Source organism: Leucopleurus acutus (assembly GCF_964270905.1).
Source record: "Leucopleurus acutus genome assembly, chromosome: 1".
In the NCBI taxonomy this organism is placed as follows: Eukaryota; Metazoa; Chordata; class Mammalia; order Artiodactyla; family Delphinidae; genus Leucopleurus; species Leucopleurus acutus.
This window is the reverse complement of record NC_139142.1, coordinates 195319249-195380196: the sequence shown is the minus strand read 5'-3', so window position 1 is coordinate 195380196 and position 60948 is coordinate 195319249. Positions and strand designations below refer to the sequence as shown.

Below are 60948 nucleotides of genomic sequence, written 5' to 3'. Positions count from 1 at the left end.
TACTGAAACAAAGGGCTGGAGATTTTTTTTTCCAACTGAAGTATAGTTGACTTAGAATATTATATTAGTTTCAGGTGTACCACATAGTAATTTGATACTTTTATAGAATATACTCCATACAAAGTTATTATAAAATATCGACTATATTCCCTGCACTGTACATTACAGCCTTATACCTAGTAGTTTGTGCCTCTTAATTTCCTTCCCCTATCTTGTTCCTCCCCCTATACCCTCCCCTCTGGAAACCACTAGTTTGTTCTCCGTATCTGTAAGTCTGTTTCTGTTTTGTTATATTTGTTCATTTGTTTTACTTTTCAGATTCTACATATTAGTGAAAACATACAGTATTTGTCTTTCTCTGCCTGACTTACTTCACTAAGCAGAATACCCTCCAGGTCCACCTATGTTGCTACCAATGGCAACATTTCGTTCTTTTTTATGGCTAAGTAATACCCCATTGTGTACATATACCCCATCTTGTTTACCCATCATCTGTTGATGGGCATTTAGGTTGTTTCCATATCCTGGCTATTGTAAATCATGCTGCTATGAACACTGGGGTGCATGTATCTTTTTGAATTAGTGTTTTTGTTTTCTTTGGATAAATAACCAGGAGTGGAATTGCTGGATGGTATGCTAGACGTGGAGAGGTTTTAAGAGCTAGGGTAGGGGGAATCACAGGCCACCTGTGTTTGCTAATTGGCCGTCACAATTGGAATAAAGTGCCCATCAAAGTCAGGTGCCTACCCTCCCACAGAGGGCAAAAATGCTATCTCCTCTGGTGTGAGATAGAAGTGCTATCTCCTTTGGTGTTTTCATTTCAAAAACATGATTCCCAGGTCCTTGAGAAAGACACTTCCTGGCTTGAATGTCTGGCAAGAGGTTAGAAGATTTGCATACATTTCAAAGGTGCAGGGTAAGAATTTACAAGCGCACATTTTCTAGATTAAATGTTCTTACAAAAGGGAGGTCAGGGGCTTACAGTCAGAAAGAAACCTGTCTAAAGTTCAGTCAAACTGAGGGGAACATGAAGGCCATCTTGGTTGCCCTCTAAGACAACCCACAAATGAACCACAGAATTCATGTCTGCTGCTTGAGAAGGACCCTGAACCCAGTGATACATAAACTTGGAAATTTCAGGTCCCTGGGGAGGTACCTTCTTATGAATAGCCCATTGAAGTGAGCTCATAAATGTTTCCCTTTAATGCCCTCACCCCAGAGTATTTTCCTTGATTAATGTTTATTGAAACATTTATGCGTCAGTTCGGTGCCAGAGACCATCTCAGGTATGAACAAGGTGGAAACTCCTCCTCAAAGAGACCTCACAGCATTGAAGGAGACAGACAAGTAAATGAACATCTTAGTTATAATGTGAGAGTTCCTCAGAAGTTAAACATGGAGTTACCATATGTTCCAACAATTCTACATCTAGGTATCCACCCAACAGAAATGAAAACCTATGCCCACACAAAAACATGCACAAGAATGTTCATAGCACCATTATTTATAATAGCCAAAAGGTAGAAACAACCCAAATGTCCATCAACCAATGGATGGATAAATAAAATATGGTATATCTGTACAACACGGCATTATTTAGCAATAAGAAGGAATGAAGTCTGCATGCATGCTACAACATGGATGACCCTTGAACACTGTATTTGAAGTGAAAGAAGTCAGTCACAAAAGCCGCACAGGGTATGATTCCATTTAGGTGAAATATTCAGAAGAGGCAAATCCACAGAGACAGAAAGCAGGGTAGTGGTGGCCCAGGGCTTTGAGGGCTGGGGAAAATGAGGAGTGACTGCTAATGCGTATGGAATTTCTTTTTGGGGGTGATGAAAGTGTTCTAAAATTGACCATGGGGATGGGATAGTATATTCACAAAATTACGGTTGTGGGAAGATGGGAAGAACACTGGATTTGACATCAGAAGACCTGGTTTGAATCCACAGATCACTGGACTTGATTTGTCCAATGACACATCCCTTGAACTTCCTCTGTTTTCTCCACCTCACAGAATGATCTTACCATCCATCCACCCAGTTACCCAAACTAAAAACTCAGGAGCCACCTGAAATGCACACCTCCCAATCCGTCACTCCCTTGAGCTAATAAGTCATCAAGTCTCACCGATTCTATTTCCTCAATCTTTTTACATATCTGTCCTCTCCATTCCTGAGCTTCACCTGGACGAATGCAACAGCCTTCTCTCATTGTCTCCACTTTAGTCTAATCCCTCTCACCCTCCACATCACGGGTGTGGTGTTCCTAAAAAAATCCCTCATGTCACTTCCCCGCTCAAAATCATTCAATGGTCCATTATTGTGTCATGAGAGCAAACACGTATACAGTGGTCTGTGCATGCCAGGCACTGCTGTAAGAACCGTGGATGCATTGTCTCCAATCCTCATATCAACCTGTGTGACAGAGGAGGGAATTGGGCACAGAGAGGTAAAATGACTTGCCCAAGGCCATGCAGCTGGTTCAGTCCAGAGCTGGGGCTGAACTGGGGGACTGGCCCTGGGATATGTGCTTACAGCTGCCATACTAGTCTCACAAGGATGGAGGCCAGACCCCTTACACCGTGACCTAGGCCCTGGCTACCTCCAGCCCCTCCGTGTGCTCCCGTGCTCTGCTATTGCTCATTGCCTGCAATTTCTCAAAAGGGCTTCATTACCCTGGGCCCTTTGACAATGCCTTCCGTCTAACTGGGCTCTGGAAACCCTCATCTTTCAGGCTTCATCTCAGCCATCAGTGCTTCTTTAAAGTCTTCCTGACCTTCCCCCAACACCCATGACCCCTACAGATGAGTATCCTGAAGCTGTTTCCATATTGTGTAATATATGTGTATATACACGTTTTTGTTGTTTAATATTTATTCGGTTGCACTGGGTCTTAGTTACGGCAGGCGGGCTCCTTAGTAGTGGCATGCGTGTAGGATCTAGTTCCCTGACCAGGGATCAAACCCGGGCCCCCTGCATTGGGAGCGTGGAGTCTCAACCACTGCACCACCAGGGAAGTACCCTATACACGTGTTTTTGTAATAGCTTTTTTGAGATGCTGATCACATACCATGCAATTCACCCACGTAAAGTGTACAATTCAATGGGTCTTAGTATATTCATAAAATTATAGTTGTATTAGAATCATGCTTTTGCCTTGCGGTGGGTGGCTTGTTATACTCTGGGGTATGATGTCACGAGGAGGCCACCTCTGCAGCACAGCCAGGTGCAGTGAGCAGCCCCAGAGGTGGGCGAGCTGAAGGTGCAGAATGAAAGAGGGTGGGAAGTGTAGACACCACAGGGTCTAGAGGGAGAGAAAGCTCTGGAAGAACTGAGAGATCATACTTTGAGACCAGCCGTGGCCAGACCACTCCTTGGAGCACATCAGTGTAGCTGATAGAAACCTCAGGCCACCAGCCTTGGTATCTAAGAAATGTAAGCTTGTTTTTCCAGAACAAAGCTTACATCCCATTGCAAGCCTCCATCCTCCATTCAGTGAATTCTGGATCTCCTGCCCCTTTCTTCCGGGCTGGGTCTGAGAGAACTTCCTAGGGCTTGAGATTCTTCCCTAAGCCTTTCTGCGAGGACAGTGGATGCACAGTGTCCGACCTGAGGTGGAAGGTACTTCAGAAACGTTGGGCAGATTTACTAAAAGCTGGTGAGCGTGTGACTAGCACAGGTGCCTGGCTTAGAGTAGGTGTTCGATAAATATTCATGGTTGAAATGAATGGAACTAAAAAAGGCAGCAAGAAGAATTAGTGTATCAAGGATGTCACAGGTATTTCACACACCCACTTTCTCACCCACAAGTCCCATCAACATCGCTCTGTCTCCTGGCCCTTCCCTCTTTCAAGTGACAGCTAGTCAATCTGACAGATGAATCCTTGCTGATGTGTCCTCATGGGTATTGCCCCTCCTGGGTTGATCATGCAGAACCCACCCGCATCTGGTTAGGTGAGGTCAGCCAGTGTTGAAGGGGAGCCCTCTGTGTGCTCACAGCCACCGAGAGCTGGCAGAGGTGTCAGTCGCACTTCCCTCCACTGGAAAACAACCCATTTATTTTGTTGGCTGTGCCTTGCTTATTTTTCCGCTATTAACATTCTTTTCCTGCCAATGGTCCAAGTACATGTGGGATGTTACTACGTGTCTGATGAAAGGGGAGCTTCATGTGGGTGGGTCTCGGGATGGTCACTATTAGGACGATTCTAAACAATGCCCAAAGGCAACTCTTTGGACGGTTCAAACTACATGACGGTGTCAAGAACAAAGCTCCTAAGGGACTGGGCTCTGATGGCCCCGTAGGGCTCGGATTCCATCAGCATTCCCATTTCTGGGAATGCATTTCCTCCCCTACACGGGGTGTGCCGTGAGAAGCGTGCCCAGAGGAGGGGCTCTACACACTGCTCCGCCTCTCTCCCGTGGAAGGCCCACTGCCTCTCTTTCTCGATGTCTTGAAAGGGCTCGAGGGCCCCAGGCCAAGGGGTCTTTGCTTTGCTTGACAGTGAGCATCAGCTGGGGACATGTCAAGTCGGGGGCTACTGTCAGACTGGCCCACGTGTCCATGCCAGAGTCACACTAAGGGGGGCTCTTCCAGCCTTACGGTCCCTCCTGGCCTGACAGCCGAGTCAAAGTCCCCCATTGAGCCCCCCGCATGCTTCAGCTTCCAGGACTAGAGTCCCCACCTCCCCTGAAGCAGATGCCAGGGGCTCTGTGAAATTTGCCCTTGGTCTTTGGAATCCTGACTCTGAGGCAACTCCTTGGGTGCGGATCTTGGAAAGGCCACTTCAGAACTGTCCTGGCTGAGGCTCCGATGACAGACTCTGCTTCTGTGTGGTTTGCAAGGTGCCAAAAACATCTCCGGTACTCTGGCAGGCGCGGCCAATGGAAGTCGTGGCCGGGACCCCTCCCACTCCCCACCCCCCACCCCCCTCAGTGGCATCCCAGCCTCCTGCCTCTCTCTCTCCTTCCTGATCTGCCTGACACAGTAGTGAGGACCTGGCAGCCTCAGGATCTGTAGAACCCTGTGTCTGCAGTTCCCAGACAGAGCCTCGGCCTTTGCAAAGATGGCCTGGAGACAGTTGTTCCTGATCTGCTGTCTCTCGGCCGTTGTGCTCCTGTCCAGTGAGTATGCGAGGCCCCAGGATGGCCTTGGTGTTAGGTGAGGCTGCTCAGGTGGCCAGGTAGAGGGTGTACCTTCTGTTAAGAAGGCTGTACCTGGGTGTGTGTGTTTGTGTGTGTCTGTGTGTATAATACAACACAGTACAGAGAAACCAGCACGCCTGGTGGTTTCTTGGGGAAGTTGGCTGTGTGGCTGGTATCTGAGGCATCCAGTCTCCAGGGCAAGTCACAGCCCTGGGAAGGACTGTCCCGGCCTGGCTCAGGGTGAGGGCTCCTGTCGGGGTGCGGCAGCCCTCACGCTGTGCTCTCGTCCCACAGCCCTGCGGGAGGGGACTGCTGTGGCGGTGGGCTCCAGGCGGTTGGCAGGACATGAGGTGCAGGAAGGTGAGTGCCGGGGCCACCCAGGGGGCTCCCGAGGTAGCCCTGGTGAGCATGTGCCGGTTGTGACCGGCTTCTCTCGGGTTTCAGGCGTGGAAGGGAAGATCTTCATGCAGGAATCAGATGCCTTGAATTTCCTCAAGAAGCGAGGCAAGCGGTCCTCCAAATCCCGAGAAGAGGTCAATGGTAAGGATGCCGGTGGCCTGCCTTCTGCTCTTGCCTCGTGTTCCTTCTCTCTCCCACAGTCAGCTGGGCCAGGGACCAAGGGCTCAACCTAGGCCCTCGGGTCTCAGTGACTGCAGCTCTGAATTAGAAGTTACATCACATTCCCTCGATTGTAGGTCACTCTTTGATTGGCTATGCTGCAGGGGTAAGAAACAAAGAGGATAGGGCCACACTGAATGCACTTAAGTGTTGAATTGCATCTCAGTTTCTGAAAGTTAAAAATGTTAAGGTCGGGGACGGGCGGCACTTCCCTGGCGGTCCAGCGGTTAGGACTCCCTGCTTCCACTGCAGGGGGCACGGGTTCCGTCCCTGGTCGGGGGACTAAGACCCTGCATGCCGTGTAGCAAGGCCAAAAAAAAAAGAGATATGGGAACATATGTATATATATAACTGATTCATTTTGTTGTGAAGCTGAAACTAACATACCATTGTAAAGCAATTATACTCCAATAAAGATGTTAAAAAAAAATGTTAAGGGGAAAATCTATGTTCAGTGGAGAGGGGACACAATAGCTCAGTGTGTGCTTTCCGGGTATTCACGGTGCACCCTACAGGCACTGTAAGCAGGGACGAGGGCACATGGGACCGGGAACTGGAAATGTGGGCTTGGTGACAGCTTTGCTGCTAAGTGGCCTTGACCACTTCTTCTCCCTGGGCCCGTTTCCTTATTTACAAGCCCCTGAAAGAGTGCTGTTCAGCCAGCAGTGTTTTTTTTTTTTTCTAGTTACTTTTTTTAAACATCTTTATTGGAGTATAATTGCTTTACCATGGTGTGTTAGTTTCTGCTGTATAACAAAGTGAAGCAGCTACAGATACATATATCCCCACATCTCCTCCCTCTTGTGTCTCCCTCGCACCCTCCCTACCCCATCCCTCTAGGTGGTCACAAAGCACCGAAATGATCTCCCTGTGCTATGCGGCTGCTTCCCACTAGCTATCTATTTTACATTTGGTAGTGTATATATGTCCATGCCACTCTCTCACTTCGTCCCACCTTCCCATTCCCCCTCCCCGTGTCCTCAAGTCCATTCTCTACATCTGCCGGCAGTGTTTTTAAAAGTCTTCACTTCCAATGCATTCGGGAGGCTTTTGAGCTCAGAAGTATGTCTGCTTCTCAGCCTGAAGTACGCCCTGGTATCCCCTGCTTGGCAGAGACCCTCATTTCCATGACCTGCCGACCCTTGAAGGGATTTGAGTTCTCTGTCCTTGAACTAGATTCTTCCAAGGACTCAGCTCTGACAGACTCTGAGTCCAAGGCTAGATTCGTTACTTATGTGTCTGTCTGAATAAACTCTTTGTGCCTCTCAGCACACTCAGCAAGGTAACTTGCTCAGTGAAAATAACAGGACTGTTTTCAAATGATGGGCAAGAAGTGAGATGAAAATGCTTGGAGATGAAATTCCCTTTCTTTTTTTTAAGTGGAGAAGTACAACCACACTGGGAAAATCTCCAGGCCTCGCACAATTTGGGATTTAAAGGTTAGCAAATGTCAAGAAACACTGAAAAGACTGATGGAGTTTGGGCAGTTCTTGACGGAAATGAGAGAAGCAAACTTTTGGCAGACTCCCAGCGGGGAACGTGCAGGAATTTAAGAGGCAAATAGTTTCCATTCTCTAAGTGGATTCAGAACCATGAGATGCATGATTAAGCCAGAGGTCTGTCACCCAGGTTGGAAGCTCGGGGTTTCAGTCGTGGGAACCCAGGACAGCCCGGTGAACACCTAGGATGCACCTGAGTTAATCTATTGTTACCTGGTCAACTCCGGTGATGGGTAGAACAATGCCCAGTTATGTCTGAGGTTCAGTAAAGGCAGGCAACACTTTGATAAACTTGAATCTGGAACCAGAAAACAGGCAATTCCTATCTCTAAGCTTCTGCCAGACTAAAGATGTAAAGGTGTGAGGGCAGAAATGGATGAACCTAGAAACTTATTTTACGCTGGAAAATCTAAAATCTAGAGAGGTTTTTTGAGGGGGCTACATTAGAGCAGATGAGGGACAGCTGCACCTGCTGGTGAGCTGTGACCTGGCAGCTCAGGTAAGGTTCCCTCTGGTAAGCTTCATGTTCAACAGCCAAGGAGTGTTTACGTGTTCTCAGTGGCAGTTTTCAGTTATCACTGGGGGTATTTCTCCAACCAGAGGCGTACCTTCAGCTTTATAATGTGAAACTGGGACTCCTCGTAAAAAAGTTTACAGCCAGCTTTACTGGAACGCATTGCCTCACAAACTAAGGGACACCTGAGGTTGGTCTTTTCATCATCAGGGAGTTTACCTGATCACCCCATATCCTGTACTAGTTATCTACTGCTGTGTAACAAATGAGCCCCAAATTGAGCAGCTTAAAACAACAAACATTTATTGTCCCAGTTTCTGGGGTCTAGGTCCAGCTTAGTTGGTGGCCTCAGGCTCAGGGTCCCTATGAGCTGTAGTCAAGGTTTTGGCTGGGGCTGCATTCATTTCAAGGCCTGATTGAGAGAAGATTCGCTTTCAAGCTCACGCACATGGCTGTTGGCAAACCTCAAGTCCTGCAGACTACTGGTCAAGGACACCAGTTCCTGCCATGAGTGGGCCTCTCCACAGGACAGCTTACAACATGGCAGCTGGCTTCCCTCCGAGGAAGAGCAAAAGTGAGAGATAGACAGATAGATAGACAGACCCACGAACCCAAGATGGAAGCCAGTCTTGTTTGTAACCTAATCTCAGAAGTCATATCCTGTCACTTCTGTCATATTTTGCCCATTAGAAGTGAGCCACTAGGCCAGTCCACACAAGGGGAGAGAGTCATCTAAGGGCATGAATATCAGGATCACCTTAGATTCCCTGGACCACATCCTTATACCCCGTGGCAATTTCTATCACAGCAGCCATAATGCTGGGTGTACTTTATTTTCATATCTTTCTCCTTAAGTGGATCACAGGCCCCTTAGGCAGAGGGACAGAATCTTTCTTACTTGACTTTTTAATCCCAGTGCTTAGTATATATTCTGGCCATGACAGGAGCGCAAAGATGCTGAATGGACTTGCAGGTTAATTAATGTGAAATTAAGTTGGATTATTCCCTCACAGAATTCATTTCTCTCATCAAATTCCTAGCTTCTAAGAGGACCAGCATGCTTGGATACACCATTCATTTTGCACCTGGAGCTAGATGGCTTCACCTTTTGGGGGTCTGTCCTCTCACTCACAAAACAAGGCAGTTGGATGGGACACTCCCCCAGGTCCCTCAGGTTTTAAAGTCTGTGTCAGGAGTGAACCATTTCAGTGAAGCCCCACTCTTAGCCCCTCACAAACAGCCCCTTTTGCACCTGATTAAGTTTCTCAGGCAGAATGATTAGTGTCCCCCTAAATGTGTGCGGCTGCCCCTATTCTTGGGGGCAACTCTCACCTCTTCCCCTCCCCCAGCGGAGAACAGGCAGAAGCTGCAGGCGGATGAGCTACGGAAAGAACATTACGAGGAACAAAGGAACGAGTTTGAGAACTTCGTGGAGGAGCAAAACGATGGTAAGAGCTCGTCAGCGAGTGACGTTGGGGAAGTGGACCTCTGCAGGAGAACCATGTGATTTGCCTGTACTTATCCCTAAATTTTAACTAGAGGAGGGAGGTAAGAGGAGGTCTACTTTCAATTCATATCTATGGGAGTCTCGGAAAACAGGGAGAAAGTCACAACAGTGGCTACAGAACTTGAGAAGAAATGGAAGAGGACAGAACACCACTGGCTTGGAGACTGTGGGGCTGGGGGAGTTTTTGGTTGATCGTATTTTCTCCTCCTACTTGTGTGTGTTCTGTCTTAGCAGCTGCACTCCTGGCTTAGTTCCCGTTAGAGCTGAGTTGGGAGGATTTCCAACTCACTTTCAAGGGCCTTGGATTTCCATCAATGTCATGGCTCTAGGAACTGCCCATCCTGGAAAACCTAGGCCTTCATTTACCTAGTTATTATCATCAGCATCGGGTGACCAGTGGAAGCAAACCAGGACAAGTGAACTCAGATGGCTCTGGTCACGGGAGCTCTGTACCCTCCCCACCTCCAGCGTCAACATCTACAGCCCACGGGGCGGCTCCCCTCACCCAGAGCAAGTTTTTATGGGGTTTGCGTGTTCCCTCACCCAGGGGGCCCCGAGCGTCTTGTTTGCAAAGCCTTGACCTTTGCCTCTGTGTCTCTCACCAGACAGTCAGCACACCTCATCCCCACCCTCTGGCCTTGGGAGACAGGGCTCCAGCCTCCTCCAGGAATGCTGGTTTCAACCAGGCCTCTGGGTGTGGGGGAGGGTGGAGGGGGAGGGAGGCTCTGCCTTTGAATCCCAGCCTCCCATGGGGGATGGGATTCGACTTGGTATCTATTAAGTGCCCTCAAGGGTCACCTATAGCAAAAAATCCATAGAACAGGGTAATAGGGATCAGACCAGGCAGGCCAATGTGTGTTTTTATTCCTTTTTCGGTCTCTTCCAAAACTTCAAGATTTAAATGCTTCCAAGTAAGTTCCTGGACGCAGGTGAGCTTGGACATAAGACCCCAGTTAAGGTGACCTTTGTTAGAGAAAGTCTGCAATTTCAGTTCCCAAGTTGTCAACCCCTCGCTTGCCTGCTCTGGTGGATTTGGGAGGTAATATGCCCTTAGGGCACCTCTTAGTGGAAAGGACACCATCACCAGGTATCAGGGGGCTGCAGGCCATGCCCATGGCCTTGCGGGTGGCACCTGGCTGAGCCCTGCAGACAGGTGTTGGGCAGGATCCCAGCAAATCAAACATCCTGGGGAAAGCTCAGACTGTACTAATTCAGAGGCAAATACTCCTGTTAAAGATTTGTTTACCTTGGTGGACAGCTTGGGGAGAAGCATTTAAAAAATGAGGATGTGGCCTCTAAAATTCCTTCAGTGTTTTTTTTTTTTTAACTCACAGTATTTTTTTTTTGCGGTACGCGGGCCTCTCACTGTTGTGGCCTCTCCTGTTGCGGAGCACAGGCTCTGGATGCACAGGCTCAGCGGCCATGGCTCACGGGCCCAGCCGCTCCGCAGCATGTGGGATCTTCTCGGACCGGGGCACGAACCCGCGTCCCCTGCATCGCCAGGTGGACTCTCAACCACTGCGCCACCAGGGATGCCCGACGTTAGTTTTTAAAGACTTCCTTGCATTTGTTGTCAACAAGACCCTATCCTCCAAGAGTAAGTTTCCGTGCTATGCTTTTTTTTTTTTTTTTTTTTTTTTGCGGTACGCGGGCCTCTCACTGTTGTGGCCTCTCCCGTTGCGGAGCACAGTCTCCGGAGGTGCAGGCTCAGCGGCCATGGCTCATGGGCCCAGCCGCTCCGCGGCACGTGGGATCTTCCCAGACCGGGGCACGAACACGCGTCCCCTGTATCGGCAGGCGGACTCTCAACCACTGTGCCACCAGGGAAGCCCCTAACTCACAGTATTAATAGCAGCATTTTATTTTGTGCATTTTTAAATGTTTCAGGTCCAAATCCCTAGCATCTGGATGAAAACCATTTCCTGTTTTCCCTCCCACGATAGATTAGGATGAGGGGTTAGGCACCTGAGGGATGCCAGGTCCTCCACCAAAGCCAGAGGAGACTAAGGTCAGGGGCCTCAGGCCTTGCCCATAGAGGAAGAGGCTGCAGGGCAGGGCACAGGCCTTCGGGGACTGTAGTGACAGCAGCCGTCGTCACTGGTTGAGCACTTGCCCTGCCAGACACTGTACTGAACCACGTAATGCTTACGACCAGCATCTCAGGTCTTACAATTGCCACTTTACAGTTTTAAAAACTCAAGCTTAGAAAGGATACATGAATAACCAAGGTGACATAGGTAGTGAAGGATTTAAATGAAGGCGAGTTTGCCAGCAAAGCCCATGTTTTTGTACCGACGGAAGACCAAATGCATAGAGGTCTTGGAGAGGTTCTTCAATCCAAGGACTGGCCCATGAGGATGGAGGGAGGGAGGGGGCAACGCAGAGCAGCTCAGCGGAGGTCGCCCCCCCTCACGAGCTTGATGAAAGAAGGAGAGGCAAAGAGGTGCAGGAGGCCCAGCCTGGCGGAGGGTAAACGCTGACAAAGGTGAAACTCACTTCAGCTTCCCCCCTTCCCTTGCCTCTGCCCCGGAACAGACCATGCACAGAGGCCAGGTTGCCGGAAACCTCCACCGTGAGCAGCGCTCAGAGCCCTTCTCTGAGGCGCCCACGTTCCCCGTCGGTCAGGACCCCGGGTTCGGTTAGCTCTCTTGATTGACAACGTCACCTATTCTCAGAATACTGGAGAGCAGCGGATGACGCTCTCTCCCCGAGGTACTTGCTGCATAAAAGCGAATGCTGAGAGATACCACGGGTGACGGGAAGGACTTGGGTTTCCAGTGGAGGAATTTTAGGCAGGTGGTCTGAAGGGAGCTTCCTGGACACCGGTGACCTTGCTGAGGGCCTGAAAACCCCACCTTAGTCAAAGGCCCCTCTACCAACCCACCCAGGATACTGGCCCTTGTCTGGGGAAGTGGGAGGGGCATGGTTAGAGTCTCACTCGGCTCTGTCACGGCTCCAGCTTGTAACTCTACTCGAAACCACCAACTTCAAGGCAAAAATAGCTGAGTTCTGCCTCTAAAAGCTCAGGATAAACAGTGTTGAACTCCCACTTCTAAGGCCTACGTGGTAGCAGCCCAGGTCTGCTTCCACCTTCAAAGCCGGAAGCCTGGGTCAGGCTATCCCAGGCTGGCTGCACGACGCCTGGCCACAAGTGGTCCCTACACGAAGGCTACAGTGTCCAGGCCTTGGGTCTTTACCAGCGAGACCTTCCCTTTGTCTCAATGAAATGGTCTAAGAAGAGTTCAGCATGATCTGGGAAGAAAATATCAGTTTTTATGTCAGAATCATGCTCTCAAGATTGGCCAAGGGTAGCTGCTCTACGTGGCCTGAGAAAGGTCTGAATGGCCCAAGGCTAACAGCCTGGGCTGACTCTGAGCTCCAGGTTTCCTCTGAGGAACCAAGTCCCTAAGAGGATTCTCAGCACCCAGGGTAGCGCCGACCCCAAGCTCACATAGAAGGAAACATACCCAGCAGACATGGCTCCCGCACACCCCGCGGTCACAAGGGCCCTTCCTGTTGTGGGCACCTGGCTCTCACAGGTGCTAAGGACCACGGGGACACCCACTTCCTCCACATCCTGAAGCCACCAGGCTGTCCTGTTTGCCCAATGCCACAGAGGATGCGTGTCACTAGCACCAAGGCAGGGTCACAGGCTTTTTGGTGAAGCCCACATTTGAGAAAATAGGCAAGGAAGACATTTTGAGTTTTGAATCCTTGCTATTACCTTCTATTAACTTTCTATCCTCTCAACGTTTTCTCCAAATACTCAAAAAAAAAATTGTGGTAAAATACCTAGAACACAAACTTTGCCACCTTACCTACTTTTAAGTGTACAATTCAGTGGCATTTAGTACATCCACAACCATCACCACTATTTCTTTCCAAACCCCTTTAATCACCTCAAACTAACTTTGTATCCATGATGCATTAACTCCCCTCTCCCCACAGCCCTGGAAACCTCTAATATATTCTCTGTCCGTACGAATTTGCCTATACTACATATTTCACAGAAGAGAAATCACATAATATTTGTCCTTTTGTGCCTGGTGTATTTCACTTGGCATGTTTCAAGGCTCATTCGTGTTATAGCACATATCAGAATTTCATTCCTTTTTATGGCTGAATAATACATACAGACATATCTATATATTCCTGTCTGTCTGTCTATCTATCATCTCACATTTTATCGATTCATCTATTCTTGTTTTAAGAACGGTTGGGTTAGTGGTAATTCTGTTTAACTTTCTGAGGGTGCTTTTTAAACACCGATAGCCTTGGGATATCTGCTCGCGCTTTAACGAGACAGTGAGTGTACCTAACAGTGAGTGACAGGCAGTCTTGAACTGGCATCAGGAGCCTAATTCTATAGCTTCACAAAGGCGTTATTCAGAAACATGTCTTATCAAAGACAGAAAAATCAGGACTTTCTTACTCATTAAAAACTCCCTTCTGCTCTTTTTAGCCTTTACTATGAAACATTTCAAACACATGGAAAAATATATAGTATAACAAACTCTCATGTAACCATCACCCAGAATCAGGGATTATCAAGATCTTCCTGCACTTGCTTCACCCACCCCTTTCCCCAGTTAGCTTTAAAAACATAACTTTATTTTTAAAGCTAAGAAACAGTAAGAAGGAACACCTTACTCATAATCCCATCACTCGGAATTGACAATCATTTCCATGAGTTTTTCAACAGTATGGTTTGCAGTCTGTTTTTCTGCTGCTGTGATTTTGGATTCTGTCTTAGTTGGTGTGTCTTTGGGCCAGTTTCTGCATGCGGCTCTTCGCCCTTCGCTGGCTGTACAGGGAAGGAACACTGAACTGAAGGCAGGGCCCCGGTCTCCGCTCTCTTGGCAATCAGCTCTGTGACGCTCACCTATCTGGGCCCGATCTGCATTAAAACGAGGCCTTCAGATTCGGCATCCTCTCAGGCCCTTCCAGCTGGGATTCTGTCTGTCATCCATGGACGCAGGCACAGTGGTTCATGTCACGTGTCACAGGCTGGGGTGGGGGGGGCTTTGGGCGGACTCGGTGGCTGCCCCCAGATCAGAGCCCTCCATCCTCACACGACGACTTCATCTCTCGTCCCCAGAACAGGAAGAGAGAAGCCGGGAGGCCATCGAGCAGTGGCGCCAGTGGCACAGTGACGGCCTGTACCCACCCTATCTCTACAACCGCCACCATATCTGACCTCAGCCCGATGCACCCAGAAGCCGGCACTTGACAAACCCGCCCACCCTCGGCATTCAGGCACCTCTTTTGCATACAAACAGGCCCCTTCCCAGGGCCTCAGCCTGGGGCCTTCTGTTCTCGTGGATGGAAACGCCCTGGCTTGCGCTTCTGGGCAGGTGAATTTCTGAGGTGAGCCAAGGCCTGTGGGGCATCACCCCTATGGTGGTTTCCCACTGCTTCACCATGGTTCCCACAGTGAGACTCCTGGCCCATAGAACAATGAAAGAATCACAGTAGAGAGAAAAGACCACGTGTCTGCTTATAGTTTATGAATAAAAACGCTGAGTCAACACTCTGTACCATCCTCTTGAATCTCACGCTGAGCCGCACCAGCTTGTCCCTCCCAGGTGACACTGGGCCTCTCCCGACTTGGGTGTCGGGAAGCTTGGACCCAGGAGCACTGCTCACTATTTCCGCAGCCTGTCTCAGCAGTCACGTGACTGGAAGGGACCTGCTAATGCAACTGTTTGGGAAAAACCATTCTCCAAAGCCCAGGTGCTTCTCATGTCTTTGAAAAAAGTCTTAAGGTTCAACGGTGGTTTCTTAATGGCATCACTCAGAGGCCAGGGTAAGAGCAAGGCCGGCAGTAACCAAAACTAGACAGCAGGTACGGTTTAGTTTTAGTATCACCTCCTTTTTCCTCATAGTATTAATTTGCTAGAGCTGCACAGCCAAGTGCCAGAACTGGGCGGCTTAGAACAATGAACATCTATTCTCTCGCAGCTCTGGAGGTTAGAAGGCTGAAGTCAAGGTGTGGGCAGGGCCACACGCCCTCCTAAGGCTCCGCGTGAGGGTCCTCCCTTGCCTCTTCCAGCTTCCGGGGGCTCAGTTGTTCCCTGGCTTGTGGCAGCGTCACTCCAGTCTCTGTCGTCACTGTCACTCGGCCTTTTCTCCCCATGTCTCCACACACTCTCCCCTCTGTGTTTCTGTGTCTCTTCTTATAAGGACAACAGTCATTGAGTTAAGGGCCCACCCTACCAGCCTCACTAACTTGATTATATCTGCAAAGACCCTATTTCTAAATAAGGTCAACACTCACAGGTCTCAGGGGTTAGACTTCCGCATATCTTTCTGGGGAAACAATTCCGCCCATAGCAGTGCCCTTTCTTCTGTCCCAAGGGCTCTGCCTTCCTGCCCCAGACTCTGCACGAGGCTGCTTCCAGCCTTGCTCCCAACTGCCTTCAGGAATTCCACACTAAGAATGCAGAAAACTCAGGAACAGCCTAAGTGGGCACCCCTGTGGGGTCAGGTCTCGAAGACAAAGCGGACTGTGGGTGAAGAATGAGCACCCACTCCTGGCCACCTCCCCGCCCCGCTCCTGGGCCTTGTGCCTCCACCGCCTTGACTTGGGTCCCAGGCTGGCTGCTCCAGCCTGCTTTGGAGGCTGGGTTTCCAGAACAGTAAAGGGCAACTTTGTTTCGAGGAAAAGCTGCTCAACTGTAGTAAAACCCCCCACCAGAGGTGGGACAATTAACTGGATCTGGACACTGTGCAATGAGGGCAAAGCAACTTTTTAAAAGCCTGGGATACAATCTTTAAAAACATTCAGTGATCAAGCAATTATGCACACTCCAAGCCGCCTCATGTAGAGCCAGCACTTTATCTGAAACCAGGTTGTCAGCGAACACCCCACCTACGCGATCTACGTTTTCCCACTGGCCACCCCCCGCCTTTGGGCCTGTCTTCAACAGACGGGCTCTTCAGGAAGCCCGCTGCCCCCCACGGCTCCCACTACAAGTACCAGGAGCTTCAACTTAGAAGGTGATAGCAGTGGAAGAAACTGGCATGAAATAAAAACTCTGCAGGTGCCTCAATATTTCATTACTGTTTTTTCTTATTACCTGATGAGACTGAAATTATTTGGGAGGAATGAGTATTCCCAAGTTTCGGAGCGTAAAGCTGAACAGACCAAAAGGGAGCTCTGCTATTTGTCCTCCATCTCTGCGATCTCTGGTCTACACTGGAGAAATCAGTCAGCTTGAGGGGAACATAGGTCAGAGATGGTCCTCTCTGAACTACAGGGCAGGAGCCTCACACACGCATCCCACCCGCCTCCTACTGCACCCTTGAAAAGAGCAGGACAGGGAGCCTTAGCAAACGGGCCAGACAGACCCCCTGGTCCAGGGTCTGTGCTCTCGGGGGCGGGGCCCCTCATGGTACCCGGCCACACACACAGATGAGAAATTCTTGCTACAGGCATGTAGGAACCACAGTGCCTCTGCTCAGCTCGGTTACTCAGGGAAGCGAGAGACAGGGTTGTCATGGGGCAGGTGCAAGTTCTGCTGACTGCTAGCTCAGGTCCTGAGTCAGGGCTGCCAGCGGCTGGGCCAGCAATCCAAGTGGGCCTGTGCTCTACCCGCATGAAATGCCCTCTTGGTTGACCAGGAGCCAGATGCCAAGCCAGAAGATCCAGCCCCTGACCTTTTAGGTTGGTAACCCCAACTGACGAGGGTGTGCGTGTGTTTTCACACACCCAGATGTACAACAGAGAAAAGGCAAAGCACTGCTCTCTCACCTCAGCCAGGAAACAAAGGAGCCACAGTCTGGCTCATATGGTGACAATCACACACCCAACGCCTTCTGACCGGAGGGCCAGGAACCAGGTGCACGGCAGCCCATGGAGTCTGACTCAAGGCCATACTCTGCAGCCACCTAGCTCAAAAAGCCTGCTGCTTACACAGGAGGGAACGCTGGGCCCATATAGATGTCAAATACCAAGAATGGTCTCGGTGAGTGGCCGGTTTAAAAGAAAAGCAGCGGGCTTCCCTGGTGGTGCAGTGGTTGAGAGTCCGCCTGCCAATGCAGGGGATGCAGGTTCGTGCCCCGGTCTGGGAGGATCCCGCATGCCGCGGAGCAGCTGGGCCCGTGAGCCATGGCCGCTGAGCCTGCGCGTCCGGAGCCTGTGCTCCGCAACGGGAGAGGCCACAGCACTGAGAGGCCCACGTACCGCAAAAAAAAAAAAAGAAAAGCAGCCTTTCCTTGTTTGTTCAAGAGCCAGGCTTGGCATGTCAGCTCTAGATAAAGAATTCTGGCAGAAGGAAGAATTCTATTACCTTGTTCTACCCCATCCTTAACAAGGGCCCCATTATCCCTCAGGGTTTTAGAATTCCTTCTCTCAGAACCAATTGCAGCCATTTCCTGGGTAGGAAGAAGGATGCCAAAGGAAACATGACCGGAATCGGGGTAGCTGAATTTCATAGGAATTAGTAACGGAGGATCTATATTTTCAGAGATAGGCTTTGTCAAAAGGGTGGCCTTTGGGACATTCTTCTAACTCTTCTCTGTTCTTTCCTTACCATCCCCAAGTCCTTTAGGGGTTCCAGGTAAGTGGTTGAAAACAAATTTTGTCAAACGATGAATTGGTGAAAACTCATTATTTTTTTCCACTAATTCTGTATGTTGTCATTTTATTTTCTTCTTCATCTTCTCCTTCTTCTTTTATTTTTTTGAGAGTGTGTGTGCTCCGGGGGAGATTTTGTAACTTATTATCATGTGCCTTTGTTTACTTAGATTTCTGGAAGGAGGTGGTAATTTTCCTAAGACCCAAAATGATTTTAAATTTTTTTTAAAAAAGTGTCATATGCTTTTTAAAAATATTTAGTTGGGAAAATTCATTTCTAATTCCTTTTCAATCATTACATTCTAATTCTTTGGCAAGTTTTTCATAATTTAAAAGTTCTTAAGGGATTTGTCCAAAAGCAAATTGGTTAAGTCTGGATATTCTAGTTCACAATTTTAACTGGTATACTCTGTGATCTTACAGCGTACTACCACTGTAAAAAAAGTTTTGTCCACTTTCCACGTTATTTTGATTTTTTTAATTAAAAATATTGTGCATAGGCAATGTATACACATGATTTAAATTTTTCACAGGAAAAAAAAGAATTCAATATCCTTTCCCTGTCTCCCAAAGAAAACCATCATCCCCAAGTCCTGAGCATCCTTCAAGTGACCTGTGCACATCTAAGTATCCAGCTATACTTCTTTTCCACTTTTATTTTTAAACTTTAAAATTCATTTTTGACCAGTGATGCCTACTTTACATATTAAACTAATTTTCTACCACTGAAAATCTGTATAGTAATTTATAGCTAAGCAGTTTTCATAAAGCCTTTTAAAGAAAAAGCTTCCTATGGGAACGGCGATATTTGAGGAGACATGACTGAAAAGAACACTGATTTAATACATAAAGCGAAAAGTGAAAAATATTTTTCTAGATAATTTCTCATTAATTTAGACCCGTAATAATGAGTTTCAAATAACACACTAGTGAGCCTGAACCATTTAGTGTGTAGGCTCCCAAATTAAAAACTTTCTAAATAAAATGACAACGTCATTAATATGAGGCAGTGAGGTCCGGGAGCCTTCGAGTATGATTTTATTAGCTCATGTTTGGTTTGTTTATCATGTACCCAGCACAGAATTGTAATAACAAGGTGCAAGATATTTTCTATTTTGTAAGCGGATTTAGATAATAAAAAACCCAAATATACCGTTAGATTGGTCCCTTGAAATCACTGCTGAAAAAGAGAGAATAGTACGTTCCTTTAGTAAGTCACTGAAGACAGCTTTTCTTGAACCTTTAACTCAAAGTGCACGAATGACACACAACTGGACACTACTTTTGTTTGGGCAAGATTAATAATTATGTAATAAAGTCAGCATCACCACCTGAAAATGTACTTAGCTCAGGACTTGAATCCACTTCCTCCTCTCAAGGTTGAGCCCACTAATGGTCAATTGATAACATCACTCCAGGGAATATAAGAGAAGACAAACAGAAAAACCACACCATTATTTAGAGATCTCATCCAACCTTACTCAAAATACTTCCTTGACACTTAATGGTGAAGGAAAATGCTTTCCTCCTCAGACTGGGAACAAGAAAAAAAAGTCATACAGGAAATGAAATGTTAAAACTTCTCAGGCAACAAGATCCCATATGAAAATCCTAAGGAATGTATAAAAAAGCTGCTATACTAGTAGGTAAGTTTGGCATGGTCCCAGAACACAAGGCCAATAGACAAATATGCATTGTATTTCTGTATACTAGCATGTATGCAGAATAATAATTGGAAATTAAACTGTAAAAAAATACCGTTTATGACACCATCAAAACTATTTAAAAATAAAGACAAAATATATATACAATCTGTACACTGAAACCACTAAACATTGCTGAGAAAATTAAAGAAGACCCAAATAAATGGAGAGGTATATTCACAGATACAAAATCTTAATATTAAAGACGAAACACAATCCTAATAAAAATTTCAGCAGGGTTTCTGGGGTAGAAATTGATAAGCTGATTCAGAAATTTACACTGAAACGCAAAGGACCTAGAATTGCCAAAACAAATTTTAAAAAGAACAAAGCCGGAGAACTAACACTACCTGATTCCAAGACTTATTATATAGCTTCGGTAATTAAGACAATGGTACCGGCATAAGGAATGACGTCCAGATTAATTTAACAGCACTAAGTCCAGAAGTAGACCCCCAAAATGTATGGTCAACTGATTTTTGACAAAGGAGTGAAAATAATCCAATGAGGAAATTATAATCTTTTCACTGAGTGGTGCCGTAACAAGTAAATGTCCATTTGGAAAACAAGGACCCACAACCCTTACCTCACAGCTTATACAGAAATTAACCTGAAATGGATCATAGACCTAATAGTAAAAGCTAAAACCATATTAAAAAATTCTAGAAGAAAATCTTTGTGATCTTAAGGCAGGTAAAGATTTCTTAGCTAGAATACAAAACACATGAACCATAAAGTGATAAAATGGGCTCCACCAAAATGACAAAAATGCTCTTTGAAAGACACTTAAAAAAATGAAAAGGCAAGCCACAAATTGGGAGAAAATATTCACCATACATATATCCACAAAAAGCACTTGTATCCAGAACATAGAAAGAATTCTTACAACTCAACCCAGTAAATAAGTAAACAGATATGTCACCAAAAGAGATATACAAACGGCCAATTGCAGGAAAAGATGTCATGAGGGAAATGCAAATTAAAACCACAATGAGATACCACCACACACCCATCAGGAATGGCTAAAACTGAGAAGACTGACAACACCGAGTACTGTTGAGGGTGTGGAGCAAATGGAACTCTGGTGCATCATCAGTGGGCATGTAAAAGGCCACTTCGGAAAACAGTTCAGCAGTTTTTTTTGTTTGTTTGTTTGTTTGTTTTGCGGTGCACGGGCCTCTCACTGTTGTGGCCTCTCCCGTTGCGGAGCACAGGCTCCGGACGCGCAGGCTCAGCGGCCATGGCTCACGGGCCCAGCCGCTCCGCGGCATGTGGGATCTTCCCGGACCGGGGCACGAACCTGCGTCCCCTGCATCGGCAGGCGGACTCTCAACCACTGCGCCACCAGGGAAGCCCCAGCAGTTTCTTATAAAGCTAAACATACTTACCAGGAATCCCACTCCTAGATATTTACCTAAGAGAAACAAAAACATATCCATAGAATGACTTACACCTGAATATTGCTAATGGCTTTATTCGTAACAGCCCCAAACTGGAAACAAGCCAACCCAAATGTCCATCTACAGGTGAATAAACAGTGACATATCCATACAGTTGAAATACTCAACAATAAAAAATGAACTATGGACACAGGCAATAACATGGATTTATTTCAAAATATGCAGCGTGAAGTATAAGAGTACATTCTGTATGATTCCATTTATATGAAACTCTAGGAAAGACAGATCTAAGCAGATTGTAAACAGATCAGTGACGGATGGGACCAGGGCATGTGGCCTGACTGGGAAGCGGCAGAGGCAACTTTTTGGGGTGGTGGGAATGTTCTCGATCTTGCTTGTGGTGGTGGTCATGTGGATGTATAAATTCATCAAAATTTACCAAACTGTACACTTAAGATGTGTGCCTTTTGCTGTGTGAAATTTAGCCCTTAATAAAGTTGACTTAAAAAAATACCAATAGAGAAGTCTCTGCTCAAGCAACATTACCACAGACTTGATTGCAATCCTGGTTTCTTCCCATAGTTTCAAATCACTTAATTTTCTAATCTGCAAAATGGGGACACTCCCGATCTGGCCCTGTTTGGGAAATATTACACAGTTGCTCCTCATTATTTGTGGATTCCATGTTTTTCCAAATTCACCTAATTGCTAAAATTTATAAAAGCAATAAATGTGGTGTTTTTGTGGTCACTTACGGACATGCACATGTGCAGACCAACGAGAAATCTAAGTTGTTCTCAGCTGAGGTAGAACAACAACTTTTGCTGGTTTCAGCTCTGATGCTGTAAAAAGATGTCCTTTTCATGCCACGTTCATCACATTTTTGTGCTTCTTTGGTGTACTTTTGCTGCTGAAAATGGCCCACAGGCATAGTGCTTAAGTGTTCCTGAGGGCAAGAAGGCTGGGATGCACCCTCTGGAGAAAAAGCGTGTGATGAGATCAGCTTTGTTCCATTAGGAGATACACTGCTGTCGGCTGTGAGTTCCATGTTAATGAATCGACGATACATATTAAATAAGGTGTTTTTAAACAGAAACACACATAATACAAGGTTATGTATTGATCCGGTGAAGAAGACGTGACCAGAGGCTCAAGGGAACCTAAGCCTGTATTTCCTCTAGGAGCAGCGATTGGGTATCTGCTAGTTCAGCTGGTGACTTTATGAGACATAATTACTGTGAATAACAAAAATCCACTCTCTATGTATTTCTAGTTCTTCCTTTCTTTGGTGAAATGGCTTTGAGTTTTCACCACCGCGATTACTGATGTCCTGCTTTTCTCCAAAATGCAGGTCAGTCTTACTGGATACATGGTCTGACTGTGCAGGACATGGCAGGCCTCTCCCCCATTTTGACCTGGAGAGTTCAGCTGTGTGGCTATACTGTCTTTAATTTTCTAAAATTCCACAGCTTTTTCACAAACTGCTGCCGACTTATGCCAACTGATTTCTTCCACCTTTTGTGCCTCTCTGTTATTTTCTTTAGATATATCACCGTTTCTTTCTTCAATATTGGCAAATACAGAATCTCATTTTGGGGGTCAGTCATCCGTCTTTTGAGTGGTGCTGTTTGCAAATCTCTCCTCGTGGCACCTGAGATGTCTGTTTTACCTGTAAGAGCAGAGGCTCTGATGGGCTGCTAGCAGTGACAACTTAGGCAAACAGACTTAGTCTCCTGATTTTAAAAAATTAATGTTGTCAGACACATTTAATCTCTTATAAACATCAAGCTTTACTTCTATCATCAACTTTTACACAAGAACCCAATCGTTCAATCACTGCCTGTCAACTTAGCTATATATCAACTTGAAATGCTTTTAGAAGTTGAAAACTTGGAAAAATTTTAAGAGTGGAAACTTTAAATGTTTTAAGTTCCCTTTGGGGACAATTCCACACCAATCATTCAGAAGCTTCTTATTTGCTATTCTGGATATGTTATCTACATTAGTTCAGTTTTCCTTTTGTTGTTTGGAAAGGGAAAGTATGGTTTAACAAAACTCAAGAAAAAGATGATTTTCTTTAAAAAGCCACTTAATTCCTCTAAACAGAAAAAAGCATAGGGAGTTCCCTGGTGGCCTACTGGTTAGGATTCTGGGCTTTCAGTGCCGTGGCCCAGTTTCAGTCGCTGGTCGGGGAACTGAGATCCTGCAAGCCTTGTGGCACGGCCAAATAAATAAATAAATGAATAAAATAAACCAAAAAAGAAAATAAAGGAAAAAGGCATAGAAAAAAAATCTATTGTAAAGATCAGAACATTGTGATCAACCATGAAGGACATGGCCAGCTTTTGTGTACTAACTTAGACCACCGTGTGCTTACTCTCTTCTGATGGCCCGTGATTATACAATAATCTCTACGTTGTCAAAGACAGCATAAGAAAAAAACACACAGTTTGGATTTATATGAAAGCATTTAATACACATTGATAAAGAAGGTGGCAGGATTAAAGACTTGCCTCACGATGAATCACGTTTTCAATGCAAACAAGTGCGTGCCTCCTCCAGCCCACCCATCCCTTCCCATCCCTGAATATTCTCTCTCTCTCTCTCTCTCACACACACACACACACACACACACACACACACACACACACAAGGCAACCCAGTGGAAGCCCCCCAACACCTAGAGTAACTGAGAAGTAACTCAATTATATTTTTAATTATTTAAAATGTAAAAATCAAATTTAAAAACAGAGGGCATCTAGGTTCAGCTCACCCATTAACCTTTATAAGAATGTTACTACATGACTTATACACAATATACAAGTGAATCCGGACTCTGACAACACCCTTGGTTCAAACGAGAACAAGTTGCTTACATAGGAAGGGGCTCCTCAAAGAGCAACCTGGCATTCAGTGTCCAGGCAGCTGCTCAGTAGTGACCTACTTCAGATCCATAGCTCTCTTTTAGGTTTATGGGACAAACACATCTACTCAAGATGAGCCATCAAAAATATCAGAATTTCAAGTGCTTTTGGTTCTTTTTGAAACGTAAACATTTTCTCTGTTAAAAATTAAAGAAAAAAACCACACACACACCTCCTGGAAAGTGAAATACTCCTAAAGATATAGCTATAAGGATGTGACCTTAGGGGGAACGCAAGCGTCAGACACAGCACCTTCTATGCACAGAGAGCAGACTTCGATGAAATCTAAGGCATGTGAAATTTATTTCTGGCTCTCAGAAACATAAATCAACCATCTCTCACAACCACCTTATGTCCCTACTGTAATACCATCTTGGGGGAAACCTAAATTATTCCTAGCTAGAGTTTAAATCCCAATATAATAATCCTACCAATTGACCCAATCTTTAAGTGGCATTCACTTGGGTCAAACGGTATTTGGAAAATCAGGTCGCCCAGGCAGAGGACTGTCCTAAATGGAATTTTCTGGTAGTAACCTGCGTGAGGTTTGACCTATACTTCTATTTTTTTGTTTGTTTGAACAATTCAGAAAACATTAAGTTCCTTGTATTCACAGTTTGTAAAATCCCTCCACCCACCCAACATTCACTGAGCACCAGTAGGTCAGCACTATGTTTGGCACCTGGAAATTGAACCACACTAAAATATACAAGCTAGCAGGTGACATGGATAAACAAACCCATTACAGTAAGTTCCCTGCCAGAGCAATATTCAAAATACAGCAACAACCTGGAGGAAGGAGCGCTGACTGCTCCCGGGGACACTGGGCAGGCGTCACAGAGAAAGCATGCGCAAGCTGCTTATCTTGTTTTTTCCTTTCACCATGACATCTTACAACAAAGTGGCAGTACAGAGATGGGCAGTAGTCTCCACGTCCCCATGACCCGCTTTAACAGTAACTCAGCCACTTGTGGCTCACCGAAAGCCCCGTTGCTGCCTTCCATCCCTTTATTTTGCTTTGAAAGCCAATCCTCGACATTTTTATCATTTCACCCATAAATACTGAGCTGTGTTTGAGGAATGACCTGGAAAGGATCTTCCATGAGTAACATTCACCTCCCCATCTATTCTTCTGCCGGTCACTCTAACAGAGTCATATACCCTGATTCCTGACGGTGACTCCCAAGCCTGGGCTGGTTCAGGGCAAAGACCCAAGACATTATGGGTGCCTCTGAGTTGGCTGAAGGACAAGACGGAGCTGACCCAGTGAAATCCCATCGTGCCTTATCTGGAATGCTGACCGCATTCTTCTGGCCCTTGGTCCTCATAAAATTGCTATTTCTTCAGAAGCATATTGAGCACCTAATGTTTGTACCAAATGGTGGCTACAGTCCACATTCCCATGTGCCCTTAGCAACCTCTGGGGGAACCTCAAACTGTATGGGTCTTGCCCTGTGGGCCAAGCTGCCCCAGAGTTGCTTCCTGCCACCGCCTTGATCTCCCTTGGGTGGGAAGCCTGGTGCATCTGAACGTCTGGGCTGTCTGTCTCCCACCTCTTCAGAGTTTCCCCTCAACATCCATGCAGTTAGTTACCTAACCCGGAACGCTACCCTGGACTCCCTCTCCGGCACAATCTGTCTGTTCCTTTAAGGCCATCCACCACTGTCCACCTCCATCATCACCCTTCCGTTCAGGCTGCCGTTCCTTTCCCTCAGGTGCTGCGATCTGCCAGCATCGTTCTGCCTTTAGCACCCCTGCCCCCGCCTCATTCTCCACGCAGCAGCTGAGTGGTATGAGAGAGCACCCTGCTGAAAACCGTCTCGTGGGTCCCAGCACACACAGGACCAAGACCCATGTCCTCACCACAGCCAAGGAGGCACTGCAAAGTTCAAGGTCTGCCACCGCCTCCTTCTCCAGCCTCACCTGCGACACCGCCTCCCGACCCGCAACCAAACTCTCCTTTCAGGGCCTGCTTTCTCGGGTCTCTGTGCTTTTACCTGGGAAGCGTAACAAAAGCCGCACCTATGAGCCCTTGCGCATACGCGCTATCTCACATGAGTCCGCGCCACCAAGACATCATCGCCTTCGTTTTGCAGACGGGGAAAGTGAGGACGGGCACCTCGGCTGAGGACACAGAACTAGCGAGCAGAAGGGCTGAGACTCGGGCGTAACCACGAGTCCCAGGCTGCCCCTCACCCTGCAACATGCAGCGATCCCCGACCTATAATTCTTAACGTGTATGATAAAGCATATCTGCAAATCCCAAACTCCAGAGGATTCTCCTTGTGGGATATTTCTGTTCTCCAATTGGGCTTCATGGCCTCTCAAATTTTATGTTTGTTTTGGTTAGAGGTTTCACTTTCTTTAAGCCATATTTAAATAAAGCCACATTTTAAAATGATGAGATTTTAGGCATTTCCATTACAGAGCTCCACGATATTCTAACAGCATAGAGACCATATAGATATGAATTGAAATGCCAAGTGGGTCAGTGACTTGATTTCCAAGAACAAAAGAGAGGTAACAGTGGAATCAACAGAAGGAACCCAGCTTTTAATATCAATACAGCAAGACTCTCTATCAAGGGCGACGGTCATAATTTTCTAGATGGCAAAACATTGTATTATTTTTAGACTTTGAGTGCTCAAAGACACATTTCAAGATCATTTAGTCCAACCTTCCTCATTTTACATGTGAGGAAACTGAAGCCCAGAAGTTAGGCAGGTTACCTGAGCTAAATTCATTCTTTTGTCTCTGGGTGTCCACATAAATACCAGAACCTTAATGTGATCAAGAAGCAACACTGCATTCTCTACAACCCAAGAGAGAGAAACACAACTCTCTATCTACCTTCCAGTTTGGGGCATAAAAACTGTGAATTCTGCCATCAGTACTGAGAACAGGGAAGACAATGATACCTTGAATTTCCACTTAAAGGTCAACATTAAATTTGATGTTAAACCAACACAACCGAGGAAGGAGGCAAAGCTGTAGGCTTAGCAAGTATTCGTTCTGACTGTGTCAATCAGGAACAGGGGCAATTCAGAGCCAATACTCTTGCTTTTCCAGAACCACAAGAAGCAATGTAGGCTGTGGGTACCTGTTTGAAGTCGGGGCTATTTAAGGCTATTCAGGAATTTGGCGTGTTCTTCTCCTCTTGGTAACAGGGTTTCTCCTCCTATCTTTGGACCTGTCTTTTCCTAGAAAAATAAAAATAGTTTAATAAGAAATGGGTCAATATTATTTGCATGGGTCACTAAAACCCATCACCTTGCAGATGACATACCTTTAACATTCCGTCCCGTTCCCACTTGAAGAGGCCACAATTACTGAAACAGAAAAGATGGGATTGACTCAGCAGTGAGGTTATGGGCCCATAGACATGAAAATAATAGCGCTCCCTGCACTTGGGGGAAGATCTCCCCCATTTAAGCAGAAGCTGATCAAGGTGACATTCATATTCCAGGCTATGCTCTATTGCTACTGAAAATACTCCAGTGACTTGAGAAACGGTCTTCAACTCTGCAGTAAGCTAGATACTTCAGAGAAGGAATTTCAAATGGTAGTATAACAGGGCTACACATGCTATAGGTGGTGAGTGCAAGCTTGGTTTCCAGTGCTGATCACTGGGAAGACCCTTGGATCGAGGAAGCCAGCCTACAGCTACGTGCAGCCTATGGCTTGCCCCTTTTTCTCCTGTTCTGGAACTAAAAGGCTGTGATAAGAAAGGATTACTCTTCCTTCTGGTTTGAACAATCCTCCCCCCTCCCCCTTTTTCAGTAGTAAGAACAGGGAAGACAGTGCTATCTTGATTTTCCACTCAAAGGTCAATGTTAAATTTGGTGTGAAACCAACACAACAGGAAGGAAATCTTTTCATAACCCAGAGATTTTTCACTCTCTTCACTCAAAGGGCCTGGAGACTCTCATTCTCACTTTCTAACATGGTAGGTGAATCCAGCCCCGAGGAGGCATTGGGATGCTATGGGGAAAGCTCATTGTCTATGAAGTTTACTCTGGAGAAGAGAGAGAGAAACAGAAAAGAAATATAGTGAAGCCGTGGGACTATGTCTCCCAGCAGCTTTGGATCTGAGAGGGTCCGGGCTGTAGGGGTCACCCCACCAGCCTCATCCTTCCTCCCCATCTGGCTTAGACTCCACTCCCGCCCTGAGCATCAGCTGCCCGAGAACTTAGCCCCGAGCCTCTCCACCACCTTCCCCAGCTAGAGACCAACTGAATGTCTACTGAGAGACTTTCGTGGCCTACGACCAGATCAGTGATGATATTACGCACAGCTTACTGTCAGGGGTTGGCAATTATAACACAAGGGCCAAATCCAGCCTGCCACCGTTTTCGTGAGGTTTTGCTGAACACAGCCAAGCCTCCTTGTTTGAGCATCACCTATGGCTGCCACAAGAGAGGTGAAACAAACCACAGTGCCTGCCTAAGATATTTACTATCTGCCTTTCACAGAAACAGTCTGCCCATTTCTGCTCGAGATCAAGAATTGACGAGAGACCAGAGAAAGCAGATGTTAACAAAAATAACAGTGCCACCTGGAGGCTGAAAGGCATCGTGTTCTTCCATTTGAGTTGTACTTACTGCTTATCCTCCATGAACACATTTCTCTGATAATCAAATGTTTTACACAAGCTCTTGCTGTTACAATATTTTGGAGAGAAGTCAGATATCAATATACAAATAGCTACTTAGAACAATTCTAACCTAGATTGTAAAAAGATGCATAAACCAACTCCTGACAAGGTGATGAACTAGCCCCCACCCTCATCCCAAATCAGCTTTGGAGAAACTGGAAATGAATGGAGTTAGGGGTCCAGGAAATAAACAACCAAAACGAAATGAGCAAACAAAAAGGTAGCGAGAATATCCTGGTGAAGAGGTGATAGTGAGATTGCCTCAAATTCCAAAGAATCAACATCATACAAATTATGTCCTTCAAGAATAACACAATAAAGTTAGAAATTAATAACAAAAAAGATAAAATCAATCCCATATATATTACTAACTCTTGGGTCAAAAAGGAAATCATCCAAGACATTAAGAAATAATTTTAACTAAGTATCAAACTTTGCAGGTGACTGCTAAAGCAGAACTACTTAGAGGGAAATAGGAGCTTTAAACTGATTTATGAGGGGACTTCCCTGGTGGCACAGTGGTTAAGAATCCACCTGCCAATGCAGAGGACATGGGTTCGAGCCCTGGTCTGGGAAGATCCCACATGCCGCGGAGCAACTAAGCCCGTGTGTCACAAGTACTGAGCCTGCGCTCTAGAGCCTGCGAGCCACAACTACTGAAGCCCGCGCACCTTGAGCCCGTGCTCCGCAACAAGAGAAGCCACAGCAGTGAGAAGCCCGCGCACCTCAACGAAGAGTAGTCCCCACTCGCTGCAACTAGAGAAAGCCCACGTGCAGCAACAAAGACCCAACGTGGCCATAAATAAATAAATAAATAAATAAATAAATAAATAAAACGCTGTTGGAAAAATGGTGCCAATAGACTTGCTCAACTCAGGGTTGCCACAAACCTTCAATTCATTTAAAAAAAATTGATTTATGAGGCAACAAGAAAGGTTACATACTAATAAGTTGAGTTTAAGCTTTTAACTGAAGAATGTACACAAAACGGTACAAAGCAAACCCAAAGAAACAATAAGTACATAAAGATAAGGGTGGAAATCAGGAAAACAGAAAGAAAATCAATAAATGTTTAGAAAACTACAAGATGGTGTTCTGAAAAGGTTAACAGAATGCAGAGACTTCTATCAAGGTTGACTCTGAAAACAGAAGAACAAAAACAACAGAACAAAATACAGTAAATACCTGTTAATAAAATATAGCAAGTAACAGACTGAAAAAAGTACATTAGGGACAACTAAATATTAATAAGTTTGAAAATCTAAATGAAATGGATTCCTAGAAAAATATAAAAAGTTGAAATTGGTAGAAAAGAGACCATGAAATTGAAATGGTAATCAAAGCCACTCCTTTCTTCCAAGAACAGGGCCTAAATAATTTTATAGCTGAGATTTACTAAACTTTCAAGAAATAATTGCTAGTTGATAGGTTATTTCAGGAAGCTGCCCAATTCGTTTTATAAGGCTCACATAATCTTGGTTTGAAAACGAGATAGGTCTATATAAGAAAAGGAAAAAAAAGGTCTAATTCACTTATGAATAGATATAAAAATCACATATGAAATATTAGCTAATTGATTATAACAGTGTGCTGAAATAAAAAAGTCATCAGGATAAGTCGTGCTTATCCAAGGAATAAAAAAGGAAAGTTCAACTTCAGAAAAACTTAACAAAGTAATGTACCACATTGATAAATCAAAGGAAAATAAGAAAAGATATCTAACAACACTCATAGTGAGTGAAGAAGGGGACAGAGAAGTACATAAATTAGGAGAGCACTGAACGCACCAAGGACAATGTTCTACAAACTGCACCCCGAACTGCACAGGTATTCCTCAGGCTGTTCTACATGAAGCATGCCCCCTGAGTAGTCAAACACAGCAGCTCTGCCTCTGTATCCAAAATTCCCCCCCAAAGTAAAAGCAAAAGTCCCTTAAAACACACATACTCACATATTATAAAAATTTAAACAAATAACTCTTTACAGCAGAGAAAAAAAATTCCCTATCCAAGCCCCCCACAAACACACATATTTCACCAACCCACCATACGCAGGCTCCATTTATTTATTCAACAAACATTTCTGATAACCTACTATGCACTGGGCCCTATATTTAGTATTGGGGATACAGCTGTGAAAGGGGCAGGGTCCCTTCCCTCCAGGAGCATTTGGGGATACCCAGGAGCCGTAAGGTGGCACAGAGCAAGGGTGACCCTCCCGGGGTCAAGGACTGTCCACAATTCCAAGGGAACAGCATCACATGGGAATTGGAAAAAGGTTCAGGAAGCCTGGATGAGACCAAGAACCCCAGCAATTCTCAAACCTGCAGTGCTTTTGGGGGAGCCTGCCGAGGGAGACAGTTCTGTTTCCACAGGGACACTTGAAAAACCTCTTCACACTGTCGTGCCAGTGGTAGTTGTGCTGCTCGCTGACGCAGGTCTCCAGAGGCTTGAAGTGGGTGTAAGCGCACTGCACAGAACAGCAGAAAGAAGGCACATGTCAGGTCAAGAGCTCCGAAGGAGAAATGAGCCAGCCGTCACAAGGGCAGCCTGTCCTGAGAACTTCTGTTCTTTCGTCGCCACCAGGCAGGTGCCAGTGGAGCTACTATCTTCTGGCTGCAGTGATCATGTGATTTCTTGACTTTCCCCCTACTGATACCACTTCTCATGTTTGCCCCAATGTCAGGTGTAAAATGCACAATAATCTTCTGTGACATCAAGACAATAGCTAGGGCGAAGGAAGAAAAGGATTGGAAATCTCTAAGTAGCTTTGATTGGTCTGCCCTGTATTCACTGTAGTCCCTGATTGTAAGACAACAGATTACACCCATGGGGCCTATTCAGGAAGGATGATGAGCTGCTCTTTCATTTTCTCTTACAAGGCCACTGGAAAGGATTATAAACTTATTACTACTCCTATTTCATACACAGCAAAACCAAGACAGATATTAATTTACTTTTAATTTTGATCCTTCAAAGGACTGAAAAGAACAAGAAATGATGGGTGAAGGTTGAAACAGAGCCAGACAGTGTGCAATGTAATTTCGGGTAATCACACTGAGTCTAGATAAGTAACTTTTGGCCTTGGCAGCCTCAAAGAGGGCAGAGGAGAGTGGTATGCCAATTGGGGCAGGCAAAATAATCCCCCCAAGATGTGCATACCCTATTCCCTGGAACTTACAAGCATGTTATGTTACATGGCAAAGGGGAATTCAGGTTACAGATGCAATTACAGTTGCTAATCAGTTGATTTGTGACGAGAGGACCCCACCTCCCATTGCTGGTTTCAATGATGGAGGAAGGAGCCACGATCCAAGGGATGCAGGTGAGCTCTAGAAGCTGGGAAAGGCAAGGACATGGACTGTCCCCTAGAGCCTCCAGAAAGGAACGCACCCTACTGACACCTGGATTTTACCCCAGCGAGACCCACTTCTGACCTGTAAACCTGTGAGATAATAAATTTGTGTTGTTCTAAGCCACCCAGTTGGTGGTCATTTGTTACAGCAGCAACAGGAAATGAATACACCAGCTTTGTCCTAATACAGCCACGCTGTCAGAGGAAAAGCTGTCCTACGAAGTAAAAGCTTTACTGATTCTCCACAGTCTGAACTTTCTCAAGGAAGCTCCACCTTTTGGCCCATCCCCTAAATGTAAAGGAGAATCTAAGGTTTTAAAAAGAATAAAGATAGAGAAAATTGCACTGGGTAAGCTAAACCTCTTTCTCCTCTTACATGTGTTCACGAAGCGGATTAGCCATGCAGACATATTTCAAAGAAATGGTAATGGAAGTAGTATTCAGCAATAACTTTTTTTTTGGCCATTTTTGATTAATGTTGAGGAGTAGAGGATTTTGAATTTTCTAATAGACTCAGGGTAAAAATTCCGCAAACAGAGACAATAATACAATTCACACTCTGCCCTGAGATTCAATCTAGTAGGTTAGGACCTGAGCAGAAGGGAAGAACAGTAGTTGATCATGACATCTGATGCCAAATCAAGTTGTTCAACCAAGGCCCCAGGGTCTTAGGAACTATGGACTGAGGGCGTGCTAAAACTTGAGGAGGAGAGAGAAGAATACTCAGTCCAGTGGTCAGACGGGAAGAGGCTCTTCCACAGAACCAGGAGCTGTGGCCAAATGAGGAACATCTCAATACAAAGGCTCTACCATCAGAGCTCAGTGGATGGGTCACGGGAAGCCCGGTGCTGGGCTATCGGACGCCATTTGGTTTGCAGCCTAATTAAATGGCCCGGGCAGGACTCTGGTCATAAGACGTGGGCCCACACCCCAGACTCTCCACATCCTGCTGAGTCACAGCAACCCCAGACAGGTCGTGGGGAGAACTGTCTCCCGCACTCACCGTCCTGCACGTCACGACCCGACATTTCACTTCCCGGGTGTTTCTCATCTTTTCTTCTATTTGTTCTTTTTTCACCAGGGGCTCAAAATAGTGTTCCTGCAGCTCAGCCTCGGCCTGGAATGAAAAGACATCCAGAAGACCTTGTACCAAATCTGATATAGACTCAGGCAGCTGCTTAATAATAATCAAATCTGAACTGAACAGACAAGGTAACTGTATGAGGACATGGATCAATGAACCGCAACCCCAGACGGTAAGTAGAAACAAGCCCTTAATGGGCAAAAAGAGGGTATGAAAGCATTTGGTGATGTGTGAGACACTAAATACAAATTTAAACTACTGATGTGATTAACAGCATCATCAGATCAAGTGCGCACCAGAAGGGAACTGTTTCCACTGTTCCAATATAGATTCAGCTATGGGAGAGGTGCTGGATGCTTCCTCAGTGATGACGCCCATTCTATTCGATACTATTCTCCAGACCAAGCACTTGGCAGGAACAATCCCTGCTTGTCTGGAACACAGGTAGGAGGTGTGAGGGCAGAGAGATATTCAGGGCAGGATGTGGTCACAGCGCGAGTCAGTGCAGCTGCACCAGGCAAAAGGCGCAAGGTCTTTGGTGGCCACAAGAACCAAGGAACTCAGCTCTACAGTCTTTTGGGGTCTGCTTGAGCACCTCTCCTGACTGAGTTTCAAGTCCAGTAGAAAGTTATATCATTGTCTCGTTAGCCCTTTGTTAATCAAAAGAAAGGCAGATCATTTGGCATATTGGCACTAAGTGGGGGACATTTTGAAAATTTGTGGGAGTACTTTTTTTGTTATCCCAGTGACCATAACCTTTGCTACTGGCGGGGACCACGGACACTACACCTTCTGCAATGCATGGAACAGTCCCTTACACATCAAAGGATTGTTCTCAATGTTCTACAGGGCATCCATGTGGATGAAAAACCCGATTATAACCCTCAAACCTAAAAGCATTATAGACAATACCACAATACTTGTGCATGGTTTTCACATACACTGACTGTTCCAAAAGTCCTGTGGATGTGGAGAGACAACTGTGCTTTGATGTCTTCAAAAGTTTAAAAAAATAAACCACATTGTCAAAGAAATAGGCCCACGGTATTCAAGTTTCTAAGAAAACACATCTACTGAGTATTCATTGCTAGCTGCCTGAAAAATCCACTTACATATACTTACAAATCCAAGCCTCTATTTTATTACTTCTTCAAGGGTAGTTGTGCCCATGTATTTTACATAATGAAATACATATTTTTATTATAAACATTTTCCCTTTTTTCCTCTTTATATTACAGCTAGGATATTATATTGGTATTTTTGAAATTACTAGCTAGGTAATTTACATTATCCACAATTTAATTTCAGAATAAGAGAACAATACAAAACACTTGTTATTAAAAAGGGGCATTGTGAGTGTTGAGTTGAGAACTACTGATTTAGAGCATTTGCAGGGTCCATATAAAAATGTATGAATGGAAAAATCCCTTCCCATACTGCAAGGCAGAAAATAGTAGATAGTGGAGAGCCATTAAAACATAACTTCACAGACATAACTACAGGTAAACGTTTTAAAGAGTTAATGAATCATTTAAAATTGAAGTATAGTTGACTTAACAATTTTATATTAGTTTTAGGTGTACAACACATTAATTTGACATTTTTATAGAATATACTTCAAAGTTATAAAATATTGACTGAAACATTTTATAACACTGAAGTCAATTTAAATAATGTTGAATGATATTCTTCAATGCAACAAAGGCAAAGCTAAAATCTATTAGCAATATTCCTGTTCTTCAAAACAAAATCAAACAAACTGACGTACAACTAACATCTCGGCTAAGGAAACAGGAAGAGATTCTTAACAATACTAGCCCGAGTCTGAGGACATCTCTGTCACCTTTGACCTTCTGGGCTCTTTTTTTACCTCTTTTAGGATCCCCGTGTGCCTCGATTTTGCTTTTAGAATTTTCTGAAAATCCTCAGATTCCAGGTAGGCAAGCTGTTCTCTCCTTTTTTTCCTGGCAGGCTCCAATTCATCCTCAGCTAGAGCAGAAAGAAAAAGAGTGAACAGAGGAACCTCAGAGGGCCAGCGGGCCTCACCAACTCAGCTGCGTCTCCCCCTACAAGACCCTTCAAACTGCATTTACCCCCACTTGGTATGAGCACAGGATGGCTCTTAGAGAACTGAGTTGAGAAGTACAAACTAGAATATGCGGGAGGGGATGGCAGACTTGACCACTAAATTAGAATCGTTTTCACCTTAAAATAAGAGCCAATTATGAAAACAGGTAACAACAACTGTAACAAAATTCCTATTTACAAACTCATGTTAAAAGGACACTGCCAGCTTCATAGTTTTAAAAATAAAAATAGGGCAATTTAAAACAAAGGAATTCTACTTCTTTCAAAACAAATCTTTCTACTAATATGTATGTGCAAAGATTCAATGAGAAATCTCAAGTTTTCAAATTGTGCATAATTTCATTTTAATTTAATGTGACTATAAAAAACAATCAGTTCCAACTGCAGAAATTCTACTTAGGTACTCTCCATAGAGGTAAATGGAAATAAAATAATGTCTTTTGATGTCAGGGAGGCTGGTTATGTTTTGGACCATTTCCTTTATAAGCAGTGTCTCTTTCCTACTACTAAGTTTCCCATTCGCAGTACCTTGAGGAGAAAATGTGTTGTTCTTTTCTACACGTTCCTTCACTTCCAGGACATCCTGGGGTTCCTTTAGCTTCTTAATGCTGTTTGGGTCTGTTTTTGTAAGAATCTGGCCTTTTACCCTTAATTTGGTTATAGCAGCCAACTAAAAAAAAAAGGAAAGAGAGGGAGATAAAAATCTAAAAGATGAGATAGGCATCTGTAGCTCTGTATCCCTTTCCAGTGATTAGCCAGGGAATTCTGGCTGTTCTCAAACATATATTAGCAAAATATATCTTCATTTTACTTAGCATCATTAACACAATTATTAAAATTTCAAAGAATGGAAGACAGGTCTCTAAGTTAGTAAAACAAATCTCAGCTTATTTAAATATCAATAGTTAAACTTCAGCTAGTCTTTCAGCTAGTGTGTAGGCTTTTAGACCCACAGAGGAACCACATAAACATTTTGGAAGTTTGTTTCAGAATAGACAGATTAGGAAAAGATTCCAGCCCTGCAACTTACTAGTTTATAACCTGACTTAATTGTTCAGCTTCAGTTTCTACATTTACGAAATGGGGATGACAGCACTAACCTACCTTTTAGGGTTGTGGTTTTAAGGATAAAATGAGACAATGCAAGCCAAGCATGTACTTGTACATAGTAAATAGCATGTATGCACATATCACAGACACACAGTAACATACGTGCATAATTGCTATTACTATTACTGTAGGTATGGCTTTGGCTTGCAGCTAGCCTTTGCCCTTCATGTGGTTCTAGCTGCTAACTAGAATAAAGAGAAGACAGGCTCAAGTCGAGGGCTCAGGGTGACTCAGGAAGAGGAGAGACAGAGCTTGCTGAGGTAGTGGGGTTCTGACCACCCCCAATTCCCACTTCAATCAGAGCAGCTTAGCTTTTATCTGTCTACAGACTGGGCTTCTGTGTAAGATTTCTTTTAAAGAAGGATTCTTTAAACCACTATTTGACAATTCAATTGCCTCAACAATTCCAAGAATGTTTCCCCCTAATACTAGGGTCTCCAGCTGTAAAACAGTATCTTCTTCTTGGTTATCTCCTGCAGCCCAACAAGAACTAGTATGGAGACAGTAGTTAGTTCTCTTGGATTAAATTAATGGCATTATGTTGATACCCATTATCGTTTAAAATTCCTTTGACTAGTTATCATGATCAGTAAATAGGTATGAGGGGACTGTCTTTCCTGGTCACAGGTATATAAAGTTTGAAATACCAGCTGTGTGTCACAGAATAGAAATTCAAGTGGTGAAGAAAAGAGATGCCAGTTACCTTTTTGGCTTCTGCTAACTTATTCAGTTTTGGTCTTGGTGGTGGTGACTCATCAAAAAATAGGACATCATCTCCTTCTGAGATGTCTCTTCCAAGCTTTGGCATCTGTATGGCTGGGGTTCCTTTCAGCTTGGGGAACTCAGCCCCCGCTGGTGGAGACCAAGAAGGGGGCTGCCGAGAAGAGGATGGCACAGCTGGGCTCTCAACTTCACTCGCACTTTGGAGAAATCTTTAAAGAAATAGGCAGTCACAAACTATGCACACGAGCACAAAACATGCAGACTGGGAGACCGCAGGCAGGCCACCAGCTGATAAGCAGTCTTCAGTAAAATAATTTTCCCTTCTTGGTTATTAATTCAGATTAGTGCACAGTAAAAACAATAGTAGCCTACTAACTCTTAAGCTAACTGGTTTTTCATTGAATAAGTGCTCATTGTTTCACCAGTTTAGAACTGATTACTATTCTTATCAACTCGCTTCCCAGTGGGTGCAGACTATGGAGCACCTTCAGCCCTGAAGGCAAGCTGTGGACTGTACTCCTAGCCCTCTGGTTAGCTGAGATCCTTCAGGAACTCACCGAATCTCTCTGTACTTTGTTTCCTCTACTGGGAAGAGATAACACATTTGTTACATTTGGAAGTCCTAACAGAAAGGTGCTATAATTCACACAGTGATTATTTTATATATGGCTTTAAGGACTATTTAAAAACAACAAAGTGGGGCTTCCCTGGTGGCGCAGTGATTGAGAGTCCGCCTGCCGATGCAGGGGACACGGGTTCGTGCCCCGGTCCGGGAAGATCCCGCATGCCGCGGAGCGGCTGGGCCCGTGAGCCATGGCCACTGAGCCCGTGCGTCTGGAGCCTGTGCTCCGCGATGGGGGATGCCACAACAGTGAGAGGCCCGCGTACCGCAACAACAACAACAACAACAACAAAAAAAAACAAACAAAAAAACCAACAAAGGTCAGAAATCATCTAGGCCAAACCTCTCATTGTAGGGATAAAGAAATTGAGGCCCAAGAGCCAACTGCTCGTAAGTGAGAGGCCCGGGACTAGTAGTACCAGGTAATCCTGGGCCAGTCTTCTCTCCCCTACCACATCCCCACTCCTGTAGGCTCTAGGCTGAGTTTGCAAATTGCCTAGCAGATCCTGCTCAAAGGTATGTTTTGTTTGGCCAGCAAAATTCTGAAAAACTTCAGACTAATGCCTTTAAACTGACGGGTGCTTTCTACTCCCTACAAGGTTCACAACTCCATATACATTTTTATGTCCATATATATACAGTTACGTCACCTGTAGGCCCCTGATGAATACCTCTATAGATATCCCACCAGCACCTCAAACTAACCTGCCTGAGGCCAAATCCATTCTCTTATTTTCCCAAAGCATTTCCTCCTGACTCGTAATAGGTGTCCTTTTCCATGGAACTAGGTATCCTACAGGAGCCTAGATCTGGGACAGCATAATGGTTCAACACTGGAGTAGAACAGGTAGGTGTGAGTTCAAACTTGGCTCCACCACTTACTAACTCTCTGGTCTTCAGTTACATTAGCCATAAAACAAGGCTAATAACACCTCGCAGATTATGGTAAGGACCGATGAGATGTGTGTACAGCGTAAAGCAGGGTGGCTCAGCGCATGCTGGGGGACTGTAAGCAGTAGCTCTTGCTACCACTGCACAACTTGAGTTCAAGAGTCTTTGATTTGTTTACCTTCCACACCCATTTCCACTCGATTTTGCCTCTGAAATGACTCTCCATTCTCAGTGCCTCATTTTTATCACTGACCTGAACAAGTGCAGAATCTACGCATTGGCCCAGCCTGTAATTAAAAACCGAACTGTGGCAAAACTGAGAAATGGGCACCAAACAGCTCAACACCTACTTTCCCTTTTCACAAAACTGTCTTTATATGTTACTCCTTTCTCGTTTCCACAGTGATATTAATTACTGCAGCCTGTACCACCAGGTCTCAGGATTTACTAGCATAAGTCAGAAATACATAACTTTAAATGCTTTATAATTTTAAAGGTTATGTTAAAATTAATTTTTTAAAAACTTCCAAAGTTAAAAAGGTAGCCAACCACCCCAAATCCAAAGTCACACTTTTGAAATCTATTAAGACATCCTCAGAATTCCTGAGATGAGCTACCTAAACAGGGAACATTAAATCTGTGACTCCTACCGTTTCTGTATTTCTTCTGATTTCTTTTTCCGCAACTCTAACATATGCTGCTTCTGTTGCTTCAAGAAGGCTGATGCCGAGACAGACTGGAAAGCAGGTTTCGGGCTCCCCATGATCCCTGAAACACAAGGCACAGGCTGAGGGGGTTCTGAGAGGCTGTGGGGACCCACGCGCAGACACTAGAGCAGGTACAGGCTGATTCTACCTGATGACTTGACTTTGGCTAAATGATGTTTCAAGTTTCTGGCTCCAGATGTAGGCAAGTCCATCAGTTCCCTGAATTCCTCAGAGCAAGACAAGCTCTTCTGGCGTACTCCTGGAATATACAAATATCAGCATTAGAGGATTCAAAATTCAGAGTATTTTATGTTGTGTGACTTATCCCTTTTTAAACTCTGCTTTCATAACTTTAGTTATTTGTAAATGAAGTAGATGGAATATCAAGAGAAAAGAGAATCTTTCACCTCTAACCTCAGACCAGTAGGACTGCAAAGGTAAGACAAATGTATCTTATTTTTGAAAAATGATTAGAATACTAATACCTGCAGGGTCATTTCATACACTATTCCTGGAATATGCACTATGCATAAGGATCCATGCTAGACCTGGACCACTGTTATGAACAGAGCCCCAAGGACAGGGTGGAGGTGGCATTCTCCAACCTAGACCTGTTTTAATGAAAGATAACCGACGAGTTTGACTAGGAACCTGATACTACTGATTCTAGTGCTGGACGCTAAGAGTTAGACTCAGATACATCAAGACATTTTATTTTATTTTATTATTTATTTTTTTGGCTGCATTGGGTCTTCGTTGCACACTGGCTTTCTCTAGTTGCTAATCTTCGTTGCGGTGTGCAGGCTTCTCATTGCGGTGGCTTCTCTTGTGGAGCACGGGCTCTAGGTGTGCAGGCTTCAGTAGTTGTGGTGCACGGGCTCTAGAGCGCAGGCTCAGTAGTTGTGGCACACGGGCTTAGTTGCTCCGCAGCACATGGGGTCTTCCTGGACCAGGGAACAAACCTGTGTCCCCTGCATTGGCAGGCAGATTCTTAACCACTGCACCACCAGGGAAGTCCCCATCGAGACATTTTAAAAAGCTAAGACACAGCTAAGATTAATATGCTGTTTTTTCTTAAGATGCTGCCAACCAAGCTTGGTTCGTTCTGCTGAGGCCACATCACTCACCAAGTATAACTTAGTGTTAGGATCTAACCAGTTTCAATCCTGAAGGCTACATGTTTAAACCTGAGAAAGAAAAATAGTATCTAGAAACAAAGTTACCGAGTTTTTGTTGAGTTTCCTGAAGGATCAAGTCTGTGCCCTTAACCACCAGATTAGTCAGAGTGGTCTGAATCTTCTTTTTAGGTGCGACAGCAGCTGCACTGAAATGACAAGAGTCACCCCCTCAAAAAAGGAAAATCACTGAACTTCAACACTCTGTGAGGTAAAGAAGGCGCAGAAGTAGTCATTTATTACAAACTGTCAACGTTTCTCAAATCACCATGTAAGTAGACTTTCTTAATACCATGGCCCTACAGTGTAACTGGTGTGTGCATTATGTCACAGATATAAAACAACAGGCGACCTACAAATTTGATTGAAGGCCGTTCCGGAAGAGCAAGTTGGCAAGAGAAATAAAAAATATGCCATCACTTTGATCAAGTAGACTAGGACTTACCAAGTAGTCTAGGATTTACCTAAGACCTATGCAAAAATTTAGGATATTAACGGAAGCTTTGTTTGTATTGTTAAAAGTCGGAAATGCTATAAATGTTTATCCATGGAGACTTATTTAAATTATCACAGAGCCATGTAAAAGAACACCATGTAGCCACTAAAAATAATGCCATAAGTGAATGTTCCACAAAGTAAAATTCATTATTTTATGTGGGAAAAAAGAACGTTGGCAAAGTATAGGTATATTATGATCTCATTTTATACTATTAAAACGTTACACATTTGAGAAAAAAGGACCCCTAGAACCATATATACCAAAACTAACAGTTATCTAGGTGGTAGGATTATAGATGGTTTTTACTGTCTCCTTTTGGCTAAACTGTACATACATTTTTTAAAAATAACATGTGTGTTGCTTTTTGCAATTTGGTAAAATACAGAAATTATTTTAAATCTTAAAAATGTGCTTGATATCACAAAATATACAGGAAGTGAGAGTTCTCTAGCCCAATTTCTGTTGGATCGAGGACAAAATCTGTTTTGTTCTTGGACCAAGTGTAGCTCCCTTGAGCCAGGTCCCCACCTGCCACATCCTCAGATGTACTTTCTAGAGAACAGGGACGAGGCCATCCATCATCTACTCAGGGACTCCAGGGACAGAATGAGATCCCCAGAGGGGAGGCCACGCATGCCAGCCTCAGCAGCGCCCCCTCCCCCGTGAGGCTTCTCTGCATATTCATTCACTAAATTAAATGTGGGTTCCACGAGGTCGGCAACCTCACACTAATAGTCGTCAGAGAAATGATTTCAAGTATGTCAACACTATGATTAACACTTTTAACGGCCCATCAGCCCTGACAAAGCAGCACTATTCACATTAGAAGCCAAAGAGGAAGTGTGGGTTCCCTGTTAAAGACCACCATGACCTGACTTAGTTTCCCCGCCTTCTGAGTGTTTTCCTCTCTTCCCAGGAACGAAAGAGGCCCTCAGCCGTCTTGTTCCAGGCAGCACGCTATGAAAGATAAAACCTGTACAAGTCTTCCAGGACCGGGATAGAAACGTACAACCACTCTTTTTACTCTTAAAAGAAGACAAGCAAGACCGCTGACCCCAAAGAAGCCCTGAGAATGTCTCACATTGAGGCTGCATACGAGGCTGAAGAAACTCCTCCGTAGTAAAAACCATCCTGACACAGCCTTTCTTTCAGGCTGATGCCTTTGCGGGCAAACTTCTTCGGAATTCGGCCGCCGGAGAAGGTGGACTGCAGGTCTGCTCGCTTGGCGCTGAGCCTCTTGTACTGGGCCTGGATGTGATACTGACAGTATTCACAGTCATTCTGTAAAAAGGAAGAGCGGCTGCATCAGCGTTAGGGAGACAGGCCGGGGACAACGTTAAGAGACACAGATCCTTTCTCCCAGTCTCACAGAGAGCTGTTCTGCGAGAAGAAGCCTCCCTGCTGACCTCTGAGACCATTCTTGATGCACAGCTAAGCAGCAACTTGAAGTTCTTTTCCTAGGTAAGGATGGGGGGGCGGGGATGAATTGGGAGATTGGGATTGACATATACACACTATTACATATAAAATACATAACTATAAGAACCTGCTGTAGAGCACAGGGAACTCTACTTAATACTCTGTAAGGGCCTATACGGGAAAAGAATCTAAAAACAGTGGATATATGTATTGATATATGTATAACTGATTCACTTTGCTGTACACCCGAAACCAACACAACACTGTAAATCAACTCTACGCCAATAAAAATTAAAAACAAAAAGCAGGGGGCTTCCCTGGTGGTGCAGTGGTTGAGAGTCCGCCTGCCGATGCAGGGGACACGGGTTCGTGCCCCGGTCCGGGAAGATCCCACATGCCGCGGAGCAGCTGGGCCCGTGAGCCATGGCCGCTGAGCCTGCGCGTCCGGAGCCTGTGCTCCGCAACAGGAGAGGCCACAACAGTGAGAGGCCCACGTACCGCAAAAAAAAAAAAAAAAAAAGCAGGGTTGGTGGGAGAAGTTCTTCCCCTAAACTCCTCTGAACACACTACTTGGGTGAAAAAGCGGCATCATTCACCGCCTTTGCCCTCTTTCTACAATGGAAGTAAAATCAGCTTCTAGGATGAATCTTGAAAAGGTTATGCTAGGGACTTCCCTGGTGGCGCAGTGGTTAAGAATCCGTCTGCCAGTGCAGGGGACATGGATTCGAGCCCTGGTCCGGGAAGATCGCACATGCCGCGGAGCAACTAAGCCTGTGTGCCTCAACTACTGAGCCTGCGCTCTAGAGCCCAAGAGCCACAAATACTGAGCCCGCGTGCTGCAACTACTGAAGCCACGCACCTAGAGCCCGTGCTCCACAACAAGAGAAGCCACCGCAATGAGAAGCCCGTGCACCACAACGAAGAGTAGCCCCTGCTCGCTGCAACTAGAGAAAGCCCACAGGCAGCAACAAAGACCCAATGCAGCCAAAAATAAAATAAATAAATTTATTTAAAAAAAAGGAAATAAAATAAAAGGTTATGCTAAGCGAAAGAAGTCAGACACAAAGGTCCTACGTTGTATGATTCCTTTTATGGCATATATCTAGAGACAGAAAGCAGATTACAGGTCACCAGGGAAGTGGTTACTTAATAGGTAGGGTGTGTTTTGATGGGGTGATGAAAAGGTTTGGAAGTTAGAAGAAGCTGGTGGTTGCACAACAAAGCGAATACACTAAATATTACTGACGTGTACATTTTTAAGTCGTCAATTATACATCATGTGAATTTTACCTCAATAAAAGTTAAAAAATAAAACAAAATCAGTTTCTAGTGAGGTTTTCTGTTTCTCTGGTTGACTCTTGGACGAATGCTACCCTTTCAGTGAAAGGAACAAAGAGAAACTCCGAAGTATTACCCTATTGGGTGAACCTCAGAGATGGTGGCAGTGGCGTTTTAAGTGATTTGTCAAGTACTCCCCCTGAGACCTCTTTTTCCAACCATCTCCCTCCTTCCTATGTCCTGCTCACTAGTTCATCTGTTAGACAAGAATGAGGGAAACAAAAAGAGATGAAACCAAAATCTGTCATTTAATCCTTTCAAAGAGCTCTAAGAAGTACCACTTAGATGGATAGTATCCACTGGGATGGCTGCAATCAAAGACAAACAATAACAAGTGCTGGCCGGGATGTGGAGGAACTAGAACACTTACATACTGCTGGGGAGAATGTAAAAGTCACTTTGGAAACCAGTTTGGTGGTTCCTCAAAAGCCTAAACATAGAGTTACCATAAGACCCAGCAATTCCATCCTAGGCTTATATATACCCGAGGGAACTGAAAATGGACATCCACACAAAAACCTGTACGTGAATGTTCACAGCAGCATTGCCCGTAACAGTCAAATGCGAAACAACCCAAACGTCCATCAACCAATGAATGGATAAAAAGAGTGTGGTCATCAATGAAATATTATTCAACCATAAAAAGGAATGAAGTGCTAATAAATGGCTTTGTAGCGTGGATATAGCACAGATGAATCTTAAAAGCATTATGCTAAGTGAAAGAAGCCAGACACAAAAGGCACATATTATACAATTCCATTGTATGAAATGTCCAGAATAGGCAAATCTATAGAGACAAAGTAGATTAGTGGTTGCCAGGGCTTGGGGAGAGAGAAGAGTGGGGAATGACTGCTAATGGATATGGGTTTTTTGGAAGGGTCCTGAAAATGTTCTGAAATTACATAGTGGTGATGGTTGCACAACTCTCTGAATATATTAAAAGTTACTAAATTGTGCACTTTAGAATTGTGAATTGTCTGGTATGTGAATTCTATCTCAATAAAGCTTTTATTTATTTTTTTAAAAAGAAAGCTCTAAGAAAAGGTATAATAGAGTTAAGTATTGACTAAAATAAGGTTTCGGCATATTTCATCATTAGTGTTTAATCTCCACCACTAGAAAGAATTGAGGGCAAATTAAAATTCTATCTTTCTTATACCTCCTAGTCAGCTAGCAATAAAAGATCACTTTCCTAAGAGGTTAAATCTTTCCCGCACCCTCAGCTTTGTAAACTGGCCATTATTAACCACACATTCAATTTTCTCACTTTGATGCTTCTTGTTATGTAGGAAACTCAGTTCCAAACAGGTCATTACAGGTGAAGTACCTATAATTTATTCCTATTAGTTTCTGTCTTTAGCAAAAACCACCCCAACAAAGCTGAAACCTACCAAATTCACAGTCTGTGTACACGGTTCTCCATTCTTCTTCTTTGCTTTACAGGTTCCCAGGTCAAGAGCTTCCCCCATAATTAAGATCTTTTGAGGATGATCAATAGATAAGCACACCTGTAGAAAAATGGGGGAGTTGGAGTTAAAAGCAGACAAAGGTATGGCCTTTCAACAGCAAGAATGGATATAACAACAGTTGGCGCAAGTTAAGAAGCTTTTTATCCTTTTTATCAGTGCACTGGAATTTGAAGCCAGTGTTCCATAAGACAGGTGTAGAAATGGGAGGTGTAGAAGACACATTTAATTCTCCACCCACTGTCTATTTTCTCCCGTGTTTGCTATCAGAATCCAAACGCTCAGCCTTAGATGATGGATCCAGTTCCCAGTTTTCCCAGCATTCTTTGTAGCTAGTGGTGGTCATGTGACTCCACTCAGCAGGAGTCAGCAGGGAAGGTAGCTGGAAAAGCTTCTGCTTTCCTTTAAAAGCAGAGCAAGGAGCCTGGCTCACTTCCTGCCTTGAATGGAAATATGATGGCTAGAGCTTCACGGCCATCTTGTGACTAAGAGGAAAAGGCTGAGAGACTTATGGACACCAGCCCTGGCATCACCACACTGCCTATGTCTGGATTTTTTATTATATAAGAAAAATGAACCCCAGGGTTTACTATGAAAAAGAAACTGTAGTGAAGTTCTTCTGTTATTTGTAGCCAAACACCTTCTTAACCAATAAATGAAGACTTACTGCCCTTCTCTGTGAAAGCAAGGAATGAAATAACTTAGTCTCTCACTCCTTGTGATATAATAATCTGTCTACAACAGAAGCAGTAGCTTCTTGCTGGCTTGAGTGGAGAAACTGTTGCTATTCATACTGTATCGAAGTTTGCAATTTACTAGAGAATCAGTAGGTAGCACCCAAACTCTAATGATGCTTGAGAAGATGAAAATTCACTTTAAAAATGAAAATTCACAAGCTGCAGCTATGATTGTACTAACAAATGGAAAACAGTTCCCTCAGCTATAAACCATTGGCTTCTCAATGCCATCATGGAAATTCATGGGAGATCTAAGGGAACCTGAGCCCAAGCGTTGAAAGAATTACAGGAACCTTGGAACGAACCTGAAAAGATATAATGAAAGAAGTTGTTATGAAATACTCTAGAGTAGTCTGAAATTCAGAATATTGGTGGGTGAGGGGTAGATGAATAAACAAAAAACCAGTTTAATGGAGACAAAAGAATATAAAAGCTTGACTTATTACCTGGAGGTAGACCAATATAAATGTTTGTGATAGAACTCAGCTAAGTTATAAAGACCAAAAAAAAAAAAAAAATCACGGAAACAGAGCCTTACCTCCTCTGAACCATCCTTGGGCTTCATGGGGTTCGCGTTGAGCAGCCCTACGACGGTACCCTGTTCAGTCTTCCACAGTTCTTTGTGAACCTCTCCAAAGAGGAACAGTGACACGTACCGCGTCAGGTCACGAAGATCATTCAGTCGCCAGATGCTAAATGTTTTCCCCTGGAGCAAACATTTATTCTTATTTTTAATAAATTTTGAACAATGGGTTACAATGTCCCCATTTACTGTTCGAGTGTTCTACTGTGGAAAAATATCTAAGTATAACCCACCCTGAATATGTAATCATCAGAATGTCTGTTAATTATAAATTAATCCTTTCTCTAGGTTTTGGTATGACTCTTCTCATTTTAGAAATGAAGGTGAAGAAAGGCAAGCCAATAGCAAACTTGTTACTAGCAGATACAAACTATGATATATAAAATATTTAAACAACAAGGACTACTACTGTATAGCACAGGGAACTATATTCAATATCCTGTAATAAACCATAATGGAAAAGAATATATATATGTATAACTGGATCACTTTGCTGTATACCAAAAACTAACACAACATTGTAAATCAACTATACTTCACTAAAAAAAGAACTTACTAATATAAATTTTGTAAATATTATTTATCACTGATTTTGTTATTAATATTAATAAGGAGGTTTCAGCTTAATGTTTCTAAATCTTTGCTTAGCTTAGAAGAAAAAAGCATCATTTAAAGAAAACTAGTTGTATTTAACTGTAAAATTTTGGAAATACTATGACATATCAAGAAGTGCAACTCAAAATGCTGCCCATTTATAATATGAACATCTTCCATGTTTACAGATTTTTTTTTTAAACAAAATAATTCACACAACATTGAATCAAGCTATTTCAGAGGCAGCCCAGAGTGGGCATGGTTACAGGTTATGGTGAGCTATCGCCTAGACTCAAGTATTCTAATTATTCTCCCAAGGATTTGTACAGAGGAGTTCAGATAAATTTCACACCTATTATTTCCATGTCATTATAGCCAGTAGTGATGCAATTAGGAACTTAACCAAATGAAAACCAGACTTGTTCACATTCAGCGAGATAGAACAGAGCTAGAGCAGGATTCAGAATCTGAAACTCAAGCCCTCGTGTCAGAACTCATAAAAAAATCTAAGGTTGGCCAAGATCTAAACTGGAGAATGAATTAGTTTTGAGCAAGATTATTTGCAGTATTTTAGAGAGCGCCTTTGAATCAAAAGCCAGTTCCTTCATTTTACAGGTAAGGAAACGGAGGTCCTCAAAGAAAGATTCAGGGCCACCCTAAGGCTACAACTCCTGCTAAGTGGAGAACGAGGCTTAGCATCCACATTTTCTGACTTGTCAGGCCATAAAAATTTTCCTGTTATGCCTCAGTCAACTGTTATTTTAAAACTTGCTACATCTTTTGCAATATCCATCAAATTAAATATACCATACTGTACTGGCACAAGTCAGCAATTTCAGGACTACTGCAATTGACATCTTACACCTAGTAAAGCTTCCAAAGGATCTGTGAACTCAGCCTCTCTGAGGACCTGCTTCCCTTGCACAAAAGGGATTGCAGTGTCATTGGGGCATCTACATGCATCAACAAACAATGACAAGTGACATAAGAAAGAATGACATGGACAGTAAAAAGCCCAAGAAGCCTGTACAGCCAGATGTTCTTTAAGTAGGGCCCTCCTTACACATCTCCCCCTCGGGTACCAACCCAACGATGTTGTGGCAACTTGGGAACTTATTAGCAATGACTTCAAAATGAAATACTGATGGGCTCTGGGTAACAAATCAAGAACATATGAGTCCCCACTGTCAATCTGTGATGAAACAGCTGAGAAATCAATAAAATGGCTTACGCTGTTAGAACTCTGTGGAGTGATTTTCTTCAATATGACCCCAAATGTCACCCAGTCTATTTCTTCCAGCTTCTCACTTGCCATCTTTTCCTTGAGCTGAGATAGTCTGATCAGTCTTCGGCCAGTCATTTTCTTGTTCATTTCTGTGGAGGATACTCGAGGCTTCCTGGGTCAAGAAACCAGCGATTGGTAGATTATTATTCTAAAAAGAGATTATCTGGCACTGTAGCAAATTGGTTAGCACAGATGTAATTGGCAGAAATCTCTAAAGCACCTGTTTTCAGAGAGGTGTAGTTATGTAGTAATGGACAAGGCACATATTTTTACAGCAGATAAAAATGAGATAATTTTGGGACTCCCCTGGCAGTCCAGTGGTTAAGACTCTGTGCTTCCACTGCAGGGGGTATCGGTTTGATCTCTGGTCAGGGAACTAAGATCCCACATGGCGCACAGTGCGGAAAAAAAAAAAAAAAAAGAGAGAGATAATTTTAAAAGCTAGGTTTGCTTTTCCTTGGATCTAGAACTGGGACCTCTGTAGAAAATAAAGATCACAAATTCTTTAAGTTCTTATGAATTCTAATATAAAGTTATAATATCCTTTTAAAAATAATCTCTTGACTTTAATACAAAATCATGAATTGCTTAAGCAAATAAGATATTTCAATTCCATCAATTCTGTAAGAATTTCAGAAGTTCTACTATTTCTAATTAGTTTTCTTTAAGCCAACCTTTTCACATAATAAATAAAAGCTTTGAACCTAGCTTCAATTAATATATTCTTTTTCCTAATGAGTGGCTAAAAACTCATGAATTTGCAAATTGTTTTTCTCTAGTAGCATATTAACATCTGTTCCATGTTTGATCATATTACATATTCAAGGACAAGAGAAAACAGGTAAAAACATGCTTTCTGACTCTTTCAGAAGGCTTCTAGAATAGAAAGTCCAAGAGCTACCTCTGAACAATAAAGAATATTCAGGAGGCAAACACTGACATAGGTGAAGAAATCCTTTCTTTGCCTTATTTCTGTAAGTTAATAGGTTACTATCAGGCAGTGATCCTTCCGAGTATTTCTAGGTTCTGTGGTTCAGGTAGAACAATTATAGAGACTCAAACAATTCTGCAATCCGCTAAATTTGTAGGCCCCTCAGAAGCTTTGGCTGAGTGTTTCAACTTCATCTACTTCCATACAGTTCAAACGTTCAGCACGCTCACATCAGCAACGTCTTTCATTATCTGTAGGGAGTTTCAACTGGGAAAGGCAGTATCATCTCAGGAGGGCCACGTTTACCTTGAAAAAGAACCCTGAGCCCCCTCAATGAGCTTTTACTGTATTCTGTCCCTCTGACACTGTCTCAAATGTAATTAAGATACTGATCTTCCCCCCAATTTTGGAGAGTACGGAGTCTTTACAATAAACTTCTACTGCATGTTAGCAGTCACTTGTTCTCCCCCTGCTTAATAATAAACTATTTAAGAGCTTAGCAGTTTTATTTTAGATTGACAGCTCAGGTCTTCTAGAGGGGTTGCACCTGGCTACTCAGATAGACAGTACTAAAGGCAATCGGGTTTCAGAGTTAAGGGTTACTGCTCTGCCCCGGGCTTCAAGAGCAGTAATAATGGAGATGCAAGGCAGTAGTGATGCAGAGCACAGAAGATTTAAAAGTCCAGGCTTTTCCCTGAACTGATCCTGGGATTTATTCCTATTTTAACTGAATATCTTAATTTCTCCATGGAAAAGATACACAGAATATAAATTGGCCTTAAAAGTTATCAGGAAGAAAAAGAGCGCAGCTATTTCTCTTAACATCAACTGTAAGAAGATACTACTATCCTGGTTAAACTGTATATACCTTTAGGTGTTTAAAAATAGTCTCTATCACTGTTTCCATCAGTTTCTGATTAAATACAGTACTTATTATTTACTGATCTCTTTTTATGAACATATATCTTTTATTCTTTACACAAGCAAGAGAAAGTTTTCCTCATTCATATGTAAATATATGGTTCAAACCCAGTGCTGATGGCCTAGTATGGTCAAGTTCAAGAGCTGTAGGTCTTATGCGGATCTGCGGTACAAACACACTATTTCTGAAACGCCAGGTCCCTAGGAAGGAGGAAGAGGCATCTAGTGGGGCCTATGAGCAGAGTGAGAGGCCCGTTACAGTTACTGACCTGAGCCTCAGGCCGGAGAAGGCTTCCACGGAGACTGTCTGAGTTGTTTCCCCAGAGCTCCTGGGGGTCCCTGCACTCTGATCCCTCGTCATCCCACCAGGCTTGTTCCCAGGAGTTGTTCGGAGTGGTTGGGAGGGTGCACTTGTCATCTTGAAAGATGAGCTTTGGGGCTCTAAAAAATGAACATAAACATTAAAAAGAAAACCACACTGATAACTAAACATTAAATGGAATTGCTTCTTTTTTTAATCAACATATGCAATAACCAAATCTTGAGAGAACAAAGCAAGCCCACAGGACCATTTCTGTACTACCCCCAGATCTGCAGTGTGGTCCAAAGAGCTTGCCGTGTATGAAAATGTTTTATAGCACCGCTGTCCAGTGTGGCGGCCACCAGCCACAGGTGGACACTGCCCACTTGAAACTGACTGGTGTAGCTAAGGAAATGATGCCTAATTTAATCTACTTAGCCACATGTAGCCAGTGGCTGCTGCAGCAGTGCTGCTCTAAAACACTGTTCCTCTGGGCAAAGCCATTTACTGAGTATTCACCATATACAGAGCACTGCAGAAGATTCCATAAGGGAGGTAGAGACCTCCTACAGAAACCAGTAATTAGTGGAGATGTATGCACAGGGTCAAATTCTACCTGAAAAACATCCAAAGTTAGCTCCCCTTTGTCTTCTTATCTCTTGTTTCATTTCATTTCAATCCCATTTTACTTGGGGGGGGGCGTAATTAGGGGGCCCAGGGTATTCTGACATGGTTACTTTTCATATTTTAGAAGCATCTGATAATGCTCCTGAGGGTCAGAAAGCTTGGGTACTCTCCTTAATAAAATCTCTCTCTCTTAAGTAAGATTGTTGTTTACCTTCAAAGCGACTTTGGATCACTTCTCGCAAGCCAGGGGCCAGGACAACCCTAGAACTTTAGAATCTCCAGAAACCATGCCCTTGATCCATCCCTTCAAAACCTAACTTTGGACATTGCCTAATAAAACAGCTTAGTAATATACCAAAGGTCCTAAGGGGATAAACACTATTAATAAGTGGATACATCGAATATATAATTTGTTGTCAAATAAATACGAACACTAGGAGCCCACAGCTATTCCGTCCTATTGAGCCATATGTATCATATTGTAATGAAAAGGGCCTCTCTGAACATGTGTGATCAATAAAATGTTGCTTACTCTAAACTATGTTATTTCCAGACCATTTTGTCTTAGATCTTCCAAAGAATCACTTTGGGCAAAAAGGCAGTACGACAAAACCAATACATAGAGCTTATAAATCCTTTTCATTTTATTTTGTGCGTATATATGTACGTGCTGAAATAGGATTTTGAGTACCATTCTATACTCCTGGCAAAGAAGCCTTTTCTAAAGAATGGACCTTCTGGTTTAAAACAACCTGGCTTCAAATAAAACTTGATCATTTTATAAGGGGATCAGTCTCACAGTCTGAAGATTAAATCTCTAGACTGCTAGCATAAGAACTCAACCCAGTGGTTATACTTGACTATAATTCAAGTCAACTATAGGACTATAAGAGCTAAAAAAATATTGAATCCACTAAGCGTTTAGTTAAATATCTATTCTCTACCTAAGGATTTTCTAAGCACTTTGAGATGTAGAGAAAGATTAGGAAGTATAGCATATGGTTTCCATTCCCAGGAAACTTACTTTTCTCAATGGGCAGGTAAGATACACCAAAACACACACACACATACACACATACATGACGTTGCCAAAATATATTGCAAACAGAACCCAAGCAGTGAGAAACCAGGGAGGCCTCAAGTACTACACCTGCAGGTGAAACTTTTGGTGTCCGAGCCACCCGCTTGGGTTTTGGTAGAGTAGGGACGTCAAGCTCTGCAGAAAAACGCGACGACTCCTGAATTCTCTGAACTTTCTTCTCCTTAAGAGGGGGACGTGGAGATTTATCTACTCGATTAAAAGTAAAAGAAATTAGTAAAGAAAATTTAGAAAGGGGCTCAAAAACCGTTTTACCAGGAGTTGGATGCAGAAGTAATGTTATAATTTCTTCGTAAGAGAAATGCATACTATCCTTAGAATTAGTCTGATTACCTGGGGTTTTATGCAGACGGGCTGGACTTGCAGGCTGTTTAATTGTAGTTAGTTTCAGCTGTTCTTGTAAGGACTTCATTTGCTCTTGCAACTTCCTTAATTCATCTAGGGAAGAAAAATATATTGATTTAAGAACCAGACCAGAGAAAATAGTATACATGATGAAAGTGCTGAAATGATTTTTGATGTCCACCCATCACCTCCACAACCTTGAGACCCACAATAGAATCACATACCGAAAACTCACAATTAACTTTTGCACTTCGAAGGAGTCCCCTCAGAGAAAGAAACATGATTATTTCCAGTAATCAAATCTCTAATACCAAAGCTGGTTATGAATTTGTACTACTGACAGATAATCACAGATACATGTCCATGGTTGACAGGTTCTTAAGAGTCAAGAAATGATTATATTTATTTCGTAAATCAAGTACCATAATTAATATAATAAATGCTGGCTCCTGTATTAGAAGAAACAGCCCATTGATTAGAGCAGAATTTTACTGTAATTTAAAAATACATAAGAAAGACGCCAGGAATAAGGAAATGGCAGTCCTCAATGTGAGTGTTCAGAAATGGTCTTCTGCTGAAGTAGAACGTGTAGCTGCTTTGTAGTCTTGTCCCTGGCTCCCTTTGCTAAATCCTGAAGTATTATTTTTCTGTAATGAGCGTGAGAAATGTTAGAGCCATTCTGCGAAGGATCAGTCACACCTGGCTGACCCTGACATAAGGGGGCCTCTGTACCCTCCGATGCTGGCTTTAAATGCTTGCTCCACTAACTCGTCCAATGTCCTTGGCAAAGTCCTTCATCTCTACCCCTGACGCGGCAGCTACTTTGAGGAAAGCTGTCAGATGGGCGGTCTGCATCAGGGCTACCGTAAAGGAATTGGAGAAAGCAAGTGGTAGGGCACCTTGCAATTCCTGATTCGTTTTCCCTTGACTGGGGGCAGGACCAGGGAGGACCCTGCTGTGCGTTGACTGCGATGTAGGAGCTTCTTCCTCATCTGCTAAGTCATCCATGTCTCCAAAGAGGGCATCCAAATTCTCCTTTTGGTCTTCAGCCTTTTCCACTTCACCCTCATCAGCCTCCTCTGTGTAAGATTCACCATCACCGTCAGCATCAAAGAGCTCATCGAATGCATCAGGTTCACCATCTTGCTGGGTCAAGGGCTGACTCTCTTCTGAATTACAGTCCAAGGCCGACTCATTCTCCTCCAGCAGTGCGGTCAGCAGAGACAAATCATCCTCCTCCCCTATGGGAAAAAGAAGAAAAAGCAAAGAAAGAAAGCCTACCTGTGAAAAACAGCCTTTGACAAGCAGAGTTAAAACATTCAACATTCATAAGGCAGTTAAAATGACTCGGCAGATTCACCATTTTGCCTGGTATAAGTATTGTTCTTGTTTCTACCTCTGCTCTCCCCAAGTGCTTCTTGGAGGGCACTGGGCTAAGAAAGCAGGAGCCAGTATCTGCTTAGTGACCACCGTGGGGCAGCCACTGGGCTAGATCTGTTTACCTGTGCTACTACAGCTAATCAGACACTTCCTGCAAACGAAATTCAACCCACAAGGGAATAACTGAAAAACACGCTAAGTATACATTTAGGTTCTAGATGGATATATTCCCTCCCTTTTTAATCGTCTGAGCAATTTTTAAAAACTATAGAAAGTTACAAAGCATTATATTAAATGTATTCATATCCTGTCACCCAGAATTAGCCATCATTAACATTTTATCATGTTTGCTTTTAGCTTTTACATTAAATGGCTGGGGAAAAAAAAAGTTTAAAAGGTTTATCACGTCAAATCTTGTCCCAACTCCTTACCACTGGCTGGCTCCAGGCCCCACTGCAATCACTGTCATAATTTTGCTATACCACTCGAGGCCATTCTTCATACTTTTAACATAAATATATAAGTATTCATTAACATAGTATTAGGTTGCTTTAAAAATATTTATATAGATTATTTCATACTGTACGTGTTACTCCTATCCTGGTTTCATTCAACATTGCATGTAAGATTCATCCAAATCAAAATATAGTTGTAGTTTATTTCTTTCAACTGCTGTATAGTATTCCACGGTAAGACTGTATCACGTTTTACTCACCCATTTTCCAATAAAGGCCATTTTCCAATAAACGGGCTAGTTCTAATTTTTTCCCACTACAAACGAGGCTGCAAGCATGTATCTACCTTCCTGTACATTTGTGAGAGTTTCTCCCTACTACCTCACCAACATCTGGTACATCATCTAAGATGTTCTGCTAATCTGATGAATGATTTTAAAAGGTAGCTTGCTGCTTTGATTGGCATTTCCAGGATTACTGGTGAGGTAGAGAACTGCTTATGTTTACTGGCCAGTTGGATTTCTTCTTTCTTGATTTATCTGTTTGTTTTGTTTGCTCATTTTTTCCCCTATTTGGGCATGATTCCTTTATAAAATCAGAGGCATTTAAAGCAAAAACATTAAGAATATGTGATGCACCCCCTCGCTCGAAAGACAGGGGCTGAAACCTAGAGAGGTTAAGGGTCTGTTCAGGATCACATGGTGAAAAGGTCAGCACAGGAGCCTGGGTTAGGATGGAGATCTCTAGATCAGTACACCAATATCCTTTCCACTGCTCTATGCTCCCTTACCAGAAGGAAATGAGCCAATAGCCAAACTCAAGGCCTAGAATCTGATGAAAGAGTCTAAAGCTTAAAGTCAGGGGTTGCCTAACGATTAGGCTGAATTGCTTAGTCAACAAAGACTCCAAGACTGCAGGGTGCAGCAAGAGAGAAGAGCCCATGAGACTCCCTAGGCGCCAGCTGAGATCACCACAGCCCCAAACGGAGCCAAGAGGCCCTCCTCTCTCTCCCGTTCCAAGCTACTGTAAAGAGCACACCCTGGAAGAGGCCTGTGCCCACACCACTGGGAGCCACAGGTGAAAAAGGTTGCCTAGTGGCTCCACACTCTGGGCCTTGAACCCATCTTTTCATGAGAACCAGGGCTGATCCCGTGATGCCTTCCATTCCAGTTTACCTCGGTCACCACCCCAAATCATCTGTCTTCTCCATGTTATACTGACCCCATCTTCCACCATCCTTGCTCCCAAACTCCTGGGATCTGCTCTCTGGACCCAAAAGAATCTACTACCAGCCCATTTCCTATATCTTCAGTTGCTCTTACAACAAAAATCTGGCTGCCCTGTGACCCTCTTGAGTGGAAGTTCTTTAATCATCCACACTGCAAATGCTGGAACAGTGTCCAGCACACACTAAGCATGCAATAGATATCTGGAGATCACCTCCAGGGTTCTGATGTCTTCTTTGCTTATCCCTGTTCACTCTGGAACCTCTTAACTTTTTTTTTTTTTTTTTTTTTTTGCAGTACGCGGGCCTCTCACTGTTGCAGCCTCTCCCGTTGCGGAGCACAGGCTCTGGACGCGCAGGCTCAGCGGCCATGGCTCACGGGCCCAGCCGCTCCGCGGCATGTGGGATCCTCCCGGACTGGGACACGAACCCGCGTCCCCCGCATTGGCAGGCGGACTCTCAACCACTGCGCCACCAGGGAAGCCCCCTCTTAACTTTCTTCAAGCCACAGTTCATGACAGAAGATTTTTTTCATCAAGATCCCCTCCTGGTTGCTGTCACCGACTGATTTCCCTTTGGATGCCTCCCTCTTCCCCTCCATCTCTACTGCTGTCACCATTCTCAGTCACTACAACCTGCACAAGGATGATCTAGGCAATGCCTTCGTCTCTCGGTTTCCTGACCTCACCTTCAATGGTCCTGTCCTCCCCTCATCTTAGCCACTTACTCCCAAGGTCATTCCGTGTCATCACAGCAAAGGTACAGCCTACCTCTGAGATCCTGACTTCAAGTATCCCACTCCGATCCCCACATCCTATCCTTCTGCCAACTCACTCTAGTGCTCCCATCGCCATCTCCTGCACTTTATTAAGATGTTCAAATCAAAACTACACTGTGCTATCAACTCACACTGGTCAGAATGGCCATCATCAAAAAATCTACAAACAATAAATGCTGGAGAGGGTGTGGAGAAAAGGGAACCCTCTTGCACTGTTGGTGGGAATGTAAATTGATACAGCCACTATGGAGAACAGTATGGAGGTTCCTTAAAAAACTAAAAAGAGAACTACCATACGACCTAGCAATCCCACCTCTGGGCATATACCCTGAGAAAACCATAATTCAAAAAGAGTCATGTACCACAATGTTCATTGCAGCTCTATTTACAATAGCCAGGACATGGAAACAACCTAAATGTCCATTAACAGAGGAATGGATAAAGAAGATGTGGTACATATATATATTCAATACAATGGAATATTACTCAGCAATAAAAAAGAACAAAATAATGCCATTTGCAGCAACGTGGATGGATTGTCATACTGAGTGAAGTAAATCAGACACAGAAAGACAAATATCATATGATATCACTTATATGTGGAATCTAAAAAACAAGGGTACAAATGAACTTATTTACAAAACAGAAGTAGAGTCACAGATGGAAAAAACAAACTTACGGTTGCCAGGGATAATGGGGGTGGGTGGAGGGATAAATTGGGAGATTGGGACTGACATATACACATTGCTATATATAAAATAGATAACTAATAAGAACTTGCTGTATAGTACAGGGAACTCTACTCAATATTCTGTAATGGCCTATATGGGAAAAGAATCTTAAGAAAAAAAAAATAAAAAGAGTGAATATATGTATAGCTGATTCACTTTGCAGTACACCTGAAACTAAACAACATTATAAATCAACTATTCTCCAATAAAAGTTAAAAAAAAAAAAAAAAAGATGTCCAAATCCATCGACCCTCCTACAGTGTTTTTACCACCCTCATACCCCATCTCCTCACTTTGGATCCATGTTCTATCATTACAATCACTGCCTTCTAAAGCTTCTTAACTCCCCTGCTTGTCTCTCTTGCCCTCATGGTTCTTAACCCTGATGAAATCCGAGGCCACCACGTCCCTGCCTGCACTCCACCTGGTGAACTTTCCTGAACAAAGACCCACCACCATGACTGGTTTAACTTTAAATATACACCGCCAATAACAAACGGGCAGTCAATACTGCTTAAAAATCCTCACACTTCCCCGATACACTTGCTTTCCTGTTCTCTAACTCCTTCACACGTTTCTCCTTAAACCTCTGATGCCCTCTCCTCCCACTTTAATCTTGGCTGACTGATCTTGTTTCGTATTTTATAGGAAAAAACATAGAAGCAATCAGACTTCATCATCTTTCACTACCAAACCTGAACCTGTATTCTCTGCTTTTCCTCCAGCGACGACAGATGAAGTGTCGAGTCCTATTTCTGGCCCATTCCTCCATTTAGACACTGGTTCCCACTTTCAGCTTCTCCAGGACTTCGGGTGACAATCACCAGCTCTCTCCCACATCACCGGTTCTTCCCTGTCTCCTGGCGCATTCCTCTCAGCATCCAAGCTCGTTCCAGCGCCTCCCATCTTACCAACTACCTGATATTTCCCTACTTGTTTTTTTATTATCTTGCTCTCTCTACTAGCAAGTAAACATGGATGTTGTTCAACAGCACCCAGCACCAGGAAACTTTTTGATTTCGTCTGTACTGGACCAAATTGTGAAGCCATGCCAGCCAAATGAGACTTTTTTTAGATACAGTGATTTCTGAGAGAACATGGACCCATTCACCACTTCTTCTCATGACCACCTCACATCAAAAAGTTACACTTTGTATTACATCAATGGCTCTATAGGTAATTTGGTGATTTTAAGAAATAGGAAACTATCATTATACCAATGGTACAATGAATCTCACATATTATCACAGTGCGATGAATTTCAACGTTTGGTTTTAATTTTTTTAAAAGGCAAAGTGTAACAAACTTGGGCTTTAAAATTACCAGCCAGAGTACACCTGAAACTAACACAACACTGTACATCAACTATACCCCAATAAAAATTTTGAAAAATAATAAACAAAATTACATAACCAGAAAAATAATGCATTTTACTTGTTAGGGTCTCTTCACAGCCAGCACAATCATTTTTGTGCTGCTCTCAGGCTAAGCTCTGCTAATTAGAGCAACATCACTTTGCTAGGTAAATATTTTGCACACATCCCTGCAAGATGAACAAAATTTAAAAGCACTATAAGAATTTAAGTCAGAGCTAGACTGAAACCATTTCAACAGATTTCAATATCAAATGTGAACTCCGACGTGGGCTGCCTGGGTTCAAATCCCTGCCTCTGACAGTTTCACTTGTGACAAGTCACTCAGACATCTGTCTTCCTGTCTATAAAATAGTTGCTGTGAGGGTAAGATCAGTTAATACAGTCATCTCTGGTATTCACAGGGCATGTGTTCCAGGATCCCGCATGGATACCAAAATCCATAGATGCTCAAGTCCCTTATATAAAATAGCGTAGTATTTGCATATAAGCTATGCACATCCTCCCATACACTTTAAATCACCTCTAGGTGATTTATAATACCTAATACAATGAAAATGCTATGTAAATACTTGCCGGCTCTCAGCAAATTCAAGTTTTGTTTTTTGGAACTTTCTGGATGTTTTTTCTCGAATGTTTTCTATGTGCAGTTGGTTGAATCCACAGATATGGAAGGCCAACTGTATACGTAAGATCTTCCAGCAGTGCTTGGCATATTGTAAGTACATGTCAACTACCGTTATTATGAAAGACAATCAGTGCTGTCAGGAACAGAAATCTCACCTGATTAAAACAAATAACATTCACTGACTGAAGTGAGATTTCTTTCGAAACACTCAGACAGTGCTTGAGGGGAGGGCAGCGATTTTCACTATTTTATAAGTGGAATAAGTAACAACAAGCCCATGAACACAAGAGTGATTTTCCATGAAACAAAGAGGAACTGAGAAAACAGCTAGGACTCACCATCCATGCTGTCAAGAGAACAGTGGAGATGGAGAGCTGTGCGGCAGGATCAGGTGCCCAGGAGACGGCAGGAGATGCAGGACCTTGGCTGTGTGAAATGAACATAAGAAAAGACACCCTTGAGCCTTCTCTCTCACATCGCACGCGTATCCAGCAAACCCAGAAGCCTACAAATTGTAGGGGCTCGAGCTCAGAATTCATCCAGACTCTGGCTATTTCTCACCCCACCGCCAACACCATCTGCCTCCTAGTATGGAAGCAGTTCCTTTTCTTGTCTCCAAGCTATGGTTACAGAAACTCGGTTGAGGTATAGTTTGTTTGATATTAGGTTACACAGATGAGACAAATTGTGAACAGGTATTATGAAGGCTGGTCTAAATAGTAGGGCCATTATGTTTTATTTCTTGTAACACATCTGAGGTCTACATTGTCCATAAGAGTCTATTGTGTGGTTCTACTTAGTTGCAGCCTTAGTCACATCAAGATTTCGATTCAGTACTAGTTAGCAAAGCTCAGAGGAATTAGTTGGCATAGTTAATTAGGATAAAGTCATATAATTCTGTGCACTTTCCTTTTTTCATTTAAAATGGTTTTTAGAACTGCAAGAAGAAAATATAAATTTTTCTAGGCTACTGCTTAACTTACATGGGCCCTATAATATATATGACCTTGCTAAGTCCGATGTCAAATATTAATTATGGTGCTTTCTTTTCATTTATTCAACAAACATTTCTATGGACCCATCATGCAGGTTCTATGGACCCTGCACTGTGTTGTCTACTGGGGAATCTGCGGGACTGTAAGCTTCCTGAGAGCTAGGTAGGAGCAAACTGTTCTTGTTTATTTGTATAACCAACCCTGTTTTCCCCCGAACAAACCCACGCACCCTTCCTCACCCTCACACCTAGGACCATCCGACAAGTGCTAGGGGTTCTATCTCCAGTATATTGCTCAAATCTTTTACTTCTCCCCAATTTCACTGCCAAAGAGCCTAGTCCAAGCCACCATCAATCTTTTGCCTGGACTACCGTGTTAGCTTCCTGTATTGGTCTCCCTGTCTCTGTAATTTATCCTCTGTACAAAAGCTACAGTAATCTTTTCTTTCCTTAGTAGTCTTTTAGGAACGTTAAGTCAGATGGCAGCATTCCCTTGATAAAATTTCTTTAATGGTTTTTCCATTGCCCTTAGAACAAAATTTACAAAAGTTCCTGCGAGGCAATGGCTACTCTCTCTCCCGCCTACTTCCACTTCCTCAGTTTCTTCTGAAACCACTCCGCCCCCCCTCCCCCCCACGGAGGATGCTCCAGCCAGACTAGCCTGCTTTCAACTTCTTGAACACACAAGTGCTTTGGGGCCTCAGGTTCTTAGAAAAGCTCTCCCCTAGTTCCTTCTCATCCCTCAGTCTCTGCTTAACTCTCCATTTTTCTAAGCCTTTCCAGACCACCCTATCTGACCAGGCCCCTGGAACCCTCTCACCTCCTCCTTTTCACGACTTTATTGCACATTCCACTATGGTGTACCTGTCTGTTACCTGTTAGCCACTTTAAAGTGTAAACTTCACGAAGGCTGAAGTGATGGGTGACACATTCAGTAACTA

The 60948-nt window shown here is 43.7% G+C and overlaps 2 protein-coding genes across 2 annotated transcripts; one reads left to right on the top strand and one right to left on the bottom strand.

Annotated features, from left to right (window-relative positions):
- The first annotated feature begins 5016 nt into the window (after nt 1-5016).
- On the top strand, nt 5017-14735 carry UCMA (upper zone of growth plate and cartilage matrix associated). The gene is made up of 5 exons (XM_082845920.1): nt 5017-5126; nt 5442-5507; nt 5592-5687; nt 9128-9226; nt 14384-14735. The coding sequence occupies exons 1-5, from the start codon at nt 5069-5071 to the stop codon at nt 14479-14481; spliced, it is 417 nt and encodes a 138-aa protein (XP_082702046.1). The 5' UTR covers nt 5017-5068; the 3' UTR covers nt 14482-14735.
- Nucleotides 14736-27006: 12271 nt separating this feature from the next.
- On the bottom strand, nt 27007-55514 carry MCM10 (minichromosome maintenance 10 replication initiation factor; the record flags this gene model as incomplete). The annotated part of the gene is made up of 19 exons (XM_082837508.1): nt 27007-27090; nt 27177-27219; nt 30868-31013; nt 32902-33015; nt 34853-34971; nt 35599-35740; nt 36884-37112; nt 39067-39184; nt 39272-39382; nt 40347-40447; nt 41879-42078; nt 44946-45062; nt 46296-46463; nt 48166-48331; nt 50341-50512; nt 52150-52287; nt 52432-52536; nt 53343-53684; nt 55454-55514. The coding sequence occupies 19 exons, from the start codon at nt 55512-55514 to the stop codon at nt 27007-27009; spliced, it is 2676 nt and encodes an 891-aa protein (XP_082693634.1).
- Nucleotides 55515-60948: the final 5434 nt, after the last annotated feature.

Excerpts from the sequence above, each read along its gene's own strand:
- UCMA (XM_082845920.1), top strand. The coding sequence starts at position 5,069 with ATGGCCTGGAGACAGTTGTTCCTGATCTGCTGTCTCTCGGCCGTTGTG. Across the intron at positions 5,127-5,441 it reads GGCCGTTGTGCTCCTGTCCA|CCCTGCGGGAGGGGACTGCT; the intron begins GTGAGTATGCGA and ends CTCGTCCCACAG. Across the intron at positions 9,227-14,383 it reads CGTGGAGGAGCAAAACGATG|AACAGGAAGAGAGAAGCCGG; the intron begins GTAAGAGCTCGT and ends TCTCGTCCCCAG.